This window comes from Vulpes vulpes, chromosome 5 (assembly GCF_048418805.1).
Source record: "Vulpes vulpes isolate BD-2025 chromosome 5, VulVul3, whole genome shotgun sequence".
NCBI lineage: Eukaryota > Metazoa > Chordata > Mammalia > Carnivora > Canidae > Vulpes > Vulpes vulpes.
This window is the reverse complement of record NC_132784.1, coordinates 73327759-73395017: the sequence shown is the minus strand read 5'-3', so window position 1 is coordinate 73395017 and position 67259 is coordinate 73327759. Positions and strand designations below refer to the sequence as shown.

General features: G+C 51.6%; 1 protein-coding gene and 3 long non-coding RNA genes across 5 annotated transcripts in view; 1 reads left to right on the top strand and 3 right to left on the bottom strand.

The window, feature by feature from the left end:
- Nucleotides 1–6540: 6540 nt before the first annotated feature.
- On the bottom strand, nucleotides 6541–41828 carry CREB3L1 (cAMP responsive element binding protein 3 like 1). Of its 2 annotated transcripts, XR_012001884.1 has the most exons (13): nucleotides 41282–41694; nucleotides 22439–22667; nucleotides 19652–19836; nucleotides 16309–16387; nucleotides 14452–14609; nucleotides 13596–13745; nucleotides 13384–13442; nucleotides 13121–13189; nucleotides 11983–12154; nucleotides 11216–11315; nucleotides 10182–10308; nucleotides 7372–7639; nucleotides 6541–7248 (listed from the first exon to the last, which is right to left on the bottom strand). XR_012001884.1 is itself a non-coding variant. In XM_026004108.2 (12 exons), the coding sequence occupies exons 1-12, from the start codon at nucleotides 41381–41383 to the stop codon at nucleotides 7212–7214; spliced, it is 1563 nt and encodes a 520-aa protein (XP_025859893.1). In that variant the 5' UTR covers nucleotides 41384–41828; the 3' UTR covers nucleotides 6541–7211. The 2 variants fall into 2 exon arrangements, 1 of the variants encoding a protein (XP_025859893.1); XM_026004108.2 differs by lacking the exon at nucleotides 11983–12154 and having other exon boundaries at nucleotides 41282–41828.
- Nucleotides 30674–36333, top strand: LOC140599140 (uncharacterized). The gene is made up of 2 exons (XR_012001885.1): nucleotides 30674–30732; nucleotides 35843–36333. It is a non-coding gene; the product is annotated as an uncharacterized lncRNA (long non-coding RNA).
- Nucleotides 41829–49318: 7490 nt separating the features above from the next.
- Nucleotides 49319–55710, bottom strand: LOC112923953 (uncharacterized). Its single transcript, XR_003235798.2, has 5 exons — nucleotides 55586–55710; nucleotides 51525–51713; nucleotides 51064–51157; nucleotides 50496–50616; nucleotides 49319–50259 (listed from the first exon to the last, which is right to left on the bottom strand). It is a non-coding gene; the product is annotated as an uncharacterized lncRNA (long non-coding RNA).
- Nucleotides 55711–57607: 1897 nt separating this feature from the next.
- The window catches only part of LOC112924096 (uncharacterized), a 14789-nt gene continuing 5137 nt past the window's right edge, over nucleotides 57608–67259 (bottom strand). Inside the window, exon 3 of the long non-coding RNA XR_003235813.2 lies at nucleotides 57608–58037. This is a non-coding gene — a long non-coding RNA (uncharacterized lncRNA). The remainder of the gene's footprint in view (nucleotides 58038–67259) is intronic.

The following is a 67259-nucleotide window of genomic DNA, read 5'->3' as shown; positions in this document are numbered from 1 at the left end:
CCTTTTAGAGTGTTTACTGCACAGCTGACCTGTGCTGGGAGCTTCGTATGCAAGTTTTCACTTACCCCCAATAACCTCTTTATGAGGGTGGGTGCTGTTTAATAGATGAGGACACTGAAGCTCTGAGAGCTAAGTGCTTTGCCAAGGTGGCCCACTGAAGTGCAGCACAGACTCAGCACCTCTACCCTTAACTGCTACTCTGATGACAAAGCAACTGAGCCTCCTTTGGGGGGTGAGTTCCTAGCCTATCTCCCCCAGTGACCCAGGGAGCACCTGTGACTTACACCCCAATTTGGCCAGATGGCTCCTGGACCATCTAGCCCTCTGGAATTGGAACCTTGCTCTGGCCTTCTCCAGCTCCAAGCATTGCCCACAGTGTTCTCCCTGCTTCTAGAGCTTTGGTTTCCAGGTGTAACAAAGGGTTTGTTGTGGCAATCTGCACAGGATGACTGGCACCGTGAAAGCCATCAGATGTTTGTGTGTGTCTTTTTTTTTAAGATTTTATTTATTTATTCATGAGAGACACACACGCGCGCACGCACACACACACACACACACACACAGGCTCCATGCAGGGAGCCTGACATAGGACTCGATCCCGGGACTCCAGGATCGCACCCGGGGCGGAAGGCGGCACTAAACCGCTGGGCCACCTGGGCTGCCCGTTTGTGTGTGTGTGTGTGTGTGTGTGTCAAAGCTGGCTGCCAGCAGAGTGTGGAGGCTGCAGCTCCATCACCAGGGACCTGTGGGGGTGTGTGTCACCCCCCTAGGAGTGGTGATACATGGCTCTGAGGAGGTGGTATGTTGATGGCTTGTGCAAGGGGATTAGCCCTGCATCCTTACAGAGGTAGGAAAGACTATCTTGGATGGACAGGCATAGGGTGGTGATCATAGATGACCTCACTTAGACCAGCTCACCAAGCCCTGAGCTCTCTGGGTTAGTTGCTCTAGGAAGCCCTGGCGTCCTTGGATCTAGTGCAAGAATAAAAAGCTGGGCTGGGAGAAAGGGCATCTAGAGGAGAGAGAAAGGGGTATTAGAATGACAGAAAGTTACAGGGGCAGCATGAAACCAAATAGGCCTGTGTTCAAATACCAACTTTGCCTCTTGCTAGCTGCATGACCCTGGTCAAGTAATTTTGCCTCTCTGAACCTGACTTTATTAATCTGTAAAGATAGTCAACCTTTAGGATTATTTTGATTCCTAACTGGGGACATATAAAATTATCAGTTCAATGCCTGGCAGATGGTCACTAGTCAATAATGGGAAAATGCTAGACTTTAAGCCCCCTCCCTTTTTAATAAGATTTATGTATTTATTTGAGGGGGGTAGAGAGACAGAGGGAGAGTGAGAGAGAAGCTCCAGCAGACTCCATGCTGAGCCTGGATGGGAGCTTGATCTCATGACCCTGAAATCAGACCTGAGCTGAAACCAAGAGTCAGACACCCAACCAACTGTGTGGCCCTAGATTTCAAGCCCTTTGGTATCAGGAGCCAAATCTTGTTTGTGCTCCAATGTTAGTATGGTGCCTTGAACATAAGGGATACCCTGTAAATAGTTGTTAAGTGAATGAATGAACAAATGATGAGGAGTCCCACCAAAAGTCATCTTGGTCTCCCATTCCTCTGAGTGGTTATTTCAAACTTCCTCTTTTCCCCAATTCAACTCCCCAGCCAACCTTCTCCAATGACCCAACTTCACAGTTATGGGTGGGGGCTGCCTCAGTTTCCAGTCTCCTCACATTCTGCACCTGTAGAATGCCCTCCCTTTGTCTGGGCTTCTCTGGTCTGGAGTGGACCTCTCCATCCACTCCATGGATCCTTGCCCCACCTGCCTCATTCATCGTCTTCCCTCTCTGTGGGCTCTTTGTCCTCTGGAAATAACCATGGTCAATTCTCTCCCATCTAAAAGAATCACTATATTGTATATTTGAAACTAAAATTATACTGTATGTTAACTAATAGAATTAAAAAAAAAAAAAAAAAAGAGGGGCAGCCCAGGTGGCTCAGCGATTTAGCGCCGCCTTCAGCCCAGGGTGTGATCCTGGAGACATGGGATCAAGTCCCATGTCGGGCTCCCTACATGGAGCCTGCTTTTCCCTCTGCCTCTCTCTCTCTCTCTCTGTCTCTCTGTCTCTCATGAATAAATAAATAAAATCTTAAAAAAAAAGAACAGCCCCAAATTGTTTGCTCTCTTTTTTAAAAAGTTTTATATATTTATTTATTCATGAGAGACAGACAGAGAGGCAGAGACCCAGGCAGAGGGAGGAGAAACAGGCTCCATGCAGGGAGTCCCATGCAGGACTCAATCCCCAGACTCCGGGATCATGAGCCAAAGTCAGACGCTCAACCACTGAGCCACCCAAGCGTTCCTAAGTTGCTCTTAATCTCACCTACCTCCACCTTCTAGGTGCCACCCTCCCTCCCTTCATAGTGGATGGAGTTCCTTGAAAGAATCTACTACATCTCCAGGTCCCTCTGACCCCTCCTTCCCATGTGTCCCTCCTGTTCTCACTTCCATCCCACTCCACCCCAACACAGTTGTGACCAAGATCACTGGTGACCTCCTCATTGTCCAAGCTAGCAGAGACTTTGTCTTCTTCTCATCTTTCCCAGCCTCTCAGATGCCATCTGACACCACTGAGCTCCATCCAGTCCTGGAGGCTTTCCTCTGCCGGTTTCTGGGCCACTCTCCTCTCCTGTTTTCTCTCCTCTCCAGTTATTCCTTCTCAGCCTCCTTGTTTGCTCCTCACCCCCTGTCTCTTAATGTCTGTATTCTGGAGTTCTGCCCTCATCTCTCTTCCCTTTATGGAGACTCAAGACATCAACATACCATCCGGATGCTGACAATGTCCTAATCTCCGCCCGGGATCCCTTTCTCCCTAACCCTAGACTTCCGCATTAATGTGAACATTCTACAGGCAACTCCATTTTGAGATGTGCTAAAATGAATTCTTTTTCTCTCCAAACCTGATCTTCCTCCTGTACTCCCTGTCTTGGCCAGTGATCCCATCATCCACCATAGCCTCCATGTCAGCTGCCTCAGTGTCATCCCACGCTCTGCCCTCACCCTGTACCCCAGAGCTAATTTGCTATCAAAGCTGTTGGTAATTCTTTCTAATTAGCTCTGGACTCTGTCTCATTCTTGTATACCCCCTGCAGAGCCCTGGGACAGGCAAATCTGATTATCTGACTCTTTGGCTTAAAAATATTCAGTAGCTCCCCATCACCTTCAGGATGAAATGTTCATTGCTTATTTTTTTTAAGATTTTATTTATTTATTCATGAGACACACACACACAGAGGCAGAGACACAGGCAGAGGGAGTGCAGGCTCCATGCAGGGAGCCCGACATGGGACTCGATCCTGGGTCTCCAGGATCAGGCCCTGGGCTAAAGGCGGCGCTAAACCACTGAGCCACCCAGGGCGCCCGTGTTCATTGTTTAGATCCCTGAAAGGGCCATCTATTTCATCAGGGCCACGACTAAGGTGAGGCTAGCTGAGTGCCTTTAAGAGAGGGCTCATGCTCAGGCTTGTTTGTACAAGCCCCTCTGTACATCTGGCTCCCTAACCGCCCCCTTGCCTCCCTTGGGTCCTGACTCTGTTTCTCAAGATTCCACTCCTTAGCACTTGGCCATTCGCTCCACCCCCAACACCCTTACCTCTCTCTACCTTATAAACTCCTACCCATCATTTAAGACTCAGTTCAAGGGCCACCTCTTCTGAGTTGCCCTCCCTGGCCCATCCAATCTGAAATACGTGACACTTTTCTGTTCAGCCCTCCATCACACCAGCCCTGATGGCTGCTTTACTCCCCAGCCTCAACCACCAGCCTAGTGCCTCTGAGGACAATTTGTTGGGTAATTTAGAGGGAATGGATGGATCTCAGGAAAGGTCTGCTGAAAGTTATTGTGAAGGAGCACCTGGATGGCTCAGTTGGATAAGCATCTGCTTTTGGCTTGGGTCACGGGCTCAGGGTCCTGGGATCGAGCCCTGCATGGGACTCCCTGCTCAGTGGGGAGCCTCCTTCTCCCTCTCCTTCTGCATCTCCCCATGCTGTGCTCTCTGTCAAATAAATACATAAGATCTTTTTTAAAAATTTTATTTATTTATTCATGAGAGATACAGAGAGAGAGAGAGAGGCAGAGACATAGGCAGAGTGAGAAGCAGGCTCCATGCAGGGAGCCTGATGTGGGACTTGATCCTGGGTCTCCAGGATCACACCTTAGGCTGAAGGTGGTGCCAAATTCCTGAGCCACCAGGGCTGCCCTACATAAGATCTTTTTTAAAAATTAGAAGTTATGGTTAATGATGATAAAAGTTTAGGGCCAAGATCCCAGCCTTTCATGGCCTTGGCGGAGATACCTGCGTGTTCCAGCAGTTGAAACAGATGTACCTGGGCAGCCCCAGTGGCCCAGCGGTTTGGCGCTGCCTTCGGCCTGGGGTGTGATCCTGGAGACCTGGGATCGAGTCCCACATCAGGCTCCCTGCATGGAGCCTGCTTATCTCCCTCTCCCTCTGCCTATGCCCCCCCCTCTCTGTCATGAATAAATAAATAAAATCTTTTTTTTTTTAATTTTTATTTATTTATGATAGTCACAGAGAGAGACAGAGAGGCAGAGAGAGAAGCAGGCTCCATGCACCGGGAGCCCGACGTGGGATTCGATCCCGGGTCTCCAGGATCGCGCCCTGGGCCAAAGGCAGGCGCCAAACCGCTGCGCCACCCAGGGATCCCCTTTTTTTTTTTTTTTTAATTTTTATTTATTTATGATAGTCACAGAGAAATAAATAAAATCTTTAAAATAAAATAAAACTGATGCACCGCATCAGGCAGTGAAGTCCTTATCAAGTGGTCAAGATGAGGTGGTGAAGGAAGAGGGATAGAAGGGATAGAGGATGGGGCCTGATGGCAGTTCTGAGGTTCCATGATACTGTCTGGTCTTGTCCAGCCTTTCCTCTGGTAGGTAACTGGTGTAGGCACTGTCCTACCACCATGCCCTACTTCTGAGTAGGAAAGTATCATGCCTGCCTGATAAAGTCCAGATGCCTTAGGAAGGCATTCTAGGCCCCTTGGGATCTGGTCGCTGATCACCCTCTGGCCTCAGCTCTCTGCATCCTTGCTGTTTACCATCTGGCTCTTCTAAACTATTTGCATTTTCTTGAAGTTTTCCTGCTCTATCTCATCTTGAAGGCCTTTGCTCGAGCTGCTCACCTTCTTTCTGGAATACCCCTTTCTGCCTCCTGCCTGCTTCCAACAGTCCATGTCACCTTCTCCAGGAAGCCCTCAAGTCTGGGTGAAGTACCCTCCTCTGTGCTATGACAGCACCCCTCGCTTGGCCCTTAGCACGCTGATTGATACTGTTTCTGATTGCACAGCTCATCTTTCTTGGAGTCACCACAGGCCAGGCCCTGTTCTAAGCACCTAACATAATTTATAATCTACCTTGTTGAATCCCCACAACCACCTCATGCCTTGGGTGTTACATCCTTGCTTTACAAATGGAGAAATGGAGGCTCAGCTTACAAAAGCATTTTACTTTCTTATGCTGTGTAACAAATTACCACAAACATGGCAGCTTGTGACAGCATATGTATGATCTCGGTTTTTGTGGCTCGCAGTCAGGACAGCCTCGTTGGCCCTGTGGGGTCTCTTCTGGAGCTGGGATGAGGCATGTGGAGGTCATTGGTGGAATTCAGGGCCTTGCCACTCTAGCCCCAAGGCCCTCAGCTCTCTTGGAGGCGGCCCCCTCCCTGCGGTTCACACATGGCTGTTTGCTTCAAGGCAGCAGAAGCCTGTTTTCTTCAGGAAAAGCCCAATCCCTTTTTAAAATGGCTCTCACCTGATTAAGCCAGACCCACCAAGGATCACCTCCCTTTTGATTAACTCAAAATCAGTTGATTTGGGACCTTAATGACATCTGCTAAGTCTCTTTTGCAATAAAAGGTCACCTAGTTATGGGAGTGACATCCCTTTATATTTACAAGTCCTCTGCATACCCTAGTGGGGGGGATTAAATAGATGTGCGTGGTGGGGGCAATGGGGGGAGGCTGGGGGGCAGGAAGCTTGGAATCCTACCACACACAGCTAGTGAGTGGCAGCCCCAGCAGTCGAGCACAGCTCTTCCTGCCGTGAAGTCTGTACTTTTGACCCAGCTGAGGCCGAGAATACAAGAGCTGAAAAGCGGTGGGTCTCAGGAGGACCAAGCTGGGTACTGCCCGGAAGGTGTCTGGCCCAGGGTCTGGTCCATAGCAGGTGCTTGATGCTTGCAGGTGGCATCCCCAAAGGCCAAGACTGGCTGCCAGGCCTCTCTACCTCCATAGACAGCGCAGGAGGAGGGGCCGCGGGGTGGGGACATTACAGCAGAATCCTTTGTCTAGTTTGAATCCTGCACCCAGATGGAAGAGGGAGCCTGAGAGAAATGCCTTTCACCCCCGCCCTCTCCAATGAGCCCCTGGCAGGACATAAAATCAACTTCCCCTTTACACTGCCTATCCCAAGGTCCTGGTCACCCCCCTCCGTGAAGAAAGGCACAAAGTCAGGAATTGATGCTGCATCTTTTTTTTTTTTTTTACTTTTGCCTTCTTAAAGCATGTGCTGAGCTGACGGATGAAGCAGTCTGGCAATTAAAAAGGCCTGGCGGCTTGGGCGGCGGCAGGGGGAGGCCAGATGAGGGCCAGGGAACAGCAAAGCCCGCACTAACTTTATAAAATATAAAACAAGGGAGGGGTGAAGGGAGGATGGAGACTTGTAAAATACAATATCTTAGGGGATTGGCAATAATAAAAAATAAGGTTCATTATTTACAAACAATTTCTGTTCTTGGTCTCTGTACAGTGGGGTGGGGGTGGGGGGTGTGTCAGTATGTTGGTGGGTGTGTTTGCGGGGAGGGGGCGGGGAGGCAGTGGTCGTGTTGGTCATGATGAGAAAGGAGGGGGTTAGCCCAGTGAGTGGTTTATCTGAGAAGGACGGATGGCTGTGGGAGGGAGGGGTGAGAACAGAGTGGTCGGCCCAAGGGAATAGTCCAAATGTGGTGGGGAAAGGAGGGGCCCTGGTAAAGATTGGGGCAAAGATAGGGCTGGGGAGAAGTGGAACCCTTTCTCCTGGGGTGGGAGCCCAGGGGGCAGGGGTACAAGCTGGATCCGGGTTAGAGAGCAAGACAATCCCTCTTCTGGGTGCCAGAGGGTAGGTCCTGTGTCCTGGGTCTTGGCGCGGCCTAGGAGAGTTTGATGGTGGTATTGGGGCCCAGATCCCTGGAAAGAGAACAGAAGTCTGGGGTGAGTCTGTCCAGTGAGGAGCCTCTCACCTCTCTGCACGCTGGAGCAGAATGTGGGTGGAGCCTGGGACCCTGGGATGGGAAAGGGCCAACCACTTACCTCTCACGGAACCACTCCTTGGGGTGAGAGAAGTCGGGGCTGGTGCCGTTTCCACCGATGTCTTTTGGCCAGGCCTCACTCAGGTACTTGGTGGTCTCGTGGGTGCTGTCCAGGTGGTCATGCTGCAGGTGGTCCTGGGGCCGCTGCTCTGCTGGCCCCCCGGGGTTGATTTCCCAGCCATCTGGGGGCTCCACAGGCAGCAGGGCACCGCGGCCATCCTCCCACGAGCCTGCCCCCTCGTCATAGAACAGGAGGCTCCGGGAGGGCACTGGACAGAGAACTCATGGTGAGCTTCAGTGCAGAGGCTCCCCGCTCCCAGCCACATTTCCGGCCCAACAGTGAGGGATGAGGGCCCTGCAACTTTACAGGCCTGAGTTTGTTGAGCCCTAGTTCTAACATTTCCAATTGGTATGACCTCAGGTCAGGCCTTTGCTTTAAACTTTCCGAGCCTCAGTTTGCTCATCTGTAAAATAGGGATACTAGGGCCAACCTCATACAAATGTGGTTTAATGAGACAATCTGGGGAAAGTGATTGAAAATTGTTTAGGGAGGAACTTGGAGAAAGTAGTTCTTCCTAAGCACTGGGTACCAGGGTGGGCATCTGAGAGTTGGTTTCTGATCCTGCTTCTACTAACTCACTTTCTGTGAGAACTTGAATCAATCTCTTCCCTTTTATTTTTAAATTTTTTTGGTGAAGATTTTATTTCTTTGAAAGAGAGAGCACAAGTGGGGGTGGGGTGGAGAGGGTGGAGAAGCAGATTTCCCAGTGAGCAAGGAGTCTTGAGGGGGTAAAGGGGGGGTGAGAGGGAGGGAACAGCTAGGCAGGGGCTTAACCCCCTGAGCCACCCAGGCACCCCTTCCTCATTCTTTTCTTTTTTTAAGATTTTATTTATTTATTAATGAGAGACACAGAAAGATAGGGAGGCAAAGACATAGGCAGAGGGAGAAGCAGGCTCCATGTAGGGAGCCCAATGTGGGACTCTATCTCAGAACTCCAGAATCACGCCTTGAGCCGAAGGCAGACGCTTAACCACTGAACCACCCAGGAGTTTGCCCACCCCCTTCCCCATTCTAGGCCCTAGTGTGTCCTTCTGGAAAATGAAGGAAAAGAAAACACCTCTGTTGGATATCTCCTTTGTGCCTGGCATCGTGCAAAGCCCTTTGACCTGCATATCAAATCACTCATATCTCGCTGAAACTCCTGGGAAGGAGATATTTTTAGCTCTGTTTCATAGAACAGGTAACTGAGTTTCCAGCTTATCAGATACTTGGGCTTATGCTGGAAACCAGAGGCAAACCCAGGTCCGTCTGGCTCTAGGATCTACCACCACCTTCCTGCCCTTAGGCCCTGACCTAAGAGTCTGTATAAAGGGCACTCCCTGCAACTGAGCAATGTACCTGCTCTGAAAGCCAGCCAGCTCCAGAAGCCACGTCCTACCACAGGTGCACACTGGGGGTCTGCAACCCACTGCACTCACTCCAAGGAGCTCATTCATCCCCTCACTTCCTCAGACTCTGGCTTCATCCATCAACATGGCCTCCACCTTCCACATCCCTCTCTTCCTCCAAATTCACCGGAAGAGGGCCTCTCTGGCTTTGGAGAATGGATTCATGACTCTCAAGCCCTCACACCCCCTGCACCCCACCTCCCTCAGCAACTGTCCTGAAGAAGAGTCTCTGGCCACACATGTCCTGGGAGTGGCTTTCAGTCAACCACTCAACGCCTCCACTTCCTCTTCCTCTAACCCTCCCCACCCCTTCCACCTCTGAAGGCCCTGCTGGTCTAGCTCATTCTCCCTGCCTATCCCTCCTGAGTCCTATTTCTGCTGTCTCCTCCCTCTTTAACCTCCCATCTGTTTCCTTTTCCTTCTCCTGCCCTGCCAGACAATTCCTTCCCAGGGAGGAAGTTCCTCTGTAGGTCTACCTGAAGTCCCTTCTGCCTCTGGAAATCCATACTATTCTTTGCCGCACCCTCTACCAGTTCTCTCCTTGCCGCCCACGTATTTCTCTCTTCTCTCCTCTTGTGAGGTCTTCAAAAAGGGAGGGAATGTGTTCCTTTAGTAAGCACCTGCTGTGTACTGAACCCTGTGCTAAGAGTGTACGTGCATCATGCCATTTAGTTGTGATGACAACCACACTCAGTGAGTGCAGAACTGTAGCTCCTGCTTTTTTGGATGAAGACATTTAAAGCGTAGGGAGCTCAAGACATGTGCCCAAGGTCCCGCAGTCAGCAAGTGGTGATGGCAGGCATGACCAACTCTGAGGCCCAATGCTCTTTAAGCACCGTACCTCACAGTCACCCAGGGGATGGTAAAGGTCTGAGCCTGCAACCACAACTGCCCCTCCTCTGCACACGCCTGACACTACCAGTGGATCCTGGCTCTCCTTACATGGTGCTTCAGACAGTCACCACCAGCTTATTGGAAAGGGCGCTGGAACCTCAACTCATTTGCTGTCCCAGGTGTGAAATACTAATCGTTTCTAGCAGATGCCCATAACCACAGCTACTGTAATTCCTGGGGGTGGGGCGGTGGGAAAGGGCAGGGTGGGAACATTCCCACTATCCCCTAAACCACCCCCACCCCCGCAGGCCACTCTTGGGTGGGCTGGGATCGGGAAGCCTGCATTGTGGTCCCAATTCCACAACGAACATTGAATAAATCACAGACCCTTTAGGGCCTGTTTCTCCATTTGCAAAATGAGGAGGTCGAATGAGATGTTGCCAACCTGGAAGCCGGCCTCCTCTCTTTTATCTGGCTTTTGCCCTGAAGTTGAGACTGAGGGAAGGTAGCCTGGCTCAGGGCACTCACTCTGACTGGCTGTGTAGACGCTGTCAGTGGCCATGGTGTCTTCCTTCACAGTCTGGGAGCTGGAGGAGAACTCAGGGAGGCAGGGCACAAGTGAGCCCAGCACCAGAACGAAGCACAAGGCTGCCACCTGGTAGTAGAGGGGGTGGGGGTCAGAGCAGATGTGGGGGGTGTGCAACCCTGTCCATCCCCAATCCTTCTCCCCCAAAATCAATAGGTATAAAAGGCCCATATTTTTCCAAGAAAGTAGCACCCAGAGCCAACCACCTAGATGTGGGGTCTTCCACCCTTTAGGGAGAAGGTGGAGGAGGCTGCCCATCGTAGGGTGGGGGGCCACCACAGTCAGCATTAGAAAAAGAGGGAAGTGGTAACACAGTTATCACCTATAAGGTAGAGGAATCAGGATAGGAAGAAAGGAGTAGGTGGGGGCTTTTAGGAGGAGACAAGGATGGGGGACAGAGCATCACACCAGATTCTCAGCAGGAGGAGCTAAGGGTCACACAGCTGGAACTAAGCCCTGCCCACATTGTAACTGCCTGACAGCACGAGGATCTCAGAGGGCCTGAGGAGCCATTAGCCGGGAGGCAGCAGGCTGCACATTTCCAGGACAGAGTGGAAGAGGGACCTGTGGATGCACATTCTTTTGGGTTTCTAGAGATTTATTCAGCCTCCTTCTCACTATTTGTTCTAGAAAGCAAGAACCAAGTCCGTACTTCCTTGTGTCTCCCTAAGCCCCTTCCCCCCGCAGGGTGTAGAAGCTGCCTCCTGAAGCAACTTGCCTTGCTATCCCCTAACTGGGTTCATGTAAGTCACTACACATCCACATTGTGTTAGAATTGGTCAGGGATGGTCATGTTCTAGAAGGCTCCATGGGCTTGGGGAGAGAAGCTGGGGTCTGCAGGAGCCAGCTCGCCAGGCACTAGGATGGTGTGCCCTGGTGATGTTGCCAATCCCTCAAAGCTCTGCCTGCCTTCCTAGAAAGCCAGCCTGGGGAAGACTCGTACTTGTGCAGCCCGTGGTGAAGGAACAGCACTTACCATGAGGCAGGTCCCAGTCTGGGTGGCGGCCATCTTGTAAGGTCTTGAGATCTTGTTGGTGACCAGAGTCTGGAGTTTCTGCAGCTGCTGGAGCAGGGTCCTGAGGAGGGCACAGTGGTCACCCAGCAGGCTCTGCCCCAGCAGGCATCTCTGCCTCCTGGAGCTCTCCCAGGGAGCACCTGGGCTGGCTTCAGACTTCACTTCCACACCAGGCGCTCATTTCAGTCAAGACAGAAAAGATTACCCCCCCTCTTGGCTTCTCTGTGGTGTGGCTTGGGGAACTGGGGCCTGTCTCATGGTGAATCGCTGGGTCAGTCTGTGGGAGCTCAGGTGTGCCTGTGAGGCTCCTGGCCAAAGTGGGCTGGGGAGGAGTATCTGCCCCACCTGGGCCGAGGTCACCTTTTTCTTCACCTATACTAGCCAGGGCTACATAGACTTTCCTTTCTTTGTACCCCATATCTCCCAGAGCTGATAGGAAGGCTATGTCTGGCAGCTGTCTGGTGTATAGTGAGGGTCCGGTAAATGGTAGCTACCATTTTTGTTAATCTTGTTGCTGTTGCTTTTATCACAGCATCTGTAGCAGCACTTCGTTTATAACCATGCATTTCCACGTCAGTCTCCTTTACTAACTGTGGGCGCCCTGAGGGCGAGGACCGGGTCCCACCCAACGTGGAGTCCTCTGGGGGCATACACAGGGGGGTACTCAGCCCACGCTTGGCAAACAACAGTTTAACCTCCACCTAGCCGGGCAGTGGGGTTGCAGTTACCAGAATGTACAGCAGGTGGCGAAATAGCTCCAAGGGCCTGGCCCTATTTTGGGCCAGAGTGCAATCTGGGCCAGAGGTAGAGGGGTGAGGGGTGCGGGCTCCCGCCCCCCTTCCCTGAGTGGGGGGCATTCTCCAGGTCAATCGGGGGAGTGGCTGGATCCTGCTGGAGAGGCTGGGGGAGAAGGAAGGAAAGAAGGAAAAAGCCTTCTGTTGAGCACCTGCTACATACCAGCTGTCGCCTGTCATTTTAAATTACCCCAGCAAATAATTATTAGAGACCTACTGTGGGCTCATCGCTAGGCACTATCAAGAATTCAGAATAACCATTAAAAAAAAAAAAAGAAGAAAAGCTAACATGAATTGAGTATCCTTAAATGCCAAGCACAGAGCTGGGCCCCAAATCCTGTGAGGTAGGGCTTCTATCATCCCCATTTGGACAAAGCAACTGGGGCCCAGAGAGGTTTCACAATTTTCCCCAATCGAAAAAAACAGCAGAGTGGGATTAAAAAGCCCAGGCTGCTGCTATGCTGCTAGCTGGCTTCATACTGAGGTTTCTCAAAGGGAATCACTGCGAATCACTGAAGGATCTTGTTGAAATGCAGATTCGGATTCTGTAAATCGGGGGTGGGGGGTGGGGGGGGGAGCGGCCCAAGATTCTGCAGTTCTAACAAGCCCCCAGGGGTTGCTGATGCTGTTTGTTGGTGAGAAGAGCTCTGAGTAGCAAGCACCTACCCCAGCAGTTCTAACGTTAGGGTACGTTGAAATCACCTGGAGGGCTTGTTAAAAGGCAGATTGCTGGCCCCCCCCTGGGAATTCCTGATTTAGTAGGCCTGGCTTGAGGTCTGAAAATAAGCATTTCTAAAAGTTCCCAGGGGCTGTTGATGGTGGTGGTCTGGGGAATCATGCTTTGAAAGCCACTGTTCTACATCAACGGATTTAAGTGGCTCACCTGCCCTGTCAGGTGTTTAGAGCTATGTGGGGAGGAAGAAGGATGGGAAGCCAGGGTTCCTGTTTCTGGGGTTCCTGTCATCCTGAACTCAGTTACCTTTCCTGTCTCCTGCCTCCCAAGTTATGCCAGACCCAGGTGCTGGCGGCCAAAGGACAGGGGGCCAGGGAGTGTGCAGGAGGTGCCACTCACCTGTTGGCATTCTCCAGGGTCTCTACCTTCTTCCACAGTTCGTTGTTCTCTGATGTAAATGTCTCCACCCTGAGGGGGCCAAGCAGACACAGGCTCAGGGGCAGGCCCCAGACTCTTCCAGGGCTCCTTCGGTCTTGTCCGCCACACCCTGTGGCATCCTATTCCCTGAGCCCCCTACTCCAGTGCCCTTTGAGGGAGCACTGGGGAGAGCAGTGCAGCCTGGGGAGTGGGTCCCAGGCCCGCCCCCTGCCCAGGATGCTTACTTCTTTTCTAGACATTCCACGTACTCCTTCTTCTTACGGCGGCTCTCCTGGGCCGAGATCTAGAGGGGGAGGCCCAAAAACAGGGGTTACCACAGTCACACAGCCATTTCCAGGGCCTCCTCAATTTTAGGGCTGGCATCAGCAGGGGAGCAGAGGCTCCCATCCACCAAGGGAGTCCTAGGGGCAGGGCCAGGGTCCAGCTCATGCTTTACCTTATTCTTGATTTTTCTCCGCACCCTCTTTAAGGCCTTTTCTTCAGCTTTGGTGAGGGGGAGTTTCGTGGGGATGGGATAGCCCTCAGCAATCAGGGTGCGTTTCTCCTCCTCTGTCAGGAGCAGTGGCCCTGATGTCCCCTGTAGTTTCTGTGGGAAGTAGGATGTGATGGTTAGGAACCAGACAGCCACCAGTTCAGATTCAAGCTCTGCCATTTACTCTTTGTGTGACTTGGGGAAGGCACTCAACTCTCCTAGCCTCAGTTTCCTAATTTGAAGAAGGGTGGGTCTGAATTAAATCCAATAACATGTATCGACAGTGCTGGGAGTCCAGCATGTTGGGCACTCAGTATACTTTTGCAGGGTGGGGGTGGGGGTGTCCCTAGATCCCATCCTGGAATCTACAACCTCAAAGCTTACTTTTCCAAAGCCCCTAAAGAGCAACCCCCTCGTACCCTTACACTCTTCACGTGGGAAGCTCCACACAGGACTCAGGGCCTAGCTCCATGTTTCTTGAGCGATTTTGGGGCCTCCTGAGTACTGTTCTCCAAGCAGCACTCCTTTGGAGGCAGCCTGGGCCATACCCCCTAGAGGTCAGGAATGTCAAGTTCTAGACCTGACTCTGCAACAGTGGGGGTTTGGCAGGCCTCTTGGACCTCTCTACCTGTGTCCTCTTTACCCCAGAGCAGGATTTAGAGATTCTCACTCCCATCTGCCAGGCAGGTACTTCTCTATGAATTTTAATGGGGATGGGGAATCAGGCTTGGGGCTCCCCAGACCCTTTTCCACTGGTTTCGTGTAGAGTGGACTTACTCAATCCCTTGCCTCTATGGTTAGCCCACTGCCAGCTGCTTACGTGAGGGGCGGTGAGAAGTGGGGAGGTGGAGATGGCCGTGGAGGAGCGGGCCATGGGCCGGACAGGGCTGGAGGGGGGCAGAGAGCGGGGACTCTGGGAGCCGTCACTGTCGCTGCCGTGGCTGCTGGGGGGCGTCAGAGGCATCTGCACCAGGTCCTCTGGGGAGAGTGGGAAGGGGGGTGGAATCCAGGTTAGCAAGGTTGCATCCCACCTCTGCTTGGACATCAGAGGTCAGGCAGCCCTGACATTGTGGGGAAAGAATACTGGGCCTTGTAACAGCAGGAGCCCCTCTGAGCTCAGAAGTTGATTCTTGAATGCCATCCCATGTCTGACGCCACAGAGACCTGGCTCCTTTAAGCCTGGTCCTTGGTGTAGATACCATGGAGGCCAGATTCTTGAAGTCCCCCCTCATCCTTGACTTCACAGGGCCTGGGCCCTTTGAGCCTCCAGCTTGGTAATCCCAGAGGTGACTGGAGTTTTCCCACAGCCAGACCCATGGGGATTAGGCTGGGCAAGAAACAGCCTTAGTCACTTCCTTTCTCCCCCACTGCAAAACATTTAGCCATTATCAATCCCAGGATTTCCACTTGCAACTTGAGTGTAGCAGGACAGCAGGCTGAGGCTCAAAAGGAACAGCTGCATCCTCCTAGATTCCACCCCAGGCTTCCCCCTGCACGAGTCCTCTCTCCCTTCCTGGACTTGGAGTTGCCTCTCAAGGATGTCATAATATAAAGAGCCTGGGACCTGGAGTCAGAGGGCCTGAGTTCAAGTTCTGCTGCCACGCGCCCCCAAGTGTGTGACCTATAGTCATATTTGTTAACCTCTCCCAGCCTCACTTCCCTGTCGAAAGGGGGTACATTGGCTGCAGGGAGCTGTGAGAACCCAATGAGCTCATACATGTGAAAATGCCTTACAAATTGAAGGGTACTCTACAAGGTGATATGTTTTCACAATGGCCCCTTTCCACCTTCTGTGAATCTTCTCTGTGAGGGAGTGAGCAATGTGAGGGTGAAACTTGGGTGTTACTCATCTTTCTAAACCTTATGCTACTCAGCCCGGGGCCTGATACATAGTAGATGCTTAACAAATGTTTGGCGGGGACACCTGGGTGGCTCAGCGGTTTAGCGCCTGCCTTCGGCTCAGGGCGTGATCCAGGAGTCCTGGGATCGAGTTCCACATTGGGCTTCCTCCATGGAGCCTGCTTCTCCCTCTGCCTAAGTCTCTGCCTCTCTCTCTCTCTCTCTCTGTCTTTCATGAATAAATAAATAAAGTCTTAAAAAAAACCCCAAACCCCAAATGTTTGGTGAATTAGTGAGGTAGGATTGGAAAGATTCAATTAGCCTTTTCTCCTTCTGGCCAATCCAAGAAGCTTCCTCTGTTCCCTTTTCCCCTGTCAGGTCTGGGGATGTGCTTCCAAGGCTTCCTGGGGAATCTGCCATCTTTAACTCAGATGGCTGCTATGAAATTGGCCGTCGCTATTTTGTGATCTACTTGGGCATAGGAACTGTCTTCTCTCTTTGCTTCCCCAGACATGCCCAGTGAACTCTTACTGGATGGATGGATGGATGGATGGACAGATGGATAGATGAATGGATGAATGGGTACATGGGTGGCTACAGAGTGGCCTTCCATTAGCAAATGATGGGGGGGATTAGCAAACAAGGTGAGGGTGTCAATAACAGAGATAACAGTTATTGATTGGGTAAGAAGGGGGCTGGAGGGATGGAAAATGTGCAGGGCAGGGAGGAAAGCATATTCTGGGGAGAGATGGTGGGTGTTGAGGGAGATGGGTGGGCTGGGCCAAGGGAGTAGTCTGCCCAAGACTGGAGAGGAAGGTCCCTCTCTGGACACACTTACCTGGTGTCACTTTGAGGAACTGATTCACCTCCTGGGGCTCTGCTTTGATCACTGGCAGCTGAGTCATCTCTCCTGGGGCCTGAGGAAGAGACAGGTCCAGCTCATCAGCTGCCCTTGGGGCTGTCCCCACCATGCCATTCAACCCACCACCCTTCTTGAGTCTGGCAGTTTGCTCTGCACAATTAAGGAGATGGCTGGACACAAGGTTCTGGGCACAGCCCAGGGGGAGGAGAGGCAAGTTCTCAGGTTTGGAGAAGCCAAGTCAGATCTAAAAGAAAGGAATGATGATTAAGTAGTTAGTGTAGTTTAGATCTTTAGCTTAGAGAAGGAGGCTTCCTGTGGCCTCCAAGCCCAAGCCCATAGTTTTGGTGGAGGCTGCTCTGTGCTGACTGTGAAGGCCACGTGGGCCTGGGTATGTGGGCTGCCGAGAGGATGAGAAGTAATGTCTGGCACATTGTAGCTGTTCTGTGAATAGTTAACAGCAGTGCAGACAAAGAAGGCCTTAATTGGCTGGGGGCTCAGGGTGAGCTCTCTAAACAGCTGAACTTTGAAAGGAGTCTTGAAGTATAAGTAGGAGTGTTCCAGATAAAGGACAGAGCAGGTGATAAGTGAAAAGAAAGGAATTCCAAGCAGAGGGAAAAACATGTGCAAAGGCACAGAGGCCAGAGAACACGGCCGGATCTGGAAACTGCAAGTATTCAGGGTGTCCAGGGTGTAGGGAGGGGTATGTGTCAGGGGTGGAGCAGTAGGAAACAAGGCCAGAAGGCCTGGCTAGGGGGTGCCATGGGGGTGGTGGTAAGATTCCCAGAAGATAGGAAGGGACCAAAGAAGTTTGAAACCTGGGTGGCGCAGCGGTTTGGCGCCTGCCTTTGGCCCAGGGCGCGATCCTGGAGACCCGGGATCGAATCCCACATCAGGCTCCCAGTGCATGGAGCCTGCTTCTCCCTCTGCCTGTATCTCTGCGCCTCTCTCTCTCTCTCTGTGACTGTCATAAATAAATAAAAATTAAAAAAAAAAAAAAAGAAACCATAAGGAGTCCCTGATGGTTTTTTTTGCAAGGGACTGGCAGAAATAGATTTATGTTTTAAGCAAACGTGCATTCCTGTTTATTTATATTCCAATTTGCTGTTCCAGAAAGAACATCAAGAACATGCATGGCCTAGTAGGGATTTACCCCCAAAATACAAAAGTAGTGATCCAAAGGGACACCTGCACCCCAATGTTTATAGCAGCAATGTCTACAATAGCCAGACTATGGACAGAGCCCAGATGTCCACTGAGAGAAGAATGGATAAAGAAGATGTGTACACACATGTGTACACACACACACACACACACACACACAGAGGAATATTACTTAGCCATCAAAAGAATGAAGTCTTGCCATTTGCAATGATTTGGATGGAACTAGAGGGTATTATGCTTAGAGAAAGAAGTCAATCAAATAAAGACAATTATATGATTTCACTCATAAGTGGAATTTAAGAAACAAAACAGAGGAGTACAAAATAAAACAAGATGAAATCGGAGAGGGAGACAAAGATAAACTCTGAATCATAGGAAACACTGAGGTTGCTGGAGGGCAGGGGGGTAGGGGGATGGGGTAACTGGGTGGTGGGCATTACCAAGGGCACGTGATGTGATGAGCACTCGGTGTTATATGCAGCTGATGAATCAGTGACCTCTACCTCTGAAATTAATAATACGCTGTTAATTGAATTTTAAAAAAGTACATGCATGATTTCTTAGACATGATCATCAACATGCATCTAAGTGGTGTTTTCTTTGAGGAAGGCACTGTGTTGTTGGGTGCTGGATTTCAGGACCAAGTCTCCCCGCTTTGGGTCCACAGCCAGAAGAGAGAGGTCATGATATTGTGGGTGGGACACAGAATCTCCAATTTAGGTGGATGAGTAAGAATCACAGAAGGTTCAAGTTGGCAGGGCCCTTGGAGACTCCCTGGTCTACATCCCAGTTCAGCCCTCAAGTGACAGAGGAGGCACTGTGATGCAGAAGGGTGGGTCACACCGCCCATTACTGACAATGCCAACTTCTGGTTCCTGTGCTTTCCACAAGGGCGTCGTGATCTTGCTGGAGTGGGAAGTGTGGGCTCCCAGGTCTTGTAGGCTGAGTTTGGAATGCAGTTTGTTATTTCTGTGTGTGTGTGTGTGTATGTGTGTGTGTGTGTGTTTAGGGAGAAGGGGAGAGAGGTGGGGGAGGGGCAGAGAGCAAGGGGAGAGAGAAAATCTTAAGCAGGCTCCATCTCACGACCCTGAGATCATGATCTAAGCTGAAATCGAGAGTCGGACGCTTAACCAACTGAGCCATCCAGGTGCCCTGAAATTCATTATTTCTGACTGTGTGATTCTGGGCAAGTGGCTTAACTCTTTGGGCCTCAGGTTCCTTCTCTGGGGCACACACCCAACCTCCCAAGACTCCGGCTGCTGCTGTTACTGCTGCTGCTGTGCCTTCCCTTCCTGCTTTGACAAGGCCTGAGGAGTCACTGAGCCAGTCTGGGGGATGGTCTTGGAAGAAAAGATCTTCCCCTTTTGCAGCTGGGAGTTGAGAGGGGCTATCTTGGCCTTTGGCCACATACACTTGGATCAGGTGAGACGTGTGGCCAGCAGGGGGCAGAGGCAGTCAAACCCTGAATCTAGGGATTTCAAGACCGCCTTTATATTGTAGACTCCAGGCTAGAAGCCCCTTAGAGGCAATTCATGCCCCCATTTTACAGATAAGAAAGTTGAGGAAGAAAGAGAAGGCAACATGTCCAGAGCACAGGTGAGACCCGAGCTAGGACCCAGGCAGGGCCCGGAGTCTGGGCCTTGCATTCTCAGGAGGCTCTTCAGATGTCAAGTTTGGATCTATATATCATGGGAGGTGGCATGAATTTATGAGGTAAAAAATATTGATCTCACAAATATATACAATTGAATTTCACACACCTTTTATATTCTCATTTTGGTCTTTGTTTTTAAAAAATCCTGACACTTTGGGAGAGCTGTCTGACCTGTGCTATCTTCATCTCGAGAGCCTGGACCAGGCCTCTGATGCCGAGCCCTGCCCAGGGCCCCGTAAGCCTCCTGCACACAGTGAGGGTGCTGTGGCCCCAGCCTACCCCACAAGCACCCCTAGAGCGGTTGTCCCCACTCTAGGAAGGTGAAGGGCAGCCCGAGGGGTAGGCAGAGGCCTGGTCTGGGAGTTCTGACCCTCAGGGCCCGAGGGCCACGTTGCTCCCGGTTCACATAACCCTGGGCTCTACAGGGTTTGGAGGTCTCCTCCCACAGAGACGCACCCCCCCTGCCTCCCTCCCTCAGGCCCCATGAACAGTCCCCAGGCTCACCTGGTGGGGGACGGGCAGCCTGGACAGGGGGTTGAGGCCCAGCAGCGGGGTCGTGGCCATGGCGGCAGCAGCGGCCATGGCCGAGGAGGCGGCCAGAGGGTCCACGGGCAGCTCCGGGCTCTGCTCCTGCTTCACCATGACGGAGCACAGTGTGTGTCCCAGCACCCATGCTCCATGTTCCATGTCTGGGGAAGGGGGCAGGACCAGGCTCAGGGGACTCCTGGAGCAGAGGGCTCTGCTGCCCTTCTCCCCCTGGGAGCTGCTCGACACTGGGCTGAGGAGAGATGCTAGGGTACAGGCGAGCAAGGGCAGAGAGGGGCGCTTGTGGGGGGTAGGCTGGGGCCAGAAGAGGTGGGGCACCTTCTTTACTCAGCAGCTCACAGAGCAGGCGTGGACAGTAGATCTGGACCCCTTCCTGACTGGCTGTGTGACCTTAGGTAAGTTGCTTAACCTCCCTGAGCCTTTGCTGCTTCATCTGTGAAAGTGGCTGACAAGATGTAAATGTTCAATAAATGCTAGCTATTGTTAATGCAATGACTGCTGCTTGGTGAACATTGGCTGAGCACTGTGCTAGGCGTTGGGGACCTAGTGAGAGTCCCAAGCAGTTTAATGCAGCTGGAATGGAAAGGGAAGGGGAAGATGGGCTCAGAGAGTCAGCAGGTATAGTGTGGCCTTAGAGGCTGGGCTCACAGCTGTGACTTTGTCCTAAAGGTAATGGGGAAGCGCTGAAGGATTTTAAGCACGCTCAGATTTGTAATGTTGAAAAAAATCATTTTGAAAAAAAAAAAAGAAAAAAAATCATTTTGCTTGCATGTGGAGACAGGTCAGCCTACAGGCAAGATGGAGGCAGGGAGGCTTGCAGGAGGCTGGTGACAGTCTAATGAGAGAAGCTGAAGCTGAAGCAAAGGAAGTGACAGTGGGGATGTAGAGGAAGGGCATACTGGAGACAAATTTAGAAGGGAGAGTTCAGAGGACCTGGTGATGGGGTGCGAGGTGGGGAGTGAGGAGATGGGGGTGGGGAGGGCATGTGGGTGGTGAGGTATGATGTTCAGGTTTCCCAGGGAAGTGTCTACTTCCTGCCTACTTAGTGGGGCTCCTGGCTTCACCCGGGCCACAGAGCTGGCAGGCATCACCTCTTTTCCTGATGGGTGCCTCCAGTCCTACACCCCAAGTCAGCCCTGCTCACGGGGGCCCCAGCAAGCCCCGGGCAGTGATGAGGTGAAGTGGGGGTCTGGGGAGCCAATATGCAAGGGAAGGACTGGGGGCTCTGGCCTCTGGGGCCTGCTGAGGGTAGAGAGAGGGGGTCAGTGGTGCCTGGTCCCACCTCAGAGACTAGGCCCCACCCTGCTGAGCGCCCCAGCTCTGGGCCACAGGCTGCTCCAGGGCTCCAGGAACACCCACAATCTTCCCAAATTACAGGGCCAATTGTCCGGCCTCCGGGAAGCTGCCCCTGCAAAGGGCCCACAGACAAATTGCTCTAAAAATAGACTTGGGGTGGCCAAGGAGTTGCTGGGCTGACCCAGCAGGGGTGGATGTAGAACCTGCCACAGAGGGGGGTCCACCCCACATGCTGCCCCTCCCTGGGTGGGCGTGTGCCTGAGGACGAGAGCTGACGTGACTTCCAGACGCTTGGCTGAGAGGTCAGAGTAAGCAAGGAAGCTAAGACCTCTGCAGCCACAAGCCCTGAAGCCACTGAAACCCCAGAGGACGTCCTTGCCCTCACAAGGGTGAGCAGGGTGGGGTAAAGAGTCCCATCTCTGGCCCTGGGGCATCTTGAAGCCCCCCAGAAGCAGCATACACTTCTTGAGCTGAGTGGGGCTCTCAGTCCTCGCTACCTAGGAACTCTTTTATACCTCCCAGCAATCCTAAGGGGCAGGCACTCTTATTCTCCCCATTGAATAGCTGAGAATATTGAGAAACTCATTCAAGACCACTGTCCTCTGAAGAGAAAGAGGAATTAAAAATGCTGTTCATTGTTCCAGCCACTCTAGTATTAAGAGGACTTTTATATGCGCAATGAAAATAGCCACTAATTCTTTTTTATATATTAGGTGCTGGCACTGAACTGGGTACTTTATGGAGAGATTTAAAAATCCTGGCCAGAATTCTTATGGCACATATATTATCTTCATTTTATAGTTGAAGAAACAGAGGCCCAAAGAGGTCAAGCACCTTGCTCAAGATCTACACCAGCAGTTAGTAGAGGCATCAAAATGCCCGCTGCATCTGCCCGGGCCCACACCCAGGGCCTCCTGCTGGCCCTCGAGGCTGGTACACGTGATGGTGGCAAAGGTGTGAGGCTTAGCTCGCGGGGCTTTGCTTTCTCCCAAGTCCCTACTATGCATGTTACTGTGTTTGTGACCTACACAACTCAGCTTTCCCGAAGCCTCATTTTTTTGATCAAATGGGGATTGTGAAAAAAATGAGAGATTCCTATCCCATCTGTGACTTGCGGGAGGTAAATGAGAGAATTAACATGAAGGTACTTTGTGAACCAGACAGTACTATAGACATGTCAAGTTCCCGGGTGGTGCTGCCGGTCAGGAACCACCCTCTGCACACCACTGATCTAAGTCAGCAAAAGAACCCTGTTGAGCAGTGTCTATATGGGTTTGACAGGAGAGACAGCAAAAAGGCACCAGGGATCACTCCTCTGACAGGGGTTGGTGGAGGACTCCCCCAGGGAGCCCCTGGGAGTGTCAGCCTGCAGTGTCCCCCTCTGATCCCTCAAGAGCTTCCTCCCCTCCTGGGCCTTTGCTGTCCCTGGATCCTTGTACCCTTTCTTACCTTGGGTGGTGTCCTCCATCTTGATGGGCAGAAGGGGGCTCTGAGGTGCCGAGTCACCGCTCAGGGAGTAGCTGTGCTCAGCCTGGATGCCTGGTGTGGGGGAGTCCAGTTCCATGTCCAGGAGAGGGCTCTTCTCGTCCAGCACGGGATCATCAAAGAAGCTGCTGAACAGATCATTGGAGAAGTCCTCCATGTTCTCCGCAAAGTGGTCCAGGTGCTCAGGGAAGTGCTAGGGAAGGAGGAGGAGGGTGGGGACAGTCAGCTTCGTGTGGCAAGGGGGCACCGATGCTGCTGTGGTGGGGCTCCTGGGCCTGCCACCACCACCACTGTTGCTGCAACCTCCCCATCATTTGTCCGCCATCGTTAACACCACCACCATCACCACCGACCTCCCCACCGCCCATAGCCCCAGGACCAACTACTCTCATTTCTATCATGATCATCATCACTGTCACTATGTTACCTTTGCCACCACCACTCCCTCTACCTTCACTGCCACCTCCAGCCTCACTGTCATTATCTGCAAGGGTGAACTGTGAAGGGCACAACAGCATCCCAGGTGACAAAACTGGGCTCTAGTTCTGGCTCCTGTAACCTTGGTTTAATCGCACAGACTGCCTGAGTCTGTTTCTTCGTCCACCCTACTTCGTGGGAAGACAAGTAAGGAGTGCGTGTCTATGCCAGGGAGTTTGCATCCCAAAGGCAATATTAGTGACTTTTGTATTTCTTGCTGGAGTGCAAGGTGGTGGGATTATCAAGGCTTCTACTCCCCTCCTTAGCACGGTCCCCAACTGTCCTCATGCCTCTGACTCTCCTTTTTCCAAGATGTTCTTTATGCCAAGAGATTAGGCTCTGAAGCCATGTCACTTGGGTTTGAATCCTGGCCTTGATCCTTCTAGCTATGACTCAGTGCCGATGAAACTGTGGGTGGTGACTCATTAATGGGTTGTGAAATCAATTTAGTAGGTCACAACCAGGATTTAAGAAAAAATAAAACAGAAAAAAATAAGAGTAGAAAATACTAGAGTGCACTTCATAGTGAAGTCAAATACCTGGTGAAATTTTCATCTCAGGGGTGTGTGTGCACGTGCCTGTGCACACGTGCTTGGTAATGAAGTAAAATACATTAGAAACAAAATAATCTGAAAAATATTTGTCTCTGAGATCTTGGGAAAGATATTAACCTCTCTCTGCTTCATTTCCTTCTTTGTACAGTGAGGATGATAATCATTTCTGTCGGGATTGTTGTGAGGACAAAACAAATTCATACATGTAAAGTACTTCTAATAGCCCTGGGTACATAATAATTACTCAACAAACATTGCCTCTTATTAATAAAGCACCTGGTGGCTGGTACATAGTAGGTGCTTATTTTTTCTCTCTCTAAATAATTATATAGATGTAAGGAAATGCTACTGCTGTTCATTATTTACTGACTGCACGAATTTGCTAGTGGGTTGGATTGGAAGAGATTGTGTGAGGCGGGGGGGTTGCATTAGGCCCTGGCGTCCAACCTGGGGAGTTGTTAACAACTGGCTTCTCAGGGACTGGTTTGAGATATGGAGCTGTTGACCCTTTCTGGCATGGAATACTCAAAGCCTGCCCCAGTCCCAAAGGGGTGAACAGAAAAACCCTCTGAGAATAAGGTTCAGAGCCATGTGAACATCTGTGGGGTCTGAGAGACTTGCGTTTGATTCCTCGCCCCATGACTTGCTAAGTTATTTTACTGCCATGTGTCTTAGTTTCCCTATCTGTAAAGGGGAAATAATAGTTCTTACTTTATAGTGTTGTCATGAAGATCAAATATTTGTTAGGTGCTTAACACTCATAGAATTATGAGGGTAAAATGAGTTAAGTACATATTCCTCATACATAGAACACACACACACACACACACACACACAGGAAATGTATGTAGCAGAATGGTGCCTACTATGTAGTGAGTACTCAATAGTTGTTAGATGTTATTAGTATGAAAACTGCAGCTCCTAAAAGCCAAACTCTGGGCCTGAGCTGAGGTGAGCTGAAGAATGATCAGAGAATCTAGGGCAAAATAAATGCAGAAACCCACTGACTCAGGTACTCTCCCATTTTCCCAGTTTGCCAGAACTTATCACCATACATTTTTATTGCGATTTTAACCTTCCAAAGTGCACGATTAAAATCATATGCACAATTTTATTTACTTCTCATGATTACCCCATGAAATAAGTTGCATAGCTGCATTTGACCGACAAGGAAACTGAAGCCCAGGGAAGCCAAGGACAGCAGGGAAGTGTCCACAACCCCTCACCACCTAGTCCTTCCCCAACTGTGGCAGACATTCCTCTATTCAAAAATTGCCTGTTTGCCAGACTGAAAATTCCCCAAGGCAGGGTCTGTAGCTTGTTCACCTGCTGGATCCTAGCACCTGGCCCATGGTACCTGTTGGTGGAGGGACAGGGCCTTGTACCCCAGAAGGCAATGCCATTGATATGTCAAGTGTTCATCAGTGCCTGGGGTGAGGCAGTACCAGGAAGTCCTAGGTTTAAACATGTCTCTAAGAATAACTGTGGTCCCACATTAAGGCCATTTACAGGGTACACCCCCCCCCCCCCCCCCCCCCCAGAAAAAACACCCAGCCAGCCACAGGCAGGACTGTGCTAGCTACACCCTCTGTAGGGCCTGGGCTAGCCCAGCTGGGGGCGCCTTGTCCCTGCCTGCTTCTTCAGGGTTTTGCAGAGGCCTGGTTTGGGGCCCAGTGGGAGGGGGTGGTGAGGAAGGGAGGGCAGTGAGTCAGCCGCTAAGGTATTCCTCCAGCAGCTGCTTCTCAGGCGATAAGGGTTTGCCAAGGCCTTTCCTGGGGCCTGGGAGAGGAGACATGCTTCCTCCAGTCTGGGCTGGGGTCCCTGAAGGCCTCAGCTCCAGGCAGATGAGCCAGGTCCTTCTCAGAAAGCCCTTTTGGGGTGCCCACAGAAACCTGGCCCCCTTTTGTGAGCAGCTCCCACCCCACCTGCTGGAAACAGCAGCTGAGGCCCAGCAGGATGGAGCTTCCAGAGGGTGGGAGCCAAGTGGAAGGGGAGGGCGGCCAAGGGGCAGGCAGGGTGGGGGTGGAGGACACTCAGAAAACCCAGTCCTCTTTGCTCAAGGTTTCCTCGTGTGCTGGTCAGGCCACTGGTGGCAATGGTGGGCATGTCTCATTACCTCCAGGCCAGCCTCCTGCTCATGGGACCATGCCAGAAAGGACTCCCTTCAGAGAGCTTTGTAGCCTTATTTCTATCTGGAGCCTGGCCTCTCAAAGCAGCTCCGTTATGGTTGATTTATATCATCGTATTAGAGGCAGGGGACCTGAGAAAGCCCATGATCCTCCCCCCCACCCCATTTGCCAATGAGGAAACTGAGGTCCAGAAAGGGAAAGCCACCCAGGGTCACACCATGAGCTGGTGATGTTGAGACGGGGTGGGATTCTCTGCAGCTCTGAGGCTGCACAGGAATGGGGGTCACCTTCTCCGTGTTGTTCTCTCACTTTTCCCACTGTACCCACCCTCCCCCAACCTTGGAAAGCCCACCCTGGGGATCTCAGGCCTCCTCAACTCCAGCATGCCCGCGGTCCCCCCCCCTCCAACCCAGCCAGCACTACCTCCAGGGCACACACTAAAAGCTGAGGTTTGCAGACTGCCCGCAGAAAATTACTGCCGGGGTGGGGTGGGGGTGGGGGATGAAAAAGGAGGGGTGTTTATCTACAAACGGCAGGGGGTCGTGGGTCATCATTCAGAGGGGGGATAGGGTTCTACGGGGGTGGTGAGCGTTCTGGGGTGCCTTGCCAGGCAACCGGGATGGGGAGCCAGAGAAGGAAATATTATGATTTGTTTCCCTCCTCGTTAAAGACTTTTTCCTACAGTCATGCCAATATAAGCTCCTTCTCGGAGGCCACGCGCAGTCGGCCCCGGCTCCTGTCTCTCGGAGGAGAGGACCCGCAGCCCCGCGCCCTGGTCTCCCGCGGGCGCCCCCACCGCGAGCCGGGCCTCAGCCGCCCCCCGCCCGGAGCGTAAACCCGGCCCGAGCCCCAGCGGCCGCCCGCGGCCCGCGGGAGGTGAACGTCTGCGCGCTGGGGGGCGGCCCCGCGCCGGAGTCCGGCCCGCTCATTGGTGGGGCCCGCGGAGCTCCTGGCCAATGGGAGGCGGCTGCGGGCGGCCGGCGGCGGGGCGCGAGCCGAGGGGGGCCGTGCGCCGCGCTGACCGCGGGGCCGTGGGAAGGGCCGGGAGCGCCAGGTCCGGCTGTGCGGCCTCTTCTGCGCTCGGGGCAGAGCAGGGATCCCCCTTGGGGCTCCCAGGAGGGCCGACAGCGCCACGCAGGCGCAGGCCCGTCCGAGTTGCACGGCGCACGACCCCGCACCGCCAGCGGTGAGCGAGGTCTCCTCGGACGCCCCCGGCCCGCCGTCCTGAAGCCCTTTCAGGGTTCTTCCAGCTCCGCTCCTTCCGTCCCTCTTCGACCAGTCCCACCACAGGGCGCATGGACGGGGCATCGGGTCCTCGGTCGTGCGGGGAGTGGGGACGCTCCCGGGGGCGGTCGTAGGACCACCTGAAGCTCCTCTCAGTTCCTCTGCAGCAATTTCTCCACTGGGGTCCATGCAGAGAGTGGGGGACAGCGCTGGGGGGGCCGCTGTCCGCTGAGAGGGTGTGTAGGGGACGGTTCTGCCCGGACCTGGGGCGGCCTCAGAGCGCCTGCGTCCCTCGGCTCCCAGCCCCAGGGCGCGTGCACCCCGGTCCCTGCCTCTGCCTCTTCCCTCGCCCGCCCGCGCTGATTCAGTCCGTGCTTGGGGAAAGGGGGGAGGAGAGCAGAGTGGGTCCAGGCTGAGCTGTGGGATAAGGAGTGGGGGGGAATCCCGAGCCCGGACATTCCTTCCGAGAGTGAGCTCTGGGGAGAGATGGGAGGAGAGTCCTCTCACATTTCCCCCTTCCTTCCCCCGAAGGCTGGGCCCCCACGCCCCCCCTCCACTGACCCGTACATTCCGGGACGGTTACTTGCCTCGTGGTCACTAGAAAACAGACCCCATTTCAAGCTGATGGGCCACCAGTCTGAGTCAGTGCCTGCCCTGAGAGAGTGTGCATGTGTGGTGGGGGGTAGACTCAAAAGAGATCAGGGAGGGACTTAGGGGAGGAGAACTGGGCCCCTGGGTATCTAGTTGTCAGGCCCTCCTAGTCCTTAAGCATCACCATCCAGGCATTTGGGGGTCCCCTTCTCAGGGCCAGAATCAAAAGTGGTCCTGTGAAGGGGAAAAGGGCCTGGATTCAGACTGGGAGGCTCCAGTTCAAGATCCAGCTGTGCCCTGGGGCAGACCTGGGCAGGGGCAGGTGGTGTCTCCTCTCCAGGCCTGCTTCCCCATCTGGTATAGACTGTGTTCCTACTGAGACAGGAATAGTAGGCAGGGACAGGGGGAGGTGAACTAGTGTGCAGAGTGGGCTCTTTTGCTCTGTCTGGCCTCCCTGGGGACTGGGAAGAGATGAAGCCAGTTCTCCCGTCCCTGGAGCCAGGCCCTGAGCCTTCCTGGCAAGGGCATGGGGGTTAAGGGGGGCACATTGTTCCACTCTCCAACCTCACTCTTATTCCCCAATCCCCACAAGCCCAGGGAAGGCGGGTGCTGAGGTTTCATATTTTCCCCCTCCCAAACTATTCACCACAGAGCCCAAGTCCAAATAAGCAGAAATGCTTCTCTGTGTGTATGTGTGTGCATACGTGTGCATGTGCTACACAGACATGCTCTGTGAGGCTCCTTCTTACACAGGGAAACACCACTGCTCTGATACCACACTAAGTGTAAGATCCACACCCACAGACACACTCCACATACAGCCTGGCATACACACACCCTCAGGGGCTCACCTAGGCTCTCACGGGCAGGCACCTAAGACAGCCCCAACAAGGACACACTCCTCAGGTGTGATCAGACAGATGGACAGTCTCTTATACACCCACACATATGTGCAGCCACCCCAGAGATGGTCAGACACGGTCATGCACGCTCTCACTTGAACACGCACAACATCTCAGAACTAGATGCTGACTGCGCCAACCCACAGGCCTGAGTCATATGACCCCCAGCAAGGGAGTTTTGGGAGTCCCAGGCTCGCCTGGGGCTGGGACACTGAGGGCTGGGACTGGAGGAAGGGATGACATGGGGATTGAGCTTTTCTGTGCTTGTGCTGGAGAGAGGAAGGGAGAGGAAAGCGCAGGCTGCCACCCATCACAGGCTGCTTTCTGTACACTGCAGGGCCCGGGGAGGGTGCGTGTTCTTTGTCGACCCCCCAGCCCTGCTGGTCTGGCTCCCCGGTTCCTTCTCCTGACACTGGTAACCCTTCCCTGGCCAGGCTGCAGATGCCTCAGGAAAATGGAGAACTGGCCTGCAGGTTCCTGGCCAGTCCCTGGCATCTTCTGACCAGGCGGCCCATGTACCATGGCCCAGCCCTGGGGTCAGTGCCAGGTACTGTCTGGGCCGGAGGAAGCGGTGGCAGTGAATGCCGCCGCCCAGGGCTGGGATTAGCTGTGACTGGCACCAGTGAGGGCACAGCAGCCCACAGTCTGGCTGCTGGAGATGTTGGTCCATAGACGGTGGCCAGAGGATCCCTGTGGGACAGCTCAGGACACTGGAGACTAAGTGCCAGAGCTGGCACGGGGGACCTCTGAAGAATAAGGGCATCTGATGGCATCCATTTATTCATCCCTTATGCATTTGTTCAGTATTTACTAAGCACCTACTATGTGCCCGGCCCTGTGGATATAGAGATGAACAAAGCCCAATTCCTGCTCAGAAAAGGCTTTCCGACTAGCAGCATGAACACCCCACATGAAGGATGAAGGTAGGTCTAAGGCTCGAACTCAGATCTGTCTCCAGAGCATTCTCTAACTTCCATTAAGAGGACTCCTCTAACACAATATGACCATGTGACTCTCCTCCTCAGTATCTATCGATAACTCCCTACTGCCCTTAGGATAGTTGCCAAGTGCCTTCCCATAGCTTGAAATGATCCAGCCATATTACCTCTATGTCTTGCTCTGTCCAAATCTCATGTGTCTCTCCAAAGCCCAACATTGGTCCCAGCACATGGTAGGTGCTTAGATGTTTGCCGAGTGACTGCTTGATGGACTGAATGAGTGGGTGAATGAAGGGATATGCCAGCGAATTAATGGACTGAGGCCTTTTTTTTCTGCAGCTGAGCCTCCAGGAATGACTGCCCTGAATGCTGCTGCAATGCCAGCTTGCTCCTGCTCCAGGCAGAGTTTCCATGCTCCTGGCCTCCTCCCCTCGGCTCCTCCCTGGTGGGGCCTATTGCACTCAGGTTGTCCTTTCCCAAGGCCTTTCTGTTCTTAAGCCCCAGACAGACCAGTTCGCGGGGACCATGGTCCCCCACTCAGCACCACAGGAGCTGCCCCCAGGGTTTGGCTAGGCCCAGGAGTATCAACAGAGCCCCGTGGCCACCCAGCCAAGCTGCTCTCCCGGCCCCTGGCCAGCTGGAAGGCCCTCAGCTGGAGCCTGCCGCTGGGCTCTGGCTGGAATTCCCTTGGCCCCTTTTCTCTCTCCAGTGCACTCAACGTTCGGCCTCTGGCTTCCTCTGCTGTCCCGGCCTGTCTGAGTTGTCCTCAGGTTTTATTTTTGGAAGAAGCTGCATTCTCTCTCCTTATTTACTCCTTTCCAGCAGGAGAGGTGTGGGACCCCTGGGTACGACTGGGGATCAGGCTGTGGCTCTCGCCTTGGGGGTTTGGGCCTCTCTGGGACTCCAAGGGAGGGGACCTCCAAAGACTCCTGGCCCATCAGCTGCTGCAAAGCCAGCTGCCTCTGTTCTTCCCCCACCCAGTGTGTGACTAATGCCTGCCCCTGCCCTTCTTGAAGAGCCCCACAATAGCCAAAAAAAATCATCACCATTTTTGAGCTGAAAAGAATTCTGGCATCATTAGGTCAGTCCCCTCTTATTGACAGAGGCAATGTTGCTTGATGGTTAAGAGCAAGGGAGGCAGACAGATCCAGCCCTAACCCTGGCTCCGCTACCTACTGTGCAGCCTTGGGCAACTTTCTTAACCTCTCTGAGCCTCAGTTTCGGTTCTAAAATAGGAGGTACCTATCTCCAGCTCCTCGGTTGCAGTGAGGTTTAATAAATGATGACATTTGTAAAGTACTTGACACAATGCAGGAGGCATGAAAGGGTCTCACTGAAATGGAGCTGTTGTTGTTGTTGTTGTTGTTATTATTATTATTATTACAGAGAGAAAAACAGAGAGCCAAGAAGGGAGTGGACTTGCTCAGGATCACACAGCTTGAGGTAAGCAGCCATTCCCAAAGTCCCTCCTCTGTCTCTATCTCCCTTCCAAGGAGAAGGGAGGGACTGGCATCAACCCCAAAGAGGAATCTCCTTGAGTCAGTTGCATGGGCAAACCCCTGGGTCTTTGGTGTGGGCCTCCTGCTGCCATGCCCAGGCCCTCCTCTGGGTCAGGCATTTCCTCCAGTCCTCGGTGGCCCCATGCTTGCTCACTGAAGATGAGGGGGCTGGGGAGGAGACCCCGACACTCCGCCCCAAGGTGGACCTCAGGGCAGTGGGGCTGTGAGAGGAGGGGGAGTGCTGGGTCCTGACATCACAGAGCAGAGAAGCTGGAACGACAGCCATGCGGGCCAGCTGGGGCCCTTCCAGCACGGCCAGATGTCTCAGGAATGTGCTGAGCTCGGAACTACCTCGCTCCTTCCCTCACCACCCCCAACCCCTCATCCCCTCATGTGCTTGCTCAAGCTTTGCCTCTGCCCCACCCCCTCTACCCTTTCCCTTTCATCTCTCCTGGGGGTGGGGGGGTTGGGGGACCTCCTGTCCATGGTCCCTCTGGTATCTAGCCACAGTCCAGCTCCCTCTCAGACCTCTGGAGGGGTTAGTGAAGGCAGGAGCCCTTCCCCTTCTGCAGACCCCATGGGCTGACCATGTGGGGTTGGGGGGGGGGGGAGAGATGTGAGCCTGAGCTAACTGGGAGGGGAAGTTCTGAGCAGATAGTACATGCCAGATCCCAAATGTGGAACTGATTTGCAGCTTTAGGAGAGGAAGGGGTGAAGGCCTTGGGGCAGCAGAGGGCAGGGCTGGGCCTCTTCTCTGGGAGGATGATGAAAGGGGCTCTGGGCATCTTGTCCCAACTGATGGGTAGGAGGGCCAAGGAGGTGAGGGTGCCAGGCAGGCCTGGCCTCAGAAGGAGGGCTTGGAACCTTCTAGACTTCCAGGCCCTGCAGGGACATGCTTTGCCTGAGAATGGAGGGTCTTGAGCCGTAGGAGGGGTTTGGGGAACCCCATTAAGGCCCTGGGGTTGGGCCAGGAGAAGAACATAGTTTAGATTGGAGCTCTCAGCCCTGAAGAGGGAAGCCTGTTCCTTTGCAAGGGTGGAGTTGCCTTGGGCCTCTCCAGGTCAGCCTGGCCCGAGGGCTGGGGATGAAAGAGCCTGATGGGAACTGGTACTCCTGGCCCAGTGTGAGAGTCATATCAGGGCATAGGGTGGAAGTCAGAAAAGAGAAGGGACCTCAGGCTGCTCTGGACTCAGGGAGGGCCCACAATTCTGTCCCCCTTTGGGGAGGGTCCCTCATCATCCAGACAGGCTGGCAGCCAATTCCCAACGGACCCTAGACCTCCTAGCACTAAGAGTTCAGAATTGCTGGGACCACCGCTTTGTCCAGCTCAGAACTATCACTGGCTCCCTCCTGCCTGCTGAAAAAACTCCCAGCTCCCAAGCATGACATTCAAGGTCTGTTATACATGCGTCTCATACATACTAGCACTGTAGTTGGAGACGCTCATCTTTCTCTTCCCTCCATTCTAATTGGATGACTACTCCAGGCTCCTGAAAACTGCTGTGAGCTCCATTGCCCCAGGGCCTTTGCTTATATCATTCCTTGGGTCTGGAACACCTTTGCCCTTCTCATTCCAACTCCTATCACCCCTTAAGGGCCAATTAAAATGCCACTTGCACTAGGAAGTCTTCCTTGATCGTCCACCTGTACCACCCGAGGTCCCTCTTGAACCACTAGAGCACTTATAGACTGTTGGATCACTGGTTAGTGTCATGCCTTGAACTCTAAGTGGGTACAATGTGACCTATATCTCCCCTTCTGATCTTTGCCTCCTGGAGAGCAGGAGCCAGGATGGAGTTCCTGAACCCTCTGCTAGGTTCAAGAGTCCTTGAACCCTCTGCTAGGCCTCACACAGGGCCTAACATAGAGTATGCCTAAGAATGAAAATAATAATAATAATAATAATAATAATAATAATAATAATAATATTTCTGTCCCAGGCACTGTTATAGTTCCTCCTATGGAGTATCTCATTTAATTTTCAGAAGGTAGTACTTCTATTTAAGGTTGAGGAAACTGAGGCACAGAGAATTAAGTAGCTTCTCCCAGGTTCATTCATTTAGCAAGAGGCTGAATCAGGATTTGAATCCAAGCTCTGACTGTAGAGCTTGTGCACACAGGACAACACTGGTTGGTGGAGGGAATGGTTGACTTTCTGCTGCCTCATCCCAACACTCAGTACAGAGCCAGGTACAAACTCTGGCCCCGACTTTCATGCACTGGGTCCTCACTTGGGGCCCCAGTGTAGCTCACCCCAGGTCATTCCTCTCCTGAAGCCCAGAAAGAGCCTTGAGAAGGGGTCTGGTATCTTTTGTCTTTACCCCAAAAGAGCCTTCCAGCTCCCAAGAGGGAAATAAAATCCCTACCACCAGAGCTCATCACAGGGATGGAGAAGGTGGGCCATTCCTCCAAGCCTGGCCAATGCTGGGGGTCCTTCCTTTCAGGCCATGACAATAACAATCAGAATAAAATCAGTGGCAATAACTATTACTTATGGAGGGTTTACTATGTGCTGGGCACTGTGGTAGGCCTTATCTGACTGAATCCTCGTAGAACTCTTTGTTCTATGGCCATACTTTAATGGATGAGGAAAGTAAGCTGGGAAAAGTTCAGGTACCTGTTTAAGTTCACACAGATGACAAATGGTGAGAGCCAAGATTTGCTCCCGGGTCTGAGCAGTTAAAGGAAACCATTAATGGCCACCCCACCTCACCTCAGGTATGGTTCAGCCCCACCTCCCTGCCCCCCTTCCCCTATTTTTGAGGTATTGGCTATCTGACCTGTGGACTTGGGTCTGGGAGTAGGCACCAGGTCTCAGGACACTCCTGTTCAGAATCTGCCCCTGGAGTGGATTCAGTGTCTATTGGACACCTCTCCCCCAGACTCATGTGGCTTTGAGAGACCCAAATATTCAGGGCTGGGTCTAGTTGTTCAGTGAGGTAGTGAGTACACACGTATCACTTTTATTATAGTTTGTAATTCATAAGCAGGCAACCTACTATTCTTTTATGATAGAAAAGGCTATTATGGTAAAGTAAAAGGAAGATGTAGAATTTAGGTTAAAATATTTCAGGGCAGCCCTGGGATCAAGACCCACATCAGGTTCCCTGCATGGGGCCTGCTTCTCCCTCTGCCTGTGTCTTAGCCTCTCTCTCTGTCTCTCATAAATAAATAAAATCTTTAAAAAAATTCACTATTTCAATAAAAAATAAAATCCACTTAAAAAAAAGATTTATTTATTTTATTCAGCAAGAGAGAGAGACTGAGAGGCAGAGACACAGGCAGAGGGAGAAGCAGGCTCCATGCAGGGAGCCTGACATGGGACTCGATCCCAGGTCCCCAGGATCACACCCCAGGCTGCAGGCAGTGCCAAACTGCTGCGCCACTGGGGCTGCCCTAAAATCCACTTTAAAAAAAGTACCATTGAAGCTACAAGTATGGAACTGTCCTTTCTTCTACTACCTGTTCATCTACCTACCTTATCCATCCATCACCCCTCCTTCCTCCTTCCCTTCCTTCCATCCATCCATCCATCCATCCATCCATCCATCCATCCAATAAATAAGCATTTACTCAGCACTCAGTCGCTCTAGCTATAACTAGGCAACAGATGAAAATAATTGTCTGATGTCCCTGCTCTCAAAGAATTCGCAGTCTAGTTCAGCAATGGGGAAGCCAGGGCCCAGAGAGGGGAAGTGATTTGCCCAAGGTCACACAGTAGTTGGGAAATGGGGTGAGGAGAGGCGAGGACAGTCCGGGCTGAGGGGCACATGTGGGCAAAGGCTTGGGCCTGCCTGCCTCTGAAGCAGGACCTCTCAGTTGCTGCTTTAAAACTGCCTCCTGGCTCTCCATGAGGGCCCGAAGAGCCTGCTTTGCTCCTCTGCTGCTTTCATTTTTGTTTTTCTTTTGGAAGGGGGAAAGGGGGACAGCTGCTGCTGTCCAGCTGTTATGCTGGACCACACAGCCCAGCCCAGATGTGTCAGCTTCTCTGGGATGGGTGAAATGGCTCCTGGGCCAAGAGCCAAGAGCCAAGAGTCAGGAGCCAAGGGCCAAGGAAGCTGCGGTGAGGGCTCTGGGAGAGGAGGTGGGAGAGGAGGCACAGGGAAACCAGCGGCAGAGAAGCCCATTATTGCCCCGGTTGTCAAGTTGACCTCTTTGGTGACATGGTACATCCAGGTCATGGGGATCAGAATCTCTGACATTCCAAGGAAATCGATCCCTTTGACATATTTTCTAGGATGGCCAGAGTTCTGGACCATATCCTGCACCTCCCCACTTCTCCTGAACCGGGTACCCCACCCTTACCTTTTCCCCTACCTTGGTCAAGGGTCCTGCCACTTATTCTGACTTCCCCTCTGCTTGAGGGGGTTACACAGTGTTCCAGCCAGAGCATGCTCATGGTCTTGACTTAACTCCACCCTAATCTTCCTCTTCTATCCTGCCCCCCTGGAGCGCAGAGACTTCCAGAAGAACAGCTTGTTCTCCAGCATCTGGAGCTGGTTTCTTGAGGGAGATTCAGGGGCAAGCTAGGTCCCAGAGAAGGATGTTCTGGGAGGGCCTCCGTACCAGGACTTGCAGGAGGCAAATGGTATGGGGAGGGGAAGACACAAAGTGGGGATGTTGTTCACCCTCTCCTCTCCTGGCACAGTAGCCAGGCTAGGCCCAACATAGATAGACCCTCCTGGGGAGTCCTGGGAGCAAAGTTCCGAATTCCCAGGTGGGCCAGGGAGCAGCATCCTGAAGGGAGTCTGAAGACAGGGCTTGGGATGGAATGCAGGGCCTCTGAGCTCACAGGCCAGGCAACCTGCTGGCTCTGCCTCTAATGCTCTAGGCATCGATGGTGCCCTGAGGATGACAGTGGGTGAGAATGAGCGTGGGTCCCCTCTGATATCAGGAGCCTAAACTTTCCTTGCCCTAGAGAGCAAAGTGCAAACCAGAACGAGAGAAAGAGAGAGAAAGAGAGAGAGAGAGAGAGAAGATGGTTCTCTCCCCAACTTGATAGACTCCATGAGACCCCTGCTTCCTTTCCAAACTCTGTTTTCTTATCTGCACAGGCGACAATGATACCTCTACAGGCTCCATAAGAGGGATAGTGACTTCCAGCAGCTCCTTTGCCAACAGGGATGGAGCTATTAGGGAGGGAGGCTGCCAAGTTACCTCCTCTAAGAAGCCTTCCATGACCTCCATCTCAGCTGGATGCTCCTCCTCCGGCACCTGCCCTGCTTCATTCTTTCACAGTGCTCTGTGGTGCTGCTACCAAGGCTCCCTCTCCCTCTCACTTGGCTCTCAGTGGCTGGAGGTCACTATGCATAGTGACCAGCCAGGGGCTCCTTCAGTACCCATTTGTTAAAGGACTGGATGTTGAAGAACAAGCAAGCAAAGCCCCAGCTGGTCCAGGGAAGCCGGAGGGACCTCATAGTAGATTGGGGACAGGCAGCATTTTGTGGGATCCAGCATCCCCATCAGCCTCAGGCCTGGCCAGGCCAGGACCCTGAGAACCCCGGGGCCCCCTCTGGAATTAGCAATACACTTCTTGAACACTCAGGCCTCTCTTTTATTTTATTTTAAAAAATATTTATTTATTCATGAGAGGCACAGAGAGAGAGAGAGGCAGAGACATAGGCAGAGGGAGAAGCAGGCTCCCTGCGGGGAGCCTGATGCGGGACTCGATCCCAGGACCCCAGGATCACGACCTGAGCCAAAGGCAGACACTCAACCACTGAGTCACCCAGGTGTCCCTCAGGCCTGTCTTTTAAAAAACATTCTCCCCTTCCCTTACAGGGACTGTTCTGGTCTGAAGTAATTTTCTCTACAAATACAGTAAGTCCTTGAAATGGAGCAAAGTCCACTATAATGCAACCAAAACTTGGCTCTGTCCTATGCCTGGGGCCCACCTCAAATAAAGGTGGGCAAAGCTCTTATCTCAAGGCAGAGCGGTTGGTAAAAGATATGACTGCCTGGTACTCCTCTGGAGCTTTCTTATTTGGTCTGCTGCATGTGGTAAAGGTGCCACAGTCTACTTTTGTGCTTTTTTTGTGATAGTACGGACCAACCAACAGAAAAATGTTGCTCTTCATTGATCCTGAAATAACACAACTGTACATTTTACATGATTGAAAGTTTTGGACTTGGCTTCTTGTCTTACGATGGAGTTTTACTATATTAAGCACCTATTTTGTGCCACAGCACTGGGATAGGTTTATGGCAATGAACAGAACAGACAGGGTGTCTGTTCTCATGGAACTTGCTTTCTCAATGGAGGAGATGGACAATAAGCCAATAAAATAGCTGTATTCTGGGATGAGGGCTATGAAGAAATCAAAGGGCTGAAACAGCAAATCAGAAGGCATCCCACTTGAGGTGGTTGGGAAGTTTCTCTAAAGAGGTGGCATTTGAATTAAGGAGAATGGGATGGAGAGAACTGAGGCAAAGCATTCTAGAGGTCAGGAACAGCATGTGCAAAGGCCCCGAGGCAGGACTGGAAGAGACTTTGCTTGAAGCTGGGTGAATGTGGATCCAGGAGTCCCACAGCAACCTGAACTAGAGAAAACTGGGGAAGATGGAAGCCCTAGAGCCAATGTTCAAAGGTGAGGCCTAAGCCACAAGTTCAGATCTGCTGTGGGTCAACTAATTATACATTACCTAGTTCAGGGGCTCCAGGGGTCTGTGCCATAGGATGGGGATGGCTCAAGGTAATGACAACTCATTGGAAATAGTAGAGATCACTTCCTGAATCTCAGAGACAATATGGGTTGCAGAATCCTGATGGCTGAGGGCTTAGGCACCCTTTCCCCTCCTCCCTAAGAAAATGTGGGCTCTGGGCTGGGCCCCCTTTCCTTCATTTAGCCATGCTCCCTTGAGGCTCAGTGCTGTGCCAGGCACTGAGGATATCACATGAACAAGACAAACCCCTGCCCTCAAGGAGCTTGTAGCCCAGTGGGGGAAGCAAAAACAAAACAAAAGACCCCAGCCCCCATCAAACTCAGTGTTTTGGAGGAGGACTTGGTGTCTGGGGAAATCTTCCTTCCTGAGTTGGAGCCTTGAGATTTTGGCTCCTCCATTAGTCCTTTCCTAGGGGATTCTACTCTGAGACCAGAGTGTCTTGGCCCTTAGGTCCTCTTCCTGTTGGTGAGAATTTAAAGAAACACAGACACACACACACACACACACACACACACACACACACACACACACACCTCCCCTTTTAGGGGCTGTTAAAGGCCCACACACAGACACAGGAACACCCAAATGCACATACTTCTCTAATCTCCCTAATCCCCCAAGGCTGGGGTGGTGGTGGTGGTGGTTCTCTGTTTCCCTTTTTAGCTCTGTGCTTGGCTTAGCCCCCACACCTCCCTTCCCCTGGGCTGGTCCCTGAGTCCTAGTCATTCCCACACCTGGCCTCCCCAACTGCTGGGAGGTAAATGAATGTACTGGGCAAACATCCTTGCAGCTTCCTGCTGCTCCCCTCTGAGAAAACAGTACTCCTCTTCCTCCTTCTCTTCCTCCTCCCCACACCCTCCCAGTTGGGGCATCTCTGGGATCCAAAGCTATTTCTCCCTAGAGAAACCAGAGTTCATCCTTTCTCCTGAGCCAGAAAAAGAAGACAAGAGACACCGTACAGACCTAGTATCTCTATCTGGAGACACAACCTGTTCTCCCTGTGGTCCTTTATTCCAGTTTTCTGAGCACCAGAGCCTCTCATATCTTCCCCGGGGGCCTGGAGGAGGATCACCGGATCCAGGGGACAAGGCTCTCCTGGGGTCACATCAGGAGCTGGGGGAGAGTGGGGAAGGGAGGAGGAGCCCCCCACATCTGGCAGGAAGGGCAGCTCCTTTTGAGGGGTATTTCGGAGAATCAGAGAATCACAGAGGGAAGCTGGGAAAAGCATGAAGGTCTCTTCCTAGAAGGAAAAAAGAAAGCACCCCCGACCACCTCTGAGCATGCCTGCTGACCTGAATTGCATACTCATTCTGTCTCTGTCCAAGCCAATGTGTATTTCTTACAGAGTTGTATTCGGGGTGAGCATCGTCATTTTTGATTCTTCTTTTTGCACGGAGCAACAGAGCACACACATTTTCCACATGACTCTATGGCTTTTATCTGGATTTTTAAAAAGGATAGCGAATGCCCTGTTCTCCATCTTCCCGACTGAGAAACTCAACACAGGCTCCTTCCCTTCCCTTCCTTACCTTGAAAACATTTTCCTACCCTCATGCAGAATGAAGAGGGAGTTGGGCGTAGGGTTGGTATATGGTCCCAGTCGTAAGGAATCTTAGACATCAAAGTGGAGGCACCAGAGAGGGAAAGTGACTCGCTCAAAGCCACACAGCAATTCATTGCTGAGTAGTTCTTAACACCACCCCATCTAATTTCTGAAACAAGTTAACTGTAGAAACTTACCTGCCAGGCTTTTTCCTCCATTAATTTTTAATTTTCTCACTAGGTCTCTATAATAACACTCTGGGGAAGGATCTATACCTCCGTGTTTCAGATGAGGGGACCGAGTCTCAGAGGAAGAAAAGTCACTTGTCTGAACTGCCCAGCTGGCTGGTGACAGAACAGTGAGAACCAAATCTCCTGCTTCCCAGCCTGGGAGTTCTTGGTGTCTCCTCTTAGGAATCCTTTCCTCTCTCCCTGCCTGGCTTGGCCTTGCCTGGGTTCAAGGTCAGGAGTTTCCCCAGCAGGGCTTTCCCTCCCCAGTCCCAGTGCTGGATACCACTGTCTGATCCTGCCTCCTTTCCTGCGCTGGACCAAGGCCCAGCCGAGCAGCTGGGGACACAAGGCTGAATGGAGCAGCAGGAAGAGGCTGTAGGCGGCAGAGTTCATTCAGAAGAAAGCCCCACTCAGAGCTGCAGAGGGCACCTCATGGTGGCGGGTGGCGGTGGGGAGGGCTCTATCAGCCCCTGGCTGCAAGAGTAGAAACTCCAACAAACCTCTCTCCCCCTGATCAGTGTCTGTTACCAACTCCAGGGGTGGGGGTATAACGGAACCCCAAATCCCTGCCACTTTATTCCTAGGATCCGTGCCAGACCATCCTCAGAAACATTTGATCCAACCTCTCCCATTTTATAGACAAAGAAGCAGAGGCCCAGGGAGGAATGCTGGTAGCGGGGCCCAGGCTCCCAGGGGTGCGCTGAAGCAGGGCAGGACTAGAGCCTTGCTCTTCCCACTACCAGCTCCAGGCCTCTCCCCTCTTCCACTCGACTGGGACCAGGGGCCATCCTCAGAGAGCAGGGTGACCCAGATCTCCCTAAGGAGGGCTGGGAGACCTCACACCCCATGCCTCCCTCACTCAGTTTCCTGGCCCTCAGCTTGTTTCCTGGGACAATTTAAGTGGAAGATGCCCCAATCCTTGAAGTCTCTGTGCATTTGGCTCTTGTCTGGCCAAGTTTATGGTGGTCTCAGGAGGTAGAGGCCAGGCAGCAGAGACCCGTTAGAGAGAGAGAGAGAGAGAGAGAAAGAGAGAGAGAGAGAGTATGTGTGTAGACAGGGAGAGAGATGGCCAGTTCACTCACGGAGGGGATCCCATCAGATTCTCATTTCCACCCAGCAGGCCCTTCTGAACCCAAATATTTTCTTGCGTTTCGGAGCCCATGCCCCTCCCCCCAGCAGGGCTTTAGGGCTGAGCTTGAGAGAGGGAGGAAGGGAGGGAAGAAGACAGAGAAGCCACGTTTCCTTAGGGAGGGAGGGGAAGAGAGAGAAGGACAAGCTCAGAGACCGAGACAGTCACGAAGACCCGGGGGAGAGCAGGGAAAGCCGGGGAGACCCGAGGGACAGAGGAACAGACCTAGAGACACAGAGATGGGGAGAAAGATCTCCAAAGACCTCGCTCCCCCTGAACGATCACCCTGTGCTGCCCAGGCCGCTCCCTGGGGAACCTCGGGTCTGACTCCCCGGGGCGGCCGCCGCAGCGCCCCTAAGCTTCCAGGACTGGCTCCGAACCCGGGTACGACTCTGGCCCCCGAGGGGCGTTGGGTCCCCGGCCTCGCGAACGCCTCCCTGTGCGCCCCCCAGCGGAGAGCCGGCCGCGCAGACGCCGAGGTCCTAAAGGGGGCGCAGGCGGGGGCGCCGCCACTTTGCGCCCAATCTGGTCCGGGAACCCAGGGGTGGGTGCAGGACGGTTAGAAGACGTGGGAGGGGGCAGGATTGGTGCGTGTCGGGCTAGTACCCGAGGATCGGCTGGCTGCGACGCCTCGACGTCCCCTTCCCCAAGAAGGCGGCGGTCAGCGTCCCCGCGGGCCGAGCCCCCGGGAGGGGTGCGCACTGGCGCAAGCTCGGAGCTCCGCTCTAGGTTCGGGGCCCAGGGAGGTGCCGAGGCATCTAGCCTCCAAACCTCAGAGCTCTACACACGTGTCTCCCGGGGACCCTGCAGCGAGCCCCCTCCCCCGCTCCTGCCCGCTGGGGGTAGTCCCGTCCCTCGGGGGGGCCCGGGCGCCGCCGCGACGAGGGGTGCGGAGCGGTGGAAGGGGGACGCGGACCCTCGGTCTTACCGCATTGTTGAGGAAATCCGACTCGTTCAGATCCCCCAAGTCCAGGAAGCTGGATCCGGGGAACAGCCTGTCGGCCGGGAAGGGCTCCAAGACGGCGTCCATCGCGGCCGGCCCCGGAGACCCCCTCGCCTGGGCTTCCCTCACTCCAGGGCGGCGGCGCGCCCGGCCCAGAGCTCCGGCCTGAGCGCCGGCTAGCGGGCGGGGGCAGGTCCCGGGCGAAGCCCCGGGGAGGGGCGGGCGGGGGCGGCGCGGCCCCGGGCAGGGGCGCGGGGGGCGCGGGGGCCTTAGGGCAGCGGCGCGGAGCTGGCTGGGCTCAGGGGCCCCGGGCGCACCGCGAGCATTTAGCCGACTCCTCCTCCGGCTCCTCCCGGGGCACAGCTGGCTTCCATGGGGAGCCTGGGAGTGGGGTTGCGGGCTGGAGGAGCCCCCCGGACAGGGTGGGAGCCGGGGGTGGGGGAGCTGAGCGCTCCCCCGAGACTGGGTGGCTGCCCGGCGCTCCGCTCTCTCGGCGTCTCCCTCTGCACGGCTTCTGTCACTTTCCTCTCTGTGAAACCGGGAACCCCTGGCTGGTTAGCCCAGCTGGCCCGGGCGCCACGCCCCCACATCAATATTCACGATAACTTTCATATTAATGAGAGGAGGGAGCGGCCTGGGGAACGGTCCCTCCCCTTTTAAAGAGACCTCTGCAAGCTGAGCTTCCCTGCCAAGGTCTCTGCTCCCTGGAAGATCAAGGTAGGGGCTTGAAGCAAAATTATCCTGGAGCCAATTCCTTGTTCCTGGAACCTTGGCATCTTGTTGAGGCTTTGCCAACCAACTCTCCCATAAGTTCATGAGGACGCTGAGTTGTTTCCATTCTTCCAGCCTTATGCTAGAACCCAAACCAAATCTGAAGCTGGGGAATGAATTCCACCTTCTGGGCCCCTCAACAGATCTCTCAGTGGGAAGATTTTCACATGTCTCCTCCTCCAGGGAGACTTCCCTGGTCCGCAGGCTGGAGCCGTTAGCATCCTATACACTCGAGGGAAACAATGTGCTTACTTCCATTGTGGTGAGTCTAAGGTGTTATTGTTTGCTCACGTGTCTATGACCCCACTGGGCTCTTGAGATCCCTCAGGGCAAAGACTGTGTCCAGCCTTCTTGTGTGTGAAAGAACCCAGTGAACAGAAGAAATGAAGTGAGGACCCCTCTTCTCATCAATCATCCAGTCCCTCTAATGGCTCTGAAGAACAAGAAGTTGAAGAACAGTGGCCATGGAGCTTGCCAAGTGCGGCTGGCTGCACACTCCGTGGTCACTGAACACTCCCAGGCCCCCTGGATCCATTACCTAAGTGGCCTGCTCAGGAGTACAGCTTAATCTCTTGAAAAGGGCTGATAAACAATCACCAGGCACCTGAACAAATGGAGTGGAGTGAGAAAGGCACTCCCTCAGAGGGCTGAGCACACCAGTTCCTGCCCAGAAGTCATTAATAGGATTAAGTGTGTCCTCTCCGTCTGGGGCTTTTAATTAACTCAGGAACCAAAAAGCCCTTAAGAAGCAGAGATGTCATTGCCGTTAAGCCAGAATGTCACTGAAATTGCTCTCTTGGTGCCAAGGTGGGCACACACAGTGAGTCAGAGATAGAGGCTGTTTGCTTGCCTGGGGCAGGTAGGCAGGCACGTGGCTTTTCCTCCATCTCATGACCCAGTTGACATAGTTCTGGAGAATAAGGTTCTGACTCTCCAGGCTGTCACATGAGTATTAGGTCCCAGGCCTCCCGGAGAGTGTGCTCCCAAGAAGCTGAGCACATAGCCCATGCTCCAGGGACTTGGTTCGCCTGGCAATGCAACTGTGAGCAGTTTAGGTGGGCCAAAATAAAGCAATCAATTGACTCTCCAGAACAGTGACAGGGAGAATTAGGGTGCTGAGGCCATGAGTGTATTCCCCATATGCATCACATCTGGCCAAATGGGGAGCATTCCAACACTCAGAATGTGGCTGATCCTTTTCCAGGAGAGGGGCACAGTCTCTGGCTGGGCCAACACGCCAAGTCTGTGGTGGGTGAGCTTGAGGTAGCAGGTGCCTGGGGGTCCTGGTTCCCAGGCCAGAGTCCCTGCAGGTCCCCAGGACGAACAAAAGTGTCCCTCTGCCTGAGGTTGGCTGGAAATTGTGCCTGTGTTCCTCCCAGCTGGCTCTGTAATTAGAGACAGAGGCACCATTTAAGTGATTGGGGAAGATTATATAGTTTTAGATAAATAGGATTAGAGTGTCCTCTCTTTCCTGATTCTTACCCAGGTGAACACCCCAGGAAACCATTGAAAATAATCCTGGGGAGACATTCTGGTTCCGGCACCTCCTGTGGAGTCTGAGAGGCAAGATCTCCCAGGAGAAATCCTGGAAGGGTGGGGGTGGAGGGGCTGGTGGAGAGAAGAGAGGGAATGGGCAATGCAGAGCCTGGCACATAGTAGGAATATGAACCTTTTTTTTTTTTTCTGGGATGAAGGGCATGGCCAAGTCCAACAAAGACAAGAATGGCGGGGGATTTAGTCACATATTCTTCAAGTATTACTGAGCATGATGACAAGTCCCTAGACCAGGCACAGGCAATACAGCGGTGATTAAGAACTTTTACACAGTGAATGAGGAAAGAACGGGTAGAAAAAATTTAAGAAGGTGATTTCAGATAGTGGGAGGAACATGAAGGAAATAAAGAGGATGATACAATGGGGTGGGGAAGGAAGCCCTCTCTGAAGAGGCAATGTGTAAGCTGGGCATGGAAGCCTGAGCTGAATGGTATAAGGGGGGCAAAATGGAGGGAAAAGCATTCCAGACAAAGGCAACAGTACGTAGAAGAGAAAGAGTGGGAAGGGCAGGCCTTGATGTGGGAGTGAGATGATAAACGTGAAACCCCAGTGCCCTAGACAAACCAGATGCCTACAATCATACAGAGGCTCGATTCATGTACTGAAAAGAATCATGCTAGTTCAGATTAGAGAGCCCACCTGAAGCCTTCTGTAGCAGCTCATCCCTTCTATATCTTCTCTTACTGATATTCTGGGAGAGGAAATTAGACCGCTCATGGGGTCTGAAGTTTGGGTTCTCTCCTAATAGGGTGGGTCTGCTCCCTCCCGGCCAGTCCCTGGACCTGGTCCCACAGCCCAGCCCCTCTTAGGCCCCTTCTCTATGTATGAAGGGTCAGGGGAAGGAGGCTAAACATTGGTACTGCAAACACCTGCAATCCAGGTCAAGAAGAGCACAGACTGTAGTCCCTTGTATTATGGGCTTAGGAACATCTGGTTATTGCTCTCCAGCAGCTGCTTCAGATGTGAAGTGAAATGCATAAAGACATCCCAACCCAGGCAGTGACGCACAGGAGAGAAAGGACAGAGATAAGCTTCCTGGCTGTCCCAGACACTGAAGGTCAGGTGCAGAGAGGGGATCCTTGTCCAGCTGAGCTGTGAGCAGGGACGGTGTCTGTGTGTGTGTATCTGAGGGTGAGGGAGCGTGGATGTGGACTGCCACACCTTGATACCCCTGGAGAGTCATTGTCCTCTGGGTCTCAGTTTTCACATCTATAAAATGGGAGATGTGTTAATGATGCATAGGGTCCTGTCCTCTCCAAGGACCTTCTAAATGTGCGAATAGCGGGACAGGTCTTGTTGGAGAGTGGAGGTGGGAAGGGGCGAAACACCTGCCTCCTTAGGAAGCCTGGCACTCCGATTTTCCAGGCTCCCACCCGGAGCCTCCAGAAGGGTGCAAGGCTGGGTATTTACATTCAGCAGGCAGGCCCTGGGTGGTGGTGAGAAGGTCACCCAAAGTAAACTTGCCTTGTTTGCCCAGATTGTAAAGGGAAAAACACTTTGGCATACTCTAACAGGAACTTCTGAGAAATGAAAATGCATTCATCCTGGAGATTAGGCTGACTTCCGGGGCACAGATGGGGCCCTTTGTTCTCCTGGAGCTCCCTAAAATGAGCTGCATGGCTGCTCTCCCTGTGCCCCTTGCTGGGGCTAGATGTGGAGTCCCTGGGGTGGCACCCTGCCAGGTGGGTGGGGGTGGGCTTCAGACCCAGGTTCTCCTGCTTCCCCATTCCCTTGGCCTGTGGTTCTTTCCCTGCTCCACCCTGAACAATAAAAATACCTGAAATTTATTGAGTGCTTGCTTTGTGCCAGGCACTGAATACTTATATTATTGCATTTAATACTTGGAAGAAGTTTGTGAAATAAGTATCATATTCACTGATTCTGAGATGCACGTTTTAGCATCACTGAAATCAGAATATGTCTTACCATCGATGGTTGTTTTTTCCTTCTTAATGTACATAAAATAGTGGTGCATCACACAGTCGATGCTATCAATTCCTAGATTTGATGAAACATGATTCATTATCATCCCCAATCCTCAGATGAGAAAACTGAGGCTCAGAGAGTTGATGACTTACCACTCCTTTATTTCACTGGAAACCAAGGCCTGGGGCACCGGAGGCTTGCCTTAGGTCACCAGCTTCAATGGGGGCAGAGATAGGGCTGAAATCTGGGCCTTCAGGCTTCTTACCCAGGGCCCTTTCCACTCACCCCAGATGACCTGGGTTTGCTCACTAGGGAGAGGCAGGAGCTGAGGGGAGGGCCTGCCAGGGCCCTTCCTCAGCAGCTAGTGAATCACAGCCACCCTGCCTTGGAAAAGGACCTTGAAGATAGATTTTTTCCCTCTCCAAATTCTCTGAAGACTGAAGTTCCTTAAGGACTAAGAAAACACTTGCCTCTCTTCCAGCGACTTTTCCTGGTAATTATTTTAGCTTCGCTTTCCCTGAATTTCTGTTCTACTGTCCCATCTTTGGACGGGAGGCAGGCCCGCCCCTTGGCCCTCTGTCTGCCTGCCGCCTGGGGAACAGCCCCACCCGCTTCCTGCTTTGCTCAGTCCTGCTCTGAACTCACCCTTCTTTCTTCTACCTCGAATCACCTGTACCAGCCCTGCTTCTAGATGCCTGAGTAACTCAAGCCACTGGCTCCAGCCCCAGAGACATACGTACACGCTGGGATACAGGCTCCAGCCCCTTTGCCTTCTCAGTCTGAAGTCAGGGAAGAAAAAATCAACAATGCTAGGCTCTCCTCTTGCTTCTGTGAGCCCTCCTGCTGTCGGGGACACTCCCCTGCAAATCCTGCCCCACCTAGGCCTGGCAGAGCTGGAAGTATGAGGCTGAGAGGGAGGCCAGGGCTATGGAAAGTCAGAGGCTGGACCTTGCCCATTACCTGCCGCACTTGCCACGTTCACCCCTTGCCTGCCCCTATGCCTCAGTTTCCCCAACCTCCAAGTCCCACAAGGCCGAATGGTCCATCACCAGGAGGCACAGAGGCAGCATTAGGCATTTAAATCTGGAGCTTTGCTAAAATGCAACCCATAACATTCAAGGTTAAGCCAGGGCTTCAGATTCTTTTCTGTGAAATGAGGGTTTTGGACAGGATACTCTCTCAGATTCCATCCTACCAGCTCTAAACTGCTGTGATTCTGTCTCCCTCTGGCCCGAAAGCAAATGTGGCCTTTGTGTGTGAGGAGCTCATGTGTTCTCTGGGCATCGATTGGCCAGGAGCTGAGTGCAGTGTGCGGCGGGGTGGCCGTGTGTGCATGTGCACACCCTGTTCAGGTGGACGTTCCTGGGTCTGGAGGTGCAGATCTGCACTGGCGAAGGGGGGGCTCCTGCCATTTGTGCCCATGTGTGAGCCTCTGGGGAGAAAGCTCCAGCTCACACCTAAGAGCGCCCCCCCCGCCCCCCCGCATCCATGCCAGCGCGTGCGGCCGCAAATCTGGTTTCCATCTTCTTCCAATAGGCAGCAGGCTGGGGGAGACTGAGTGGAATATTAATTGTGCTTTTGCACGTGGCTGAGCTCCATGAATGTGGTGGTAGGAGGGAGCAGCCTGAAGCTATGTGGGGAATGAGGGGCAAGCCACAAGAGCGGGGTTCCCTGGGGTTTATAGGCATGTTTGAGGGGAGGCAGAGCCCTGAGACCCTAAAGGGTGGGTGGTGGGTGGGGAGAAGGAAGGAGATAATTTCTGGGACCAAGGATCTGGGGACAACAGGAAAGGATCTAGCTGGGTTTAGGGCAGCTAGATCCACATTTGCCTTACCCAGAGCCCAGTAAACAGTAAGTATTTAGTCTGTACTGAATGATTGAATTGCTGCCTGCACGAAAGATCCCACAGATATTCTTTAGCTGGGAGACGACGGAGGGCTGAGGAAGAGGAAGTTAGGAAGTGAGCACATGTTAAGCACCTGCCATGTGCTGGCCACTCAGAGGGCCACACCCTCAGGCATTTTGAATCTAATGGACACTTTGTTTTTTAAAAATATTTATTTATTTATTTATTTATTTATTTATTTATTTATTTATTTATGAGAGACACAGAGAGAGAGGGAGTGGCAGAGACACAGGCAGAGGGAGAAGCAGGCTCCATGCAGGGAGCCCGACGTGGGATTCGATCCCGGGACTCCAGGATTAGGCCCTGGGCTGAAGGCAGCGCTAAACCACTGAGCCACCCGGGCTGCCCAGTAATGGACACTTTGGATTTTGTGTCTCATTGGATTGCCTTCTTTACTTGAACTGTCAGGAAGCTCAGAGATGAATTTGCTGGGGCATACCTCTTGCACCAGGAGCTCATGGGAGTATATTTCACAAGCTAACTGCAGCCCTGGTTTTATCTTAGGTCTTTATCCCCCTTTCTCCAAAACCCTTTTCCTCTGGTAAAAGCTGTCTAATTCCATTGTCTGCAGGGTTTCTCAAATACCTTTATTAGATCCTGAAGTGAGATAAGGTGTAAATACAAAAGTATTTTTACTTTTATAGATGAAGAAATGAGGCTCAGAGAGGTTATTGGTCCAAGGTCACACAGCTATTAAGCAAGAGAGTGAGAATTCGACCTTGGGTCTGTTTGACCTAATCTTTCCACTGTGCCAGTCTCTAGGACTGGACAAGTTGCACAGTAATTGAGGGCTCTCTGGGAAGTTGGGAGGAGCCTGGGGGCTTTGTAGACTCAAACTTTATTTATTTATTTTTAAAAAGATTTTATTTATTTATTCATGAGAGACACACAGAGAAAGACAGAGACACAGGGAGAGGGAGAAGCAGGCTCCCTCCAGGGAACTCGATGTGGGACTCGATCCCAGGATCCTGGGATCACAACCTGAGCCAAAGGCAGATGCTCAACCACTGAACCAGCCAGGTGCCCCTAGACTCAAACTTTACCTCTTGGCCCTCATCCAGGTTCCTCTCATTGAAGAGCAGGTCCCTGTCAGGGTTCCTGTCCCATGTCATGCACAGAGAGAGGATTTTGGGGGCCAGGCGCATCCCCCATCCTCAGGGACCAGCCCCAGCTCCCATGGTGGAGCAGAACAAACAGAAAACCAGCAGAGCTGGCCTTGGCAATCACCAGTTAAAGCAAATATATATTCCAGATGCTGTGAGAAACATTTCTGGAGCCTCCAGAATTGAAGGGCAGACTAAGTCCCTGGAGAAAATGAATGGATGTGGGCCCAAAGGGAGCCACATTTTTTCTTAGTTCTATGGCAAGGAAGCAGCGAGGATCCAAGGATCAGGGTGAGGGGTTCCAATGGTGTGTGTTCTGGGCCCGGATCCCTTGCTGGACCCTTGTAGGCCTGTCCACCTGGACTCTGTCTCCCCTAGGGGAGCCCCTGCATGAAGACTTAGGGTTTCCTAGGGTAGGCCTGATACTTACCCATTAGTGAATTCATTCCTTATAGGGGCTGACACCACACTTGTGCTCCACAAACCTGGGGACCTCTGGGGAAGGTACCAAGAATGAGTCTAATCGAGAGTGGAAGGGGATGTTGTTGTTCTGAGAGCTGAAGTGGAGAATGACAGTCTTTGGCAACCCAGGGGACACTGGCAGAGACACACGGTGACATAGAGCCAATGAATAAAGACTCAGTTCCTCCAGCCTGTCCGGATGAGCCCTGGGGCCTCTAATAGGGGATGCCTGCAGACACTAGCGTGCATGGCCCAGAGGAGAAATAATCACAGAAATAATGATTCTCACAAACTGCCATTTATTATGGTCCTGTTGTCCTTCAATGCACGGTGCTCTGCACCATGCCAATTTGCAGTGAATATCTCAATCTTCTGAATCTATAGATTGCTCCTATAAATCAATAAGACAACGACCACAATCCAATAAATATATTGGCAAAAAACCTGAACAATGGGTCTGGTACATTTATACAATAACATTTATCACAATAACATTTATGTCTTGGGATCTAGGCTAAGCATTTCCTATGCCTTTTGTTATTTAAGCCTCATCTGAGCCTTCTCATAACCCTTGGAAGCAGAGACCAGGATTATCCTATTTTCCTGAGGCTCACACAGTGACTTGGTCTGATGTCATAGTCCATGCTTATAAAGTATGGGTTGGGATGACAGCCACCACAGACTGGGACCTAAGGCCTCAGGGAAATACGGGCAGGGCCCGGGGAGGAAATGTGAGGGAGGGGCTGCCAGCTGACGTGGGATCCTCTCACCTAGCAACTCGGGGAAAAGCCTGGAACCCCTGATATCTAGGTAGATGGCTTTTGAGGGCTTTTCTTTTTTTTTTTTTTAGTCTTTTTGAATTTGTTGAATAGATAAATATGTCATGTGACTCAAAAAATTAAAAAAAGGAAGACAATGAGAGGTAATCCTCCCATTCTTATATCCCATATCCTCACCACTATGTTCCCACTCTTCAACCAACATATAATCAGTTTGATTACTTCCTTGGGTATCTTCTTTGGGGTGTGTATGTTTGTGCGTGTGTTTGCATATACGTATATATACATATATATTTTTTTCCTCTCTCTTTTTAGCGAGAGAGAGAGAGACAGCTGTGGGAAAGGGCAGAGAGAGAGAGAGAGAGAGAGAGACAGAGAGACAGAGAGAGAGGATCCTAGGCAGCTCCATGTTCAGTGCAGAGCTTGACTCGTGGCTCAATCTCACGGCCCTGAGATCATGACCTGTGTCAAAATCAAGAATTGGACACTTAACTGATTGAGCCACCCAGGTGCCTTGTCTCTTTTCTCTTTTTTAACTGAAAAGAGGCATATTATACACATTGTTCTACATCCCCCCCCCCCATTTTATCTGTTTTGGAAATCTGCCTATATTAGTACATAGAGAAGGTCCTCATTCTTTATTTTTTTTAAATAGCTGCATAGCTACCCATTGTATGAGTGTACCATAATATACTTACCTGTCCCCAAATGATGGACATTTGGATTGTTTCCAAGTTTTCACTATCACAGACAATATTGTAACGATAGCCTTGTTCCAGCACTGTATATCTGTAGGGTAAATTCTCAGGAACGGGATTACTGGGTCAAAGAGAACGTGCATTTGTGATGTCAATAGATATTGTCAACTAGTTCATATCAATTTACACCCCCAGCAGCAATATACAGCAGTGCTGGTTTCTCTACAGTCTTTCAAATAGAGGATATGAGTAAACTTTTGAATGGTTTCTGGCTTGCATTTCTCTTATATTAGTGAGGTTGAGAGTCTTTATAGATGCCTCAGAACATTGTTTCCTTTTCTGTAGACTCTGTTCATATTCTTTGACCTTTTAAAAATTAGTGGTCAGTCTTGTCTTATTGATTTTTAGGAGCTCTTTATATGTTGGGGAGATTGTGATATGATTTATAGGGGCAGTGAGGCCACAATTGGCACCCCCTCTGGGAAAGGCTATAGAGGCTGATTTTTCCCCTCACCTCCACCCTCCCATCCAAACTCAGGCATTTATTCAATGAGTATTTACTGAGTACCTCTTGAGTGCTAGGCTTGGTGCTTAGGCATCAGAGACCAGAGGAGAATAGACAAAGATCTTAGGTTGCTCAAAGTCCAGGGGGGGTCTCAGATCTGTAACCAAACAGGTTGTACATCAGTATGAGACAGACTGTAGGTCAGGGGTTCAGAATGAGGGCTTCAGGGCAAGGGAGAGGAAGCGATAGCCTCTGCCTCCCAGTAGACTCTGACATCTGTATCCATCTGGGGCTGGCTCAGAGCTACTAAGGCTTTGCTTGTCTTGCTTCTCCTTGTGGGTTCAGCCCTCACACCCTAGTTGTCGAAATGCTCTGCTCCAGGAAGACGGCTCTCTCAGTACATATTTACAGAATGCTTACCACATGTGAACCTCCCATGAGCCCATCCCTGACTCCTGGAGACTTCCTTTCCTGCCCCTTGCTGGTCCTCACCGTCTGCCTCTATCCTGTCTTGCATTGCTCACCAGCTGCTTATAGTGTGCATTCCTCCACTGCTCAGAGGGTTGTAATCTCGTTGATGACAAGATGGCAGACTTTCCTCTGGGTCCCCTCTCCGGGTGCTTAGCATCTGGTGACGCTCAGCGAGGGCTTGTTGGATGATGAATTGTCAGATGGCTTGTTGGCTGTTAGGGACGTCGGACATCACGGATCACCTGCATCGGGGTGTGCATGGGGGGCCGGTGAGATGGGCACACGTTGCGTGCAGGAATGGGTGATATGCCAAGCTGAAACCCCAGCATCAGGGCCCAGCTAGGAAAGGGTTAAGCTTGCTGGAGTTTTGTATATGAAATGGCACCAGAAAAAAAAAATGTGCAGACTAGCAATTGAGCCCTGTCTCATCCTGGTTCAAATGACATTGTCTGAGCTTCCCCAGCCTCGCCTCCTGCACTAATTACAGACCTTCCTGGGGAGGAAGACTGGGGCCAGGAGGTCTTCATTACAGGCTCCTTTGCTGGAGGGAGCAAACCCCAATGACCGAACCCAATGACCAAACAAACTCTCCTGAAGAGAGGCCCGGGGTTCCTCTGATGTACCTCCTTAATGCAGCCTGGCTGTGAAAGGGTTAAGAAGTAGGCATGCACTAGAGGAACCAGAGGAAGGGTAATGCTGGGGGAGCAGGCCCAGGCTAAGCTACCCATTCCGGCTCCACTGGCCTAGGCTTGAGCCCCCCTCTCACCTCTTGCCCCCCAAGATGGCTGCTGCCAGGGCTGTGTCAGGGCCTCCCCTCTGTGGTCGCCTGCCTGCTGCCTCTCCCTGTGGCCTGTGGAGACCTCGCCTTCTTTAATCTTCCATTTATCTCCAGGCCTCGCCCCTCTCAGATTGGCTTTGATGTGGGGCCTGCTCCCAGGGGAGAAGTCAAGGGTTTCCGAGGCCTGGTCTGGACTCTGCCCACTGCCCCCAGGCCAGGCGGGGCCCAGAGGTCTCCTGGCCATCAGGGTGAGACCCTGAGGGTGACCCCCACAGACAGGAGGGCAAGAGCTTTGGCCCTTGATCTTCAGACCATGGAGAGGCTGCTACCTGAGCCCCAGAGTGGAGGAGAGGCCTCAGAAGTAAGAGCTTTGTTACCATACTGTGCAACTTATTTTTACACCTGTGTCCCCCTTGAATCCCCAATGATAACAGCAATAGCAAAAAATAACAGCATTATTGTGTGCCAGGGAAGTGCCAGGCACCAGGCTAAGCATCTTCCATTTATAATATAATTAATCCTTATAGCTATGTGCAGCAGGTATCATTTTAAAGGGGAGGAAACAGGATTATTGATACATCCCTTTTTTTTTTGAAGATTTTATTTATGTATTCATGAGAGACACAGAGAGAGGGGCAGAGACAGGGAGAGGGAGAAGCAGGGTCCCTGTGGGAAGGCTGATGCAGGACTCCATCCCAGGACCCCGGGATCACGACCTGAGCCAAAGGCAGATGCTCAGCCACTGAGCCACCCAGATGCCCCTATTGATACATTCCTGTTCATAAAAATTTATTGTGTTCCTACTGTGTGCCAGGTACTGTTCTAGGCACTGGGGGGTGTACTAATAAATACAGTGGGCACATTCCTACCCTTTTGTACTAGTAAGTCATAAACAAACGGTCAAACATACATAGTATCATGTCATATAATATGAAGATAGTACCTTGAAGGAAAGTATAGGGCCATCATTTTGAACTCAGTGGTGTCCTCTCATGTGAAGACACAGAGACCTGAGGCCAATGGGACAAGAGGTGGACAGTGACAGGAAGAGAGCTGGGTCAGGGGGCAGGAGCTGGGTCATGTTGAGGAGTTTGGATTTTATTTTGAGCCACCAGAGAGTTTGAGTACAAGACAGGCTTGATCCGATTTATGTTTTGAATCAGAGACTCAAACTAGAATTGCCAAGGCTAACAACTAACTCAGGCTCACATGGCTAGTCAGTGGTGACCCTGAGATTCAAACCTGGAGGTGAGCCAAGGCTGTTGTCTCCCACAAGGGGCAGGGGCTGTGGCTCATTCACCTGGGCATCCCTTGTGACCCACAGGAGACCTGGCACAGGCTAAATGCTAGCAAATGCTTGGGGAATGATGAGTCAGTTCTGGAACTTCCACTGACCAGGTAGTGGTGGTGTGGGGGGCAAGTCATCTGAGTTCCAGTTTGTCCATTGGAAATGGGGGAGAAAACAATAGATCTGTTTGGAGGATCGACCCTGGTGGGGATCCAATGAGACCTGGTGTGCAAAAGGGCGAGGTGTGTTGTCAAGGGTCCGAAAATGCTCTGCGGGTCTGGTTTCCTCTATCCTTGCTCCTTGATGGCTCTTGACATGATTGTTTAGGAGTGCAAGCGTGTCCTTGTGACTGCATGGGGCCAGGCACTTCCATGTCATCTGTCTTAGGTACATGTGTGCCTATGTATATGTCTGTTTACCTGTTTTAACAGCACTTGGAGGGCAGCTGCCTTGGTCTTGCTGTCCAAGGGAACCTGGGCTCTAGAGTTTGGGGAGAGGGGAGTGGAAGACACAGACACAGAGGCTTTCCCTTCTGTCCATCCATATAATGGTTCCTGGAATTCCCATAGCTCCTTCTACATCCTCTGTCCCAGCTCATAGCGAAAAGTGTGGGAATTGTCTGAATACCTGTCATTCTATCCCACCTGTCTGCAGACTCCTGAGGGCCAGGGTTACTCCTTGTAGGGAGCAACACGGTACCTGCTGGATGATTGGTGCTCAGTAAGCAATGGATGGATGGATGGATGGATGGATGGATGGTCCATCCCTGGTCTCTGGAATCAGAAAGGCCTGAATTATAGAGCTTCAGGATTCTACTTAAACCAAGTCACTCCTCCTATCTGGGCCTGTTTCCTTTTCTATAAATGGGATTTTTGTCTTCATTCATTCATTCATCCATTCACAGTCCTCCCTTGTGAATGTTAGGATACTGTGGTATGTTCTGGGCACCCAGACATTATTTAGAATTGGTGCTGCCCTCAAGAAGCTGAAAAGGTCACAGGCACGGGTCACAAGGATTGCAATGTAAAGTGAGAAATGTCTTTATGGAGGGTACTGAGGTGGTGCCGAGGAGGAAGTGGCCTGCTCCGTGTTTGAGGGGAAGACAGGAAGATTTCACGGTACACGGGGTTCTTGATGTGGGTCTTGGAGGGTAAGCAGGCATTTGCTAGTGTGGACTTTCTGGGCAAGGGGAACAGCATGCCAAAGATCCTGGAGGAATGACAGCCTGGCACACTGGGGAGAGTGCTGACACTGGGGTAATGGCCAAAACTTATCAAGGCAGGCAGGGCGTGGTGAGCTACAGGGCTGGAGAGGGCAGCCAAGGGCTAGATCATTCAAGGCCTAGGCCCCCTCCAAGGAATTCTAAGAGTCATCCTGAAGGTAAATGGAGCCACTGGCAGGTTTTTGGGGAGAAAAATAGCACGGTTGGGATGTATTCTCAATAAACCATTCTGCTGTGGTATGGACTATAGATTGGAGGTAAGACTAGAACCAGCCGGTGGCACGTTAGGAGGCTGTTGCTGTTCTACCCAAGCCGGGCTCAGATAAGGGCCTGAACAAAAGTTAACAATAGCCCAGTTATCCAGTGCTTACTATGTGCCAGCTCGGCTCTGTGTTAAACATTTGCAAATATTATCGCATTTCATCCTCAGAGCCACCCTGGGAGTAGGTGCTATTATGATTACCTCTTCCCCTGCAGGAATTCTGGTTAAAGGGGCCCCATTGCCCCAGGGAGAAGATTTTTGCTGTCCTTTCCAGGACCCTGCCCCTCTCACCCCTCAGAGGGCACTGCTGGTGTATACACACCGGGTATGGGCCAGCCAGCACCAGTCATCTCAGGGCCCGACCCGGCCCTCACTTGCCTATCTCCTTGGGCCTTGAAGACTGTCACAGCGGGGTGGGGCAGCGTCCCCTGAAGGAGTCTGGCCATCCGGCCAGAGCTGACAAAATGCGATCTGCTTCCTATTAAGAGGTTTCCGACTGGCACTGCAGCTTTGCTTTGTGCTTCCTCTCCTGGGCCAGTTTGAAATGCCGGCCTCCCCACTTACCTCTGTGGACTTTTCCAGGCCTTGGTAGCCGCCTGGGCCAACTGACGTCAGGAGCCGGGTGGCCTGCGAGGGGTGCCCTGGATCACACCCCCCACCCACAGTGGACGCCCCGGCCTCTACCTGCGTGTTGCTTTGTCCTTCCCAGGTCAGGGCGTTGGTTTTCTTTTTAAATAAATAAAGCTGAACCTGACTCACAACTCGAGAGAGGCTGCAGCTTCGCTCACAGCCATCAGCATCACCATGGTAACCGCGCCATCCACGGAACACTCGAAAATGCAGTTATCAACAGCGACACCGCCTCTTCCTCCTGGCGTCCCAGCAGCGCGGGGCCTGCACGGTTCCCTGATCCTTGGGGCTGGGCGAATGGCCCAGGGCTCTGCCAGGCTCCCCAAGAAAGCCGGAGGTTGAAAGTAGGGACTTGAGGTTCCCACTCACGCTGACCTGCTTTCAGCTTGCACATCTTTCTGGAAGGCTCTGAGAAAATCTCTTTCATGCTGGGGCAGGCACTAGGGGTGGACAGTAAGCCCACAGTTCCGAGCCACGAGTCCGTGGCTTTATCCATGATTTCTATCGGGAGGATAATATTGTGTGGCGGGTACAGCTTGCAGAGGTGCTAAGCCTAGAATTAAAATGAATGTAAGGATGATAGTAACCATAATACCAATGTATTGAATGCCTACCGCCCTGAGTCAGGCAGCGTATAAGGTGCTTTCTATATCTTGTCTCTAGTTCCTCACTGTAGTTACTTACATAGAAGCAGTTTTAATTAATTTTTTTTAAAAGATTTTATTTTTTCATGAGACACACACACACACACACACACACACACACACACAGAGGTGGAGACAGAAGCAGGCTCCATGCAGGGAACCTGACATGGGACTCGATCCCAGATCTCCAGAATCATGCTCTGTGCTGAAGGCAGCGCTAAACTGCTGGGCCACCCAGGCTGCCCAGTTTTAATTAATTTAATAACAACAGCTACCATTTATAGGGTGCCAGACACTGCTAAGCGCTGATGTTTATTTTTTCACGTGGGAAGGACTTCAATTCTTCCTATTTTACAAATGGGAAAACTGAGTCTTAGGGAGCTTAAATAATTTGCTTGAGATCACTCAGATACAGAAGGATGGACCTGCTATTTGGGTTCAGGTGTGTCTGACAGGTGTCCTCTTATAGCTTAACGCTCAGTCAAGGTTCAAGCCACATACTGAGCAGACGGAGACTCCTGGTCTGCCTGGTTTAAAAGGATTCCTCTAAACACCTTGACTGATGTTCCTCCACTAAAATGGTTCCTGAGCATGCCCATCAGTCACTCCAGGAGACGGAAAGAAATGCAGGTTCTAGGCCCACCAACATGGCATCAGGTATTTGGGTGTGGGCCTGAGGATTCTTATTTGAGGTGACACGGCAGGCTGAACTCCTACATCGGTGAGTTTAGACTTGACTGGGTTCCTGGAGAGCAGGGACGATGTCTACTCTGAGACAACCCCAGGGACTGGTCCAGGGCATGACCCTGAGAAGAGGCACAGAAAGTGCTGGTTGAACTTGAGTGAAGAATGAATTGGGCCCCATCCAGTCTCCTAAGCCTCTACAGGAGCAGGTCCTCTCCTGGCTCCGTAGAGTCCATGGTGTCCTCCCACTGACTCTGCACCTGCAGCTCCCACATCCTCACCCCATCTTCCTCCCACCCAAGGCAGAAGAGCCTACCCTTGTGACTTCCTCTGCAAGGGGAACGGAGGGGTATTCCTGTTGCCAAAAAGTTTCTTCTTTTTTTTTTTTTTTTTTTCAGAAACAAACACAGAACCTTAAGCCAGCATTCAAGGCAGATACTAATCTGACTCCTCAGCAAAATGTCTTTGGAGGGCAGCCCCCAAGTAGAGAGGAAAGGTTGGGATCTCTTCCTCTGACAAGTTTTAGCCATTGAAGAGTCTTATTTATCAGAGCAAAACACCCACACATCAAATAAGGTATTGGATCTATCAGTGATGCTACCTGCTATCATGGAATATTGAGCAGCCATTAAAAGTTGAAGAATATTTAATGATGTGGTCACACATTCACTAAAAAATAAGAGAAAAACAAAAGGGATATAAAACTATGTGCTCTGGAAAGACGTTTGTAAAATGCTGCAGAGAAGCCAGTTATCCCCCCAATATCTGTTCTTTCTCTATAGTAATAAAAGCTCTACTTAGATAAATCTTATCTTCTGGGGGCCATGGGACTTTGTTTTGGCTAGTACGGTACAAGCAGATGTGATGCATGTGAATTCCAGGAAGCGTCCTTTGAGGAGGCAGGACTCTTCTTTCTTGCTGCTTCTTCCATTGGCGTCTTGGGTCACTACTGTAAGGCATGCACTGATGATGGGGAGCCCCAGGTAGAAGGGGCCTGGGTCCCTGATGGTCACAGGGCTGCTTACCAGCCGGGGCTGCTTACTTTAGGACATCATTTCCTAAAGAGAGAAATTAACATGTTTAAGCCACTGTTCCTTTGGATTTTCTGTCATTTGTAGCTGAAACAATCCTAATCAATGTCAGATGTATTGGTAAGTCAACAACACAGTGTAAGTTAAAAATAACATGAATCATAGGATTCCAATTTTATTGTAAAATGTGTGTTTATATACGTTTACCTACGTACATAAAAACGTGGACGGGCTGGTTAAACATGAAAATGTCAGCAAGGGTTATTTCAGCAGGGTGAGGCTGCAAGGATTTTATATGTTCATTTGTTTGCTTGTCTGTATTTTCTAACTTTCCCATGACAAAGTGTACTTTTTCAGGTAAGAAAAAAATAATCAATGGTATAAATGGTGGGATCCCAAGGGGATCCATATGGATAAATAAATAAAATCTTTTAAAAAATCCTATGAATCTTATCGACTTCAAAATATTTTTCTTTAGGGGTGCCTGGCTGGCTCAGTCAATAGATCTTGGGGTTGTGAGTTTGAGCCCCATGCTGGGTGTAGAGATTACTTAAAAATAAAATCTTAAAAAAAGTTTTTATTTTAATTTTTATTTATTTATTTTTAAAACATTTTATTTATTTATTTGAGAGAGAGAGAGAGAGAGAGAGAGAGAGAGCACAAGCAGGGAGAACAGCAGAGAGAGAGAGAGGGAGATCATGACCTGAGCCGAAGCCAGATGCTTAACCAACTGAGCCACCCAGGTGCCCCCCAAAATGTTTTTTTTCGAGCAATCTTAACAATACAGAAAAAGCTGTTACAAAGAATAATAAAATACACAGTTACATCACCACTGCCTGGAATTAAAATAAATATTTCATTATATTTAATTTCTTTTTAAGAAACCAAGAGGGATGGTAAAGCCCTTCTTATGGATGTCTATTAGGATCATTATTAAAACACATTTAAATTGGAAAGCACTTGCCCTGTCTGGGATGGCCCAGGGTGGTGCTGTGGGAGGGCAGGAGAGAAGCAACACTCAAGCACCTTAACTTCCTTCCACCTTCAGCCCAGGGTTTGGCTCCAAGTGCCTATTTCCAGGATGGAGGCTCCCTGGGTGCATGGGTGCCAGATTGGCCTGGCACTTTCCCTGGAACATCTAGCAGCAGGCAGGGCTGGAAGAGGAGGGTCCCAGTTGAGCACTTCCCTCCTGAGGTCAGTTGGTGCCCAACTGGTGTTTACGAAGAGGGTGGGGTCCCGGTGGCAGTGCTCTGAAGGCCTTTGCTCTCAGGGGAGCGGGCCCATGGCAGGCCACAAGCAAAGGGTGGCAAAACCACTGTCTCCTGCGAAGCTCAGAAGCTGGGCCACAGCTGGGAGGATTCTGGGAACTGAGGGCCCGAAGCGAGGTGGTCAAGTGGTCAGTGGAGGTTAGGGAGGTCCAGAAGGAAGAAGGAGAAAAGGGAAGTGGCAGGAGCACTCACACTCTGGCTTCATCTACCATGGGTAATTATTACCACCATCTTACAGAAGAAGAAAGAGAAGAAAGAGAGGCTCAGAAGGACTGGGTCACCTGCCCCAGGACTCACAGCTCCTGGACTGATGTCCAGGCTGGAATTCAGATGAGCCCAAGATTCATGCTCCTCACACCACACCACGCTGTGTCCCATGGGGCGATTATGAGTGAACCATTCTGCATCGTTTGGAGTCTGGAGAAAGTCGTGGGGTCATTTGGAGGTTGATTTTCAGAAGGCGGGATCTGGCGAGGAAGTGCTCTGAGACAGCCTGTCCTCACTTGGCAGGACTCCACCCTCTGGCTTGGAGGCTCAGAAAGGGTGATAAAGTCTGAACCGATTTTGGAGAAGATTTTGCCAGTGTCCTTTTTTGACTCTGTGGAGACCCACGGCCTCCAGGCTCATGGCCAGCTTTCCAGGAAAATATTAGAGCCTCCGCCCGGGGAACTGAGATGGAGATGACTGTGGAGCCATCCAACCCTTCCCACCTCACCTGTCCTTCCTCATTCTCTCCTGGGCCAAGATGGGGGTTAGCTGGTGTGCCCACACATGCCTGTGTACATGTAGGTGCATGTACACACACAGACACACAGGTGTGCCCGCACTCATACAAGCATCAGAAGAGGCAACCTCCTAGTGGACCATCCTTTTCAGGCTTGCCCCTGTCTCCAACATCTGGCGCACATCCCCAAGGTGGAACAGGCCCAGAGGCCCATGCTGGGTCATGGCAGGTCTGCACACCGTCCATTTCCATGGGGTTCCTCTTTCCTTGATTCAAATGCCAGGATCAGTGCCCTCTCGATGCCAGAGCCATGGGCAGTGAGACACATTCAATCATCCTGGGGAGGCTGGAGGCTTCTATCAGATAAAGTTGATTGAAATTCTAGCTCTGCCACATTCTGGTTCTGTGACCTTTGGCAGCTTTCTTAACCTTTCTGAGGCTCAATACCTTCATCAAATGGGGATGTTTTTGTTGGTGGTGATAACAGACACATACCTCCTGTCTTGCGGCTGGAGGGGTGAGCTGGAGAGTCCACAGTTAGTGTCCGGATGTTTTGCATAGAGCCTGGCATATGGCAAACACCCAGTGGCAACATCTGATACTTGCGTGGCCCTTTGCCTCCCCTCCCCGCCCCAGACCCATTTAGGCATCTAGTCTTCCCTCTGGAGCGGCAGGGGAGGCCCCAAACCTCCTCCATCCCCTTCTTAGGCATTGCGGTTGTGGTTGAGTCTGAAGTGCCAGGGAAATGGGTGCCAGTCCTTGGTCAGGGAGAGCAGCAGGTGTCCCTGGATGCCCTACCCCCAATCCTGCTGCTTCCCCATTTGACGACCATGTGACTCCCCCTCCCTCCCACCCCGTGTGACCTTATCTTTTCTGCCCCTGCTCTCCAAAGATCTTCACAGACAGGTCACTGATTCTTCTAGTGCGGCCCAGGCTGTTCTTCATGACAATGAACTTGGCTCCTGGTTACTGACCTCTGGCCCTGTGCCAGGCACTGCACTGTGTTGTGCAAGGTCCCCACAATGCAGATGAGGACACCGAACTCCAAAGGGGTCAAGTGACCTGGTCATCAGGGAGGAAGTGGCCCACCTGAGACTGTATGAAGGCTGGGAAGACATGAGTGGCAGAGTGGATCCTGCTGGGCAGCAAGACATTCTACAGACTCAGACCCATTGGGTGCCAGGGCTCCCAGTTTGGGATCCATGGGGTCCTGTGGGGGGCTGCTCAGTTCTGCTCATGGTCAGCTAACCTGGCACACAAGGGATGCCCTGGTGCCCTGGCTACAGGATAGGCTTTGACTCCCCCACAGCTCACGACTGGCTGGGTTCAGTGGAGCTGGCCGGCCACCTTCCTTATATGTGACCGGGACTGCCTGGTGGTCTCTGCCTGCCTTGCCCTTCACTCCAGTGACTGACTGCCTGCCCTTCTCGCTGGTCCCGACTTCTTCCTCATCAGCACTGACCTCACAGGGCTGAGGTCTCATCGTGCCCTTCCCCCTTGCCTGCCCAACTTAGAGGACCAGAGAAGACGCTGCCAAAAGCCTCCCACCAAACACTCTGGTTAAGAACCTGAGGTCAGATCTAGCTCTGTGGCTTATGAATGCCAAGCAAGTGATTTCACCTCCCTAAGCCTCAATCTGCTTATCTATGAAATGGGACCAGCAACGATGTCTACCTGCAGAGCTGCTGTGAAGGTAAAATAAGCCAAAGCAGGTAGAGCGCCGGGCACAGGGCTTAGCTCTTAGTGAGCATCCTATAAACGGCAACCTCAAAAAGCACGGGGAGGAAAGCTTGGAGTCACTGCAGACTCCGGAGGAAGCACCTCTGGACCCTCAAGGTCCTGGCTGCCAGGGTCCATTACTGGTCATTTTCCTTGAGATGGAATTCTCCTACATTCCAGGGGGCTGAGTCACGGAGCAGCTCTTTCCCTGGTCTCATGGAGGTCTCATGGCTGGAAAGAGGAAATGTTTTGCCCGGAACTGGCCTATACTCCCATTTGGAGCAGCACTAATAATGGCAGTCTGGAGGGTTGGGCAATGGGCACAGGAACCTGAGTGTCCTTGCTGCAGGACCTCCTGAACGCCTGAGCATTGCACGGCCCCCTTTCCTGCTGCCTGCCAGTTTTTCTGGCCTCGTCTGGAAGGACAACGTTGTGACGGCCCAGGCCCTCCCTAGGCCTTTATCTTTTGTGCTTGGGGCAGGAGGTCTGGCAGCCAGTCAAAAACTTCCTGGGCTTAGCATAGTATGATAGTACCGTGGGCCTTCAGAGCTTGCAAAGATGTTGAACAGAACTCTAGACTGTTAGTGCTGGAAGGGGCCTCCTGTGGAATCATCTGGAATTGGGGCGGGGGCCTGAGGGACCTCTCAGTCGAATGTCCGCGGTTAGTGCTAGACGGGTCTTTGGTCTGAGCACAGGATGACTTCTTCAGAACAAGCCTCAGGCAGAGCCATGGGACATTAGAGGTGGAAAATGTGCTGTATGTATCTAATCCAACCCTCTCATTTTATAGCTGAACCCTCAGCTTCCTGTATAAGTAGCTGGGGGGGGGGGTGTTCTGAGAAGAAATTGCTAGAGATGAAGTCCATGTGACTACTTTAGGTGTTTAGGCTGGGGCAGAGAGAAAGATAAATGCTTAGAGCTTATCCGTGAGGTCATCATTATAGGTAAGAGGGCAAAAGAACAACTGGGCCTTCATGCAACAAGTATTTATTGACTCCTGTGTGAGACCCAGCAGGGGCAGGAAGAGGAGTGAGGAGTAAGGTGAGATGTGATAGAAAAGTGTCCTGTGGTCTAAGGCAGCTTGGGTTGGTTTTCCGTCACATCTTACCTTATGGTGGGCTTGGAGGTGCTCGGTTCAGAAACTCTGACTCCATTCTCCTGCCACCATCTCAGCAATCCCCTCAGGTTAAGCCCCATACTTAGGGTGTGAGCGAGAGGACTGTCATGGTCCCGGGCCCAGCAATGCCAGAGGAAGAGAGAGAGGGTCGCTCCATGATGCTCTTTCATAACAAGAGACTTCTTTCCCAGAACCCCCAGTCAAACTTTGCCTCGTGTCTCACTGGCCCTAACTAGGTCATAGGCCCAGTCCTGAACCAGGCCCCAAGGCCCCAGGGAAGCCAGGCGCTGTGTGTTTTCCAGAGCAGGGAACAGCTGCTTTAACAAAGAGACTCTAAATACAGAAGAGTAAGCAAAAGAGAAATTTATGTCACTTCCACATCCTATAAGAGTTCAGAGAAAAGTCATCCAAGACTGATAGAAGGGCTCTGCTGTCCTCCCTAGGTCCAGGGAGACTGCTTTAATTTTTCTGATCTCTTAGTCAGGGGGAAAGGCTGGGGAAGGGCCAGGGAAGCACATGCACAATCCTTTTGAGGACACGGCTTAGAAGCGGTAAGATCATTTCTGCCCACAGGCAGTCGGGGACAACTTAAACTCGAGGTCACATCAAGCTACAAGGGGGTCTGGGAAATGTAGCTCTTATAAGGCAGCCATCTCCCCAAATCTTCTGTTCTGTTATGAAAGAAGGGGACTGTTGATACTGGGGAACCAGAAAATTCTCTACTGCACATTGATGAGTTTAGGCCTGAGTTCTTGAACCAATTCTTGAACCAATTCTTGAGAGGAGTGGTGGGCCAACCCCTGGAGCTGGGCATGGGGTCAGCTTCCACTGAGGCACATGGGCTTGCGTAAGCCACTGTACCTTCGATCTGTTTGTTATAGCAGCTTAGCTTGTAAGCCAAATAATACACCATGCTTTGCATTTCTTTTTTTTTTATTTTTTAATTTTTTAAAGATTTTATTTATTCATGAGAGACAGAGAGAGAGAGACAGGCAGAGGGAGAAGCAGGCTCCATGAAGGGAGCCTGACATGAGACTCGATCCGGGGTCTCCAGGATCAGGCCCTGGGCTGAAGGCAGCACTAAACTGCTGAGCCACTGGGGCTGCCCAAAGCCTTGCATTTCTTTGGCTTCTTTTAGGAAGGGAATGAGTGTTGGGTAATCAACTGGTAGTGAACACTATGTGACCTGCCTTTGAGGCCCTCTGACTCTGGCAGAGGGGATGTCTTTAAACAGATTAACTATGGATCAAACGAGACAAATGGTAAACCAGCAGCTATATATAAATCCCAGTGAAAACAAAAGGAGGAATTAAGAGAAGGCTTCTGAGAAGGGATAGGAGAGTATAATGAGTTCATTTTGTCTGGGTCTTGAAGGATAGGTGGGAATTCCCCAACTGAATTTGGTTGGAGAAGGATAATTCAAAGAGAACAGCAAAATTGCAGAGCTGTGGGGGTGCATGGGATGTGGCTAAGGGTCTGGTGTGGCTGGAGAGTGGGAGGGCGGGAGATATGCTGGCTGCAGTGAATGAAGAGTACCCAAAAGTCATGAAAGTCACGGGAGGCAGAGTCCTGACAGGCCTCTGGAAGCCATGCAGGGCTTTTTTTTTTTTTTTTTTTTTTTAACCCAGCAGAGATGTGGGCTTTGTCTCCATCTTTCTCTGAGGTAGACTGGAGGATGACTCCTTAGGAAGCTATTTCACAAATTTGGCTGAGTAATGAAGAGAGCCTGCATTGGGGTTGTGGTGCTGGGAATGGAGACGAGGAGCCAGTTTGCAGGGATTCTGGTAATAGAACTGACAGGACCTGGTAGCTGGGTGATCAAGGGGGTTGGGCAGGAACAAGGCGAGGTGGTCAAGATAGTTAAACATGATCCTAAGTTTAAATGCTTGTACTAGAAATCTGGAGGAGTACAGGAGAAGCAAATTTGGGGGTTAGAGGAGAGAATGACTTCCCACTGTCTGAAACCTGGTTCATGACAGGCTTCTTTGAGATCCCTGGGGACACTGTTCCTACTCTGGAAAACATTTCCTCACCCTCAAATCTCCAACTGGCCAATTCCTCATTCCTTCCAAAGGCCCTTCTTGAATCTCCAACCTAGGTGACAAACCCTTTTTGATGTTCTTATAGTACCAGTTTCTTCTCTTTATATGCTTCTGGCTCAGGGTTGCTTCATGTGTCTGTCTTCCCTCAGTCTCTCATATCCATAAAGACAAGGGCCATGTCTGTCATGGACAGACATGTCCATGTTGGCCCCTTTCTTCTCAGCACCTTGTTTAGTGCCTGGCACTCCATAGGCACTCATGCTGGGTTTGAAGTATTCAACAGCTATCATTGGAAATAGGAGTTGGCCAATAGATTTTATCAGGGTCCATTCAGATGTGATGTAAGGCAATGAGGCTACCATGGGACAGGTAATGTGATCCTGTTATAGACCTGGATCACTCTAGACCAATGGTTCTCAACCAGGGGCTTTTTTGGCCTCCCAAGGACATTTGGCATGTCTAGAGACACTTTTGATGGTCATGGCTGTGTGTGTGTGTGTGTGTGTGTGTGTGTGTGTGTGTGTATTACTGGCATCTAGAGGGTAGAGACCAGGGATCTTGCTCAACATCCTATAATGCAGCAGCCACCCCCCACAACTAAGACTTCTGAAGCCCAACATGCCAATAGTGCTGATGCTGAGAAATCCTGCTCTAAAGACTGGTGAGCCAACTGGATGGTTAAGTTCCCATCTGGCCTGCTGGTTGCTATGGCCCAACTGAATGAGAGCAAGAGCAGCTTAGTGGCTGTCATAAGAAATATGGACTTGTGATGTGCAGCCAGGAACCACCTTGGATCCGGCCTTAGTCAAAGGTCCCAAAACCTTAGGTAGTTTCCCCTTAACTGAACTCCCAGCAGTAAGCCCAGCAGACCAGCCTGGCACTCGCCCCTCTCTGACTCACTCCGTTGGGTTTCTCCCGCTCTTTGGTGGAAGCGGCCACCACACTCTCTTCCCACCCCATCTGCCTCACTGATTATTTTCAGCTTGGCTTGCAGAGGCCCAACGCTGCAATTACACCCCAACCTCAATGGCTCCTTCTGAAAATAACATTTGGGTCGAAGAAAACCTCAGTCTGGTGGGCTGGATTTTATACTAAACAGTTAAAGAGTGGGTGTGGGTATGGGGGGTTGAGGGGGGGGGAGGGAGTGGCACAATGGTACAATTAAAAGAAGAATCTGGAAGAAGGGGAAGGAAGAGGAAGTGAAGAGAGGGAAGGGGTGGTGGTGGTAAGGGCAGTTGAAGAAAGAAAATATACCTCCTGGGCTGGGGTCAGCCATCTTTTAGAAGTCTTATTCCAAGTCTTCATTTATGCCTCTAATTGAAGGTTTTGTTTCTGAAATAACTTGCCCCCCTCCCCCCATCACTGAGGCCTGGGAAATTCATGTCTGCCTGGGGCCAGAAGAATTAAGTCTATGGGCATACCAATCTTTATCCAAGCTAGTGACCAGATTTTCCAACCCCAAAATAGGAGCCACATGGTTTGACATAGGATTTTTGCTCTCTTTCCAGGTGAGACTAGCAGTCTGGGAAATGTAGTTTCATGATGCTGGTGGGTGGAAGTTCTATGGTCAGTGGAGAAGAGTGGATAGGATCTTTAAGGTGGGGGTTCTCATGGATATCATGAGAAATTTTATGGGTTGCTTTAGTTCAGAGGAGAGAAGGAAACCGTGGAAACAGAACCTCTGTCCCACCCAGGGGGAGGAGTGTGGAGATGTAGGGGGGTGAGGAAAAAAGAACTTGGAAGCCCCTTTTAAATTCCAAAGGAGGCAGACATTTAAAAAGGCTATATGAGGTGAGATTTGAGGAAATAGGGAAGAGTTCCACACAGCAGTTAACAGTTCAGTTCTGGAGCAGACCGACTTAGGTTCAAATCCAGCCTATACTAACCACCTGGGTGATCTCCAGCAGTAACTGAGCTTTTTTGGATAGGCCAGCGGTACAGGCTCTAGAGTGAGGCGAGTAAGAATTTGCATCCTGGCTCTGTGATCTCTGGCAAGTTATTTCACCTCTCTGTGCCTCCCACTTTCCCTTTGTAAAATGGAAAGAACACCCACCTAATAAGGTGTCATAAGGATGCAGACTTCAAGTGCTTAGTTCAGTGCCTGGGACATTGGCAATCACTCAACCCACATTATTTTCTATTACCCCTGGAGTTTTCCTCCAAATGCAGTAGGCAAGAAATTCTTAGGTAACGTACACATGTTTTAAAAATTTTTTGAATAGCTGTGAATTTATTTTCAAGGGTATTAAAATAGATGACTGACACATCAAACTGTGGTTTCGCTAATGTTATTCCTCAGGGCGAGGCTATGTAGAAAAAAAGAGAATCGATTTAAAGTTAATTTAGAGAATAAGGAAAGTTAATAAAAGAAGTCAATTA

What these genes read in the sequence shown, in the direction of transcription:
- CREB3L1 (XM_026004108.2), bottom strand. Translation starts at nt 41,383, where the DNA reads ATGGACGCCGTCTTGGAGCCCTTCCCGGCCGACAGGCTGTTCCCCGGA. An exon ending in GGCTGCCCGTCCCCCACCAG is followed by an intron (nt 16,388 to 19,651) that starts GTGAGCCTGGGG and finishes TCTCTTCCTCAG; the next exon opens with GCCCCAGGAGAGATGACTCA. An exon ending in CGTCTACACAGCCAGTCAGA is followed by an intron (nt 7,640 to 10,181) that starts GTGAGTGCCCTG and finishes TTCTCTGTCCAG; the next exon opens with TGCCCTCCCGGAGCCTCCTG.